Source organism: Gymnodraco acuticeps, unplaced genomic scaffold, assembly GCF_902827175.1.
Source record: "Gymnodraco acuticeps unplaced genomic scaffold, fGymAcu1.1, whole genome shotgun sequence".
NCBI lineage: Eukaryota > Metazoa > Chordata > Actinopteri > Perciformes > Bathydraconidae > Gymnodraco > Gymnodraco acuticeps.
This window is the reverse complement of record NW_022990271.1, coordinates 6,657,286-6,729,374: the sequence shown is the minus strand read 5'-3', so window position 1 is coordinate 6,729,374 and position 72,089 is coordinate 6,657,286. Positions and strand designations below refer to the sequence as shown.

Sequence of the window (72,089 nt, the reverse complement as noted above, 5' to 3'; positions counted from 1 at the left end):
CGGACGGACTCCATCTTCACAGAGTCGGACGAATCAGCAGCCTCTCTGATAGATCAGTGCTACTGAATGGGAGCTACAGATGGACAGACCGCAGCAGATGTTTGTTAAACTCCGCTCCATGTCACATGATGACGGAAAGTAATAGTTTATCCTGGAGAGGAATAGAGACCACTGAAAATGTATTGATATCAATGACACCAGTTTGTGTCATCTGTTTGGGAATGCTGATCACTTTTTTTTACTTAGTTTAATATTTCATAGTGTGTGTGTGTTGTGATGCATTTTCTGTTAATTACACCATGCAATCTACCCCTTGTCGTGGAACCATGTTGCATGCTAACTGAATTAATTGAGACTAGTAGTTTTTACATATGTAATTAATTTAAATCATATCAATTATGCTTCACTCAGTTCCTGTTAAAGTGAAGAGGAAAATAGTCAAAACCTGTTTTCTGTTTGGGAAAATGAAGAAATCTCTATGGGCTATCCTGTCACTGATCAATGCACATTTAGAAGTTAAACATCTGGCAATCCGCTGGAAATTGGCTTCTATGGTAACATTGTGTTGCCATCATCCTCCCATCATTAGCTTTCACCATTGCCCCGGGGTCCATAATGTCGTTATCTTACATGGAGTTGCAGTAAAGTGATGTTACATGACGTTTCTCAACTCTTTTTATTGAAGTAGCCTGCCATGCAGCCTGCTTGTCCTATTCCATGGGCACCACAGGGAAATAAGCACGATCAGAGCAAAGGCTTGATGACATGAGGTTTCAAATTTCTTGCGTCAAACATCATTTCATTTTGGGATTAGTCAAATAAAATGCATCACACACTCGCAGAAAAAGCTCTCTAGCAGTGGTGTAATCGTATGGAAATGGGCTATTTGGTAGCGAGCCAGTTGCTTTTATACATTTCCAGTCTCATTTTTGTTGCCAGACGTCAATCTGCTTCAATTTCTGCTCACATCTGTATGAAGCACAAAAGGTTTAACGTGGATATTCAAAGTTGCATCATTGCTGCACTAGTTTTAATCGAATGTGCAGTCAAAATGATTAGCCACAATGACTGAAATTATGTAGTTGTAATTACAAACAGATGGGAGGCTTTATTTGCACTTTAGGCGGTTGTGTGCATGGGAAATGCAGTGTGAACAAGAATAATTAAGAAGTTAAAGTCCTGTTTTTTTCCAAGTTGTGTTTAAACTATCAACACTATGATGTAAATTTGTTTCAAATGAGCTATATAGTTATATGAAGCTCTGCCTGCAGCCACCATCACCTTCAAGACTCAAAGTTGTAAAGATACATAGACTTTTTATGTATTTATTGAGACCTCAGTGTAATGGAGGGAAGCAGCGTGTAAAGGCTGAAGTGCCTCATGCTGAGGAGTTTCATGATACCCGAGGGCTCATTGGGACCGTAACCAATCGAGTGACGAAGACTGTCCTTTCTGTTTTAGGGTAACATTTCATTTGTACTTTACCTTTAACTTCCAGAGGAATAACTAATTGCCAAAGTTCAGGTTTTCCCTTGGGATCAGGGCTCCCCAGGGGTCTAAAAATATGAGGGTTTACACAATAATGAAAGGAAAAAATACAAGAATTACTGTTACTAGTTCTGACATTTCTCAACTCATAGAATATAATTGGGAGGGATGAAACCCTCTTTAATGGTCACACATGCAGAGCACACAGCACACACAGTGACATTTGGCTTCTGCATTTAACCCATCCTAATACCAGGAGTCTAGTACTAGGAGCAGTGGGAGTCATGTCCACATTAGTGCCATATTGGGAAAAGGGTTTTTCATGAATAATGTATGTTATTTCATTGTGCATACTGATACCATTAATGGGAATCAACATTAAATAATGATTCATATTCAGACTCACTTGCATGACAATAAGAACACAACATCCACTTGTACACAGGCAGTATCATAATCTAAATTGCAGACCATAATTACATTGAATCTGCCTCCACAGAGGATGAACCTTTTTCATTTTAGAAACTCATGAACTTCATCCTGGCAACTCCATTATAGTGGTATTGCAAATATGAACACAAGATGTTTAATGGCTGCAGTTATTCAACTTTGACTTGTTTCTTTATTTCAGCAATGCGTGGCTAAAACAGACGTTCATACTGCGCGGTACAACGGCAGTCCTCTGTTGCACTCCAAACGTCACTGGGGCAGCTCTGTGTTACAGTATCTTGTTTTCCACTCTGATTTATTCTACTAGTGCAAGGATAAAACCTTTATTGCCAAGCTATGTCTTCCAAATGTATTCCAACATCATCTGTGCAAATTTCCTTCAAATGACCGGAAACATTTAGGCTGATTTAGCTTAGTCAGTAAATGACCTTAACCTCCTTTCTTCCACTCCATCTTTGTGCTCTCCAAGAAATCTAACAAGTTATCAGTAAATTGTGTATTCTGTATTCTCTATTACAGTGTAATTAATATTTCATCCTCTAGGGGCCGCTAATGGGCTTTAGTGTTCAACTTATTAATGAGAACAATTATCAAATTACTCTCATTACCTACAACTAGCTGCCAGGGTTTTTCTACATTTGTACTTTAATTTGGATGGTTCGTCTGTAGTTAAGTAGTGATCAGAATACCTTTTTTGTCTTTTAAATTTCCAGTTTCTCCCCCCCTCTCCTTTGAACCTGGTTCACTGCACACACAGCCCACAACAGGGTGAGTTGTTAGCAGTTTACTCCATGCACAACAGAGGTCAGTAGAAGCTGCTCTTGCATGACGTTAGTCCATCCTCTCCATCAGTGCTAGTGTCACGCTGAGTGCTGTGGACTAAAGTTTCCAAAAGATGCTGTTGGTGTGGAAGTCTTTCTTTAAGCTACCATTAACAAACAGCTTGTATCTTATTTCCACCCTACCTGATTCAGCAAACCTGCAAGCACAGGCGTGCTTTATTTATGCTGGCGGATTTTATGCATGACAGTTTTGCTGAGAGGAAAAAAAGTTCCCCCTTCCCGTCTTCCCATGTTTCCCCCATTGATTTTGGCGCTGCTATGATGTGAATCTGAGCCAGAAGTGTCACTTAGATGAATCACTGTTAGTCCAAGCTGGCATAGCTCGGCACTGACAGAAGGGAGGATTCCACTCGGATCAAATAAATACAGATGTGAAGTAATTAGTTGTATTCCCAAGGAGCCTATTGTGTGCATGTTAAAGATGCCAGGGATCAGCTGGCTTTACCATTAGCAGCTTTTATCAATTTAAAAAGGAACGGAAACTAGGTGGGTCAGAACCCATGTGCTCCGCACGAGACAAGTCACAACCTGGAAATTAGACAAGGTGAAATGTCGACGATGCTTGAACATTTAGAAAGGAGCTGACTTTTGTGATTCATCAAATATAATCTGGCCTATTCTTTAACAATACTACATTTTCTAAATCAAGCAAACATTTTAAATTCCGAGGTAAATATATCGGTACAATTCATGCACCACATATTGCTAAAACTGAGTGTGGTTCCTAAAGTCATAACCAGGGACAGTTAAACAACAGCTTATTGCATTACTTATTTTGTTGCATTTACTAATTTCCTTTTGATTTAACCTCGATAAACCTACCTACCATTCTTATTAATATAATAAACACCTCAATAACATTTTATATTTATTGACAATCCCCAATATGGTGATGGACCTGTTTAAATGTATTTTACAACAAATGCTGTTGCTTTGGTGCTTTGCAACATTTTGAAAGGGCACATCAGGTTAGAGACCTCCAACAATTAGAGTAAAACACGCTTTGATCTCCACTCAGACCAAAAGCTCATTTGAAAAAAAGCTCTGCTTTAAGTGCACCATCTGATAACAAAAGCAGTGTACATTAGACTGCCATTACGATTAATGCCACTTCCTTGTGAAATTGAAACCCACTTTTTGTTGCTCTCGCAATTATAGGCCCCTTCAGGAGGGGACGTATTTATGCCTAGCAGTTAGCAATGCATTGATTTAATACGTTTCTAATCAGGACATACAGCTTCAGGGCCTAAAATGTTAATTTTTCCTGCTGCTTACAAAGTAGCCTTTGATTTTCTGTCACGGCAGTAATTACAGTGTTTTGCCACTAGATAGGGAGAGAGCTTTGTCTCCTCTAATTATTAGGCAATCATTGTAGTGCCAGCATGTTGTTCTCACCTTTTTGTTAATACTATTTTAATTTTATTTGTACATCTTTCGGCTGTTACCTTCCCTTCCATGTCATACTGTGACACCGGTAACAATGTGTGTGTTTGTGTTTTTGAGTGTATATTTGGAGTGTAGTAGCCTAGTGACTGTAATTGTTGTGGTATGGGTGCTGTTAATTACTGGAGTAAACGGTTGAATCACGGCCAGGGCCCTTTGTGGTTGCAGAGTGGCGGGCAGCAGAGGAGAGAGACAGAGGGCTGGGAAATTGTTTTTACCATCTGGGGACCGAGGGAGAGAAGGGGAAGCAGAAAGGAGAAAAGGGGGAACAGCGGCAGACAGAGAGGCCCGATTGGTGGCCAGAGCCTAAGGGTCCGGGGGTCCATATGGAAGGAAACACTTTGCCTTGCGCTTTATTGCACACCTTGCTGTTTTAATCAATGGCAAGCCTGTTCACAGAGCCTAGAGCAGCAGTGGTTGTTTCTCATTGTCTGACTGCTACTTCCACTTTTCCTGCTCCACTACACCCCAACACTTCTTACCAAATCTCTGAAGAGCTGTGCAGCACTTTCAGGGCCTCTCTGGAAGCTGGAGAAGTGGATGTACTGCGGTGAAAACATTTACACTATGCGCGAGGTGAAAAGACCCCTTTTTTGTAATGATGATTTGATACGCTCTTGCTCCTGCCTGGCTGCACTGCTCTAATTTCCCAGCAAAGCAGGGATAAGAATGCAGACGCCTGCTGTGAGTGGAGTCGTTTCTTAAAATGGAGGACACCATTCCATCTGAATTCCATTTGAGTGTTAAAAGTAATGGGATTAGGCTACAAAAGGCGTGTTAACACCGAGACGCTGGGACGTGTGCTAATAGCACCATAAAAGTGCCAGCCAGGAGTCGTCTGACTCCCTCGTAACCTCATCCTGGTTGCAGGCAGTTTTGGTAATCACCCCCCTCAGACCTAGCACCACGATCAGGAGTGAGGAGAGGAGCCTGTGACTGTGTGGGAGGTTGAGTGTTTGGTATCTTCACAGAACTCGTTGGATCAATAAGTCATTAAATTAGACTCATCTTGGAAAAAACATGTAGAGTTACCTGTTTGAAAGTGAAGTCCTGCTGTTGTTATTTCATGGGCAACATCTTAGATAAGTACCAACAGAGCAGCAATCACACAGTGGAGTGCTACACAGTATGTCATGCATCTGATGGTACTCGATGATTATAAGGACAAATCCATTTAAATGGAGTTTCACATTGTTTGCTGTGAATTATGGCAACACCAAACGCGAGCATGAATCAGGGGTACGAAACACTCAAATCTAAAATAAATCACTAAAAACAAATGTCATCATATTGTACTATGGACTTGAGATGTAATCAACACTTAATCTTTCACATGCAAGTAAATGGTTATACATTTCAACTGTGTTTAACTTCTGTAGTAACCCAGAAGGTTGTTTTGGATATCAAATATATGGCCTAAAGAAACCTCATCATCCCTAAGAAAAAGTGTGCATTGCACTGTGATTGGCTGGTACAGCTGCATGATGTCAGTCAGATCTCACATGGCAATAAACAGGCTGCCCAACATAAACAGCATTCAGCATGATGTCTGCTTTCCAGAAGTCACAACAGTCTACACTGTCTCTCCTCAGCGTAAACTGACAGTCGCTGGTGTTTGGCCCGTTGTATTACAGCCTCTGCCATTACTTGGATTTGTGATTAAATTTAGCAAAGTGCTGCCGATAGCCGAATTGTCCAGCCACTCTCAATTACCGTCTAGGGAGGGTACCTGAGAAAGCTTAACGCAGCAATTAACAACTTAATTAAGTGCCACAGCCATTGTGGCACTTCTGGAGCCGTGCAACAAGGGCCGTATTGATTGCAGGGGATTGCCAGTTGGTCCCCGATTGATCGCCCAATTGATTGGCTTGAATAGGCATTCCTCAATGAGTCAGGGAAGAGGTGCGTGTGTGTGTGTGTGTGTGTGTGTGTGTGTGTGTGTGTGTGTGTGTGTGTGTGTGTGTGTGTGTGTGTGTGTGTCTTTAGTCTCAGAGGAAGTAGCCGTCACAACGCCATGTGACACATTGATAATGACCTGCCAGACTGGATGCACGGCCTCTCCCTTTCCCCCTGGGATAGGAACGCATGTCTGATGTCAATCACTCACTCACACACACTGTCTCTTGCTTTCACACAAACACAAACACACACGCACACGCAGAGGCACACACACAGAGGCCCCAGGACTGTGCATGAATCCAAATAACATCTGCAGTCTGCTATTTTAAATACACCTGACAGCAACGCAGTAATAAATACACAGTACAGGAACAATTGTGAGTAAACTGACACTTTGTTTGACTTCATTGTTACATATTATATAACATATTTTATTAGCATATGATTCAAATTAAGTTACAAATTATGTTATGTCAGAGATACACAGATGAACACACGAGGAAAGACGAAATGACAATGCTCACACACACACACACACACGCACACACACACACACACACGCACACGCACACACACACACACACACACACACACACACACACACACACACACACACACACACACACACACACACACACACACACACACACACACACTCAGGTCCAGTGGTCCCTTGGGAGCAGTTACGATGCAGGGCAGGGCTGGATGTAGGAGGGAGTAAAGTGGTGGTAAGACGTCAAATAAACTGTCATCTCTTATTGTGTCAATGAAGTAATTCCCTTTAAATGCTTGACCCTTCACCCCGGAGGAGCTCGGCCAATTGCACCGTGCTCTGGAAGAGCCATGAGGTGATAACAAATTACTAAATTGAGGGGGAGGGTGTAACCGGTGGACCCAGCCTCTACAGTTACACCACTTCACCAGGTAAAGGCTGTGTCCAAATCAATTATCTTGGTGCCCTTTTCATAATGAAAATGATTTTACAGGTTCAAAAATGTATCTCAATATTTCAATTTTAAAATGAGTTGGTCAGGAAGGGATTTCTAAAAACAGCTCCTTTTTAAATTTCACTCATGGGGGTTCCTTATTTAGCCACTAGGGGGCAGTATTATATGGACAGACCTGAAGATACTGTAGCTCAATGAGATACTTTGACTTCCTGGGACAGAAGTTTTCAGTTATGATCATATATGTTTTTGGTGAATACAACCTTTAAGTTGTGTAATGGCACTTGATTCTTGGGGGAAATGATGGCTGTCTGTACTTATGTTTGCGTGTGTGTGTTTGCGTGTTTGCGTGTGTGTGTGTGTGTGTGTGTGTGTGTGTGTGTGTGTGTGTGTGTGTGTGTGTGTGTGTGTGTGTGTGTGTGTGTGTGTGTGTGTGTGTGTGTGTGTGTGTGTGTGTGTGTGTGTCACAGTGCTTGACAGGCTGAGCCCTCCCTGTGCCTGCCGAGGTTCTGAGGTGGTAAACTTATGACCTGTAATTACATTGCTACGTTCCTCACACATCTCAACGGAGCAGGTTGGTCTCGGACACTTCAATTACCTCACTTCAATACCTCTGTTGCTCTCACATGCCCAGCAAAATCATAATGATGGTCTAGGGAATGGACTAAATCAAATTTGACTACATGTGCCACAAGAAATGTCGCCAATAGAAAGCCAATACAGAAAACAACAAAACAGATTAAACCTAATGTTATCTGGGAAGTGGTATTATTTAACACAATTTGCATATTTCAAAACTTTTTGCAATTATTTATTAGAGGAAGAAAAACATGAACCCTTGTGCATCCCTTTAGAGAGGCTGTAAACTCCTCAATATGCAGACGTTTCAATGCTTAAACAAGGTAATCTGGAGAAATCTGTCAAGCAAGGCCAACAATACCCAGCACACATTTTTTGAAAATGGCCTGCATCAATTTGCATTCAAACTTGATGTAAAATAGAGAAGAGCAAAAGATCTATCTATTGGGGCAGATTTGAAGGTTGGGTCCAGGTCGCATATGTTTGCCCTTGTAAAGCGCTGTCACATTGTGGTGTAACGGAGCCTCAGCTGCAGGATTGCAGATTTTAATGAAAAAGTGGGGGCCGCCACAACCAGGTAAGACCCCAGGAGGTTGTATTTCCAGGGCTTTGTTATATCCCACAATGAAGCTGTGCGGACACACACTCAGACACACAAAAACACACAGGCACAGATCCAACCAGACGATGATAGCTGCAGTGGCTGATAACGAAAACATGTAGTAAAGCAAATGTTGGATGTTTCTCATCTCTTCCACCAAGCATATGACGGAACATCAGGTTATTAAATGCCCAGCAAATGTATATTTTAAGAATGGAGGAGAATCTGAGTATTTTTGATAACAATATTAAACAGGCAGCCAGAGGTCTTTGTTCTTGACTTATTGCTGGGTTCAAGGCTTGACTCAGATAAACACTTAATAATTTTCTAGCACAAATAATGTTTTTTTGTCTTTTTTCTCCCATTTGTAACCAGGTTTGAATCAGTCAGTTTTCAATATAGCACAATGGCCTTTGTATTTGTTTTGTTAAAAATAATAATAAATGGTACAAAATGATTATAGACCTGTTAAAAACACCTCCCAAAAGGACACCAGATTCATCAAATGTAAGTGAGACATTTCTAAGTTACTTTGTATTAAATGTAACACAATTAACACACACCTACATTTGGCAACAGTACGTCTCTTTCTTCACGGACACTATGGCTTATTGTTTGTCATCAACATGTATTCCAATCATTTTCAATCTCATAGAAAGCTGATCATCCCAGGGTCAATTTACTTACTATTATTTCATCACATTATTTGGCAGTCATAGTTACTAATTACCTTTTAGATTAAGATTTAAAATAAAAAAGATTTATAATAAGGATTAAACCAGTTTAGATAAATTAGCAGTTTTAGACCCAAATAGGTAAAGTTATAAGATGTAAAGTCCTTTGAATAAATTGCAAACATGACGTAACAATCTGTGCATTGCTTCATGCTGACAGTATTGCTTAAATACAGTCTGTCCTGCAGATGCTACGCAGGGAATTGCAACCATAAAAATGCTGGGCAGCCAGTATTGGTTATTGTGAGCAGAAGGTCAGACAATAGGCAGAAGGATAAAGATTTGAGTGTGTTGGCAGTCAGGAAGAATCTCATCTGACAGGAGGGACACACCAACCACACTACAACTTTCCGCTGACTCACTGACTCAGTTACAACGGTATCAGGTGTGTTGTCTGCAATACATTAGACAAAGGTAGGTGCTAATGGCCTAAGTGATTAACCACAACCCGTAAATAACTTGCCATCCACAACACATGCTGATCACAAATAAATACTATTGTGAAATGTTATTGATTCTAAAAAGGAAACAAAAGACAGAGGTCAGCTAAGTGACAGCTTCCTTGCGGCTTTTTAAACGTGTCTATTTCAAAGACCCTGAATGATGGGTTTCTTTTTGGTAACTGGGAGTTAAGCAAATGTATCTGAATATTGAGGGTAAGGTATCACATTAATTAAGATAGATCCTTTGAATACACTTCAAGAAATATTGCCAGGTTTAAAGTAGTGTGCTGATATAAACATTGTATATGATTCATTGGCTGAAAATATATTCAATATATTATTATTTTAATAAATCATCTTTTAATATATTTCTTAACTTGTTTGATTGTTTGGCATTTTATCCTACTAATATTCACTATGCTTATGTGGGTGTATTCTGTAACAACAATATCCAACATTTAGTAAATCCAAATTCATCTTGAACACGTTTTGCAGTTATAGTGATATCTTAATGTCTCTTTTTAATTTACAACTGCAGCCTAAAAATGCAACATTTAAAACACTGATTAATGTAATAAGAAGGCAACATTTAAATAAAGAAACTAGGAACATGTTCAGTTATTCCTTTCTTTGTATTATTGGTTTTCTTCCTTACTTTCACTGTTCAGTTGATTGTGTTGCGCTTTATATGACATGTGAGCACTGACCATGATGAGTTCTTTCACACACCAAAGGTCAGAGGCATCACTTACAGAAAGAGAAGGACCCCCCCAAACACTCACTAAGTCATTTACCTCATTCCCTATCAATTATTGACAGGCAGTTGTCAGATGAAAAGGCAGCCAGACTTTCCGTTGATCTGTTTGATGAATATTTCAGCTGACAAACAGGCTACCTGACACTCTGCACAAAATCAATGTGTGGTTAGAGAGAGGGGGCCCCTCCTGGCCACAGTCATGCACATATGCATGCACATGTACTGTATATACAATTACAGTGTTGTTGCTGTTCGGTTCTTAATGTTTTACTTACTGTTTATTTGCGTTGATGTCCCCCTAGAGCAGGGGTGTCCAAACTTTTTTCACTGAGGGCCACATACACATCACTTGCCTTATAAGTTAAGTTATAAGTCAGCGTACTCAATCAAATGTAGGTAAATTAAGCTTGATACCTGAATATGCTTTAATTAAAAAAAACACAGCTTTCCATAGGGTTTCATTTATTTTGTTAGCAGCTCATTCCTTAAAACAGAAGCCTTAGATTTCTTATTATAAGGGGAAATAGGAAGGGTATATATACTGTAAAGCTCATTATGTAAAAGAGTAATGACTAAGATTTGTTAGAAAATGTTTTCAACTTTAATTGAATTAATGTATTTGAACATTGGGTTTACTAACACATGTATACTGTAACATTTATTTTTTACAAGTACAATATAAGACAAGCACACGTTTCATGTGGCATGAGGAAACCAAACTATGCCAGCTAAGAAAATACATAATAATACATTGTTTTTAAGTTATCATCATAGTCATCATGGGAATCATCAGTACAGTGGGAGCTTAACATCATGAAAAGAAAGTGAAATCTTTTATTGCTGTAACCATTTCTCTTTATGTGAAAAAAGAGCACCGTTTAGTCACATCTAGCATTCAATAAAGTCACTTGACCACAGCAGGAACGAGGAGTCAATGGAGCTCTGGTGAACTGGTGATGTGTTATTTATGTCACGCTCAGTTCAGAAGCATCCTCTATGGAGGAGACATACCCCATAAATTCTTCTATGGCCCCTTTGAGCAGGTCAGGAAGGCACCAATATTTCCTCTTTATTAGAAACAACAGAAACAACATGCAGCCATAAAAAGGACCTCAGAGGTGAATCTGAAACACGAGGATCAGCAGGGAAAGCATGCAGCTCCTAAAGCTGAAAAGTAGTCACACAATCCCTTTCTTCCAACCTGCTTTGTCCGTATATTGGTGCATTTCCTCATAACTCTTACACCAGTGACTCACAGACGCCCCATGCTTCATCACAGGTCAACTTGGAGATGAACTTTAAAGGAAGGTGGAACAATTCAATTCATATCTGCTGAAGTGCCATAACCCTCTACATATCCTGACCTCAATTTGGAGTCTGCCTGTTGAAGGCCCATCTGTGGGAGAGGGTATCGATCTGAGCAGGGACTCTGGCAGCGTCAATAAACAACAGGCTTCAGGCTTCAAGGCTGAGGAGACACATCTCTATTTCAGCCGCAGGGTTCGCATCTGGATACCTGAGTTGGGACGTGGCCATGGACAGATGGTGGGACATGTTTTTTTCTTGTTAAACTCACAGCAGCTCCTTTGTAAGACAGGAGCCAGTGAAATATTCCCTAATGTTGGTTAAATCAAGGTAAATAAGGCCTTAAACCACCACAAGCTTGACCATTTTTACATTGAATAATTACCATTAATGGTAAGGGACATGGTAAATAGAAAGCTACCAAGTAACAATCAATATCTCCGAGAATGATCGATGCTTAACCAGCAGACAAATAGTATTTCAAGACCTTCTATATCAGCATTACAGTGAAGGAGGACAGTGCTGACTTTGGCTCATTAATCAATAAACACAACAAGCCAACCAATACATTTGACATAGACTAATGGAATAATAATCATCATTAGATGAGGAGGAAAAAGAAGAAACAGAGGCTGAATTTGTATATTTAATTAGACAACAAAAAACAGCTATAAACGAAAATTAAAACTACAGTAAATTAGTAATGTAATTGTGTTGCTGTCTTATTTTACTGGCTTTTCCCTCTGCTGAGAAAGTTAAATAAGTGCCTCATATATTCAGAGTCAAACTGAGCTCACTTTGTGCTAAGCAGCTTGTCAATAGAAAGAAAAGAGGAACGGGGCAAAGGAGGAGGTCTGATAAAATGGCTTTTAATTACCAGACAGCGGATGCTGGCCTTCCTTTTCCACTCTCTCCTCCCAGCTAAGTCAGGAGTTTGATTTCTGATAATGTGGATTGCTGACTGGGCTTCATCCTAGTTGCCCCTAAAGCAGAAGGACCTAGTGTCAAGTCCTGGGAGAGTATGTTTGACAAAGTGCCATATAGATCCTCTGCTTTTCATCAGAGAGCAGTGCTGCTGGAGGCATTAATCACAACGCTTGATGGCGTGGCTTTGTTTTCCCTTTTACTCTCCTGTAACAATTAGGCGCAGTAATAATTTCAGGCATTACATGGAAATCAATGGGTCTTTAACCTAGCTGTTTGTACAGGTGTACGAGATTAGATAAGTGCAGGTCGATGCAATTAACTTGTAACCTTTGTGTTTATGTGTTTGTGGGTGTGGTTTGTGTGTATGCTTGACAGTTGACGGGTGAACAAGTAGTATTCTTACTCAATTACTGTACTTGTACCAAACAGAAGTAATTAAAATGGAGTTACTTTAGTCACTAATTGGTAATCTGCACACTTAAAAAGATATGTACATGCTATGCTCTATCAAAAATAACACAATTTTTTAATATATTATAAATATAAATATAATATATATTTAAAGGGGACCTATCATGCAAAATGCACTTTTTGATGTCTTTTATACATACATATGTGTCCCCGGTGTGTCAGGGAACCCTCTCTCTTTTCCTCCGTACCCAAATCTCTAAAAACGGGGGTACAACGGAGCTGATCCAGATTTGATTTGAGATATTAAAAAAAAATGTAAAGCTTTATACATAAAATCAGCACTTTTGAAACAGGAAGTGAAATAGAGGGATATGAGGCATGGCTAGAACGGGTGATCTGTTTAGTATTTTGAGCAAAACACTTCATAGACATCCATCCATCCATCCATCTTCTCCCGCTTATCCGTGGTCGGGTCGCGGGGGTAGCAGTTCCAGCAGAGAGCCCCAAACTTTCTTTTCCCTGGCGACATCAACCAGCTCTGACTGGGGGATCCCAAGGCGCTCCCAGGCCAGCGAAGAGATATAATCCCTCCACCTGGTCCTAGGTCTACCCCTTGGTCTCTTCCCAGCTGGACGTGCCTGGAACACCTCCCTAGGGAGGCGCCCAGGTGGCATCCTAACTAGGTGCCCGAACCACCTCAACTGGCTCCTTTCGACGCGAAGGAGGAGCGGCTCAACTCCGAGTCCCTCCCTGATGACCGAACTTCTCACCTTATCCCTAAGGGAGACACCAGCCACCCTGCGGAGAAAACCCATCTCGGCCGCTTGTATCCGCGATCTCGTTCTTTCGGTCATGACCCATCCTTCATGACCATAGGTGAGGGTAGGAACGAAAATGGCCCGGTAGACAGAGAGCTTTGCCTTCTGGCTCAGCTCCCTTTTCGTCACAACGGTGCGGTAAAGCGACTGCAGTACCGCTCCCGCTGCTCCGATTCTCCGGCCCATCTCACGCTCCATTGTTCCCTCACTCGAGAACAAGACCCCGAGATACTTGAACTCCTTCACTTGGGGTAAGGACTCATTCCCTACTTGAAGTGGACAGTCCATCGGTTTCCTGCTGAGAACCATGGCCTCAGATTTGGAGATGCTGATCCTCATCCCAGCCGCTTCACACTCGGTTGCGAACCGATCCAGTGAGTGCTGAAGGTCGCAGACCGATGAAGCCATTAGAACCACATCATCTGCAAAAAGCAGTGGTGCAATCCTTAGTCCACCGAACTGCAGACCCCCTCCCCCACGACTACGCCTCGAAATCCGATCCATGTATATTACAAACAGGATTGGTGACAAAGCGCAGCCCTGGCGGAGGCCAACCCTCACCGGAAATGTGTCCGACTTACTGCCGAGGACCCGGACACAGCTCTCGCTTTGGGAGTACAGAGATTGGATGGCCCTGAGTAGAGACCCCCCTCACCCCATACTCCCGCAGCACCTCCCACAGTAACTCCCTGGGAACTCGGTCATACGCCTTCTCCAAGTCTACAAAACACATGTAGACCGGATAAGCGTACTCCCAGGCCCCCTCCAGGATCCTTGCGAGAGTAAAAAGCTGATCCGTCGTTCCACGACCAGGACGGAATCCGCATTGTTCCTCCTCAATCTGAGGTTCGACAATCGGCCTGACCCTCCTTTCGAGTACCTTAGAGTAAACTTTCCCGGGGAGGCTGAGTAGTGTGATGCCTCTGTAATTGGCACACACCCTCTGATCCCCCTTTTTAAAAAGGGGAACCACCACCCCGGTCTGCCACTCCTTCGGTACTGTTTCTGACTTCCACGCAACGTTGATGAGACGTGTCAACCATGACAGTCCCTCAACACCCAGAGCCTTCAGCATTTCCGGGCGGATCTCATCCACCCCCGGGGCTTTGCCACTGTGGAGTTGTTTGACGACCTCAGTGACCTCCCCCCGGGAGATTGGTGTTGATCCCCCGTCATACTCCAGCTCTGCCTCTAACATAGAGGGCGGAGTTGTCGGGTTCAGGAGTTCCTCAAAGTGTTCCTTCCAACGCCCTAACACTCCATCAGTTGAGGTCAACAATGTCCCATCCTTACTGTACACAGCTTGGATGGTTCCCTGCTTCCCCCTCCTGAGGTGTCGGACAGTTTTCCAGAACAACTTTGGTGCCGCCCGAAAGTCCTTCTCCATGTCTTCTCCGAGCTTCTCCCACACCCGCTGCTTTGCCTCGGCCACGGATGAGGCTGCTGCCCTTCGGGCCTGTCGGTACCTTGCAACTGCCTCGGGAGTCCCCCGGGATAACAAATCCCTGAAGGCCTCCTTCTTCAGTCGGACGGCTTCCCTGACCACCGGTGTCCACCAGGAGGTTCGAGGGTTACCGCCCCTTGAGGCACCTAGGACCTTGAGACCACAGCTCCCCGCCGCGGCTTCGGCAATAGAGGCTTTGAACACCGACCACTCTGGTTCAATGTCCCCAACCTCCACAGGAATGCCCGAAAAGCTCCGCCGGAGGTGTGAGTTGAAGGCCTCCTGAACTTGGGCCTCCTCCAGACGTTCCCAGTTCACCCGAACTACATGTTTGGGCTTACCAGGTCTATCCAGAGGCTTCCCCCGCCACTCGACCCAACTCACCACCAGATGGTGATCAGTTGACAACTCCGCCCCTCTCTTTACCCGAGTGTCCAAAACATACGGCCTCAGGTCCGATGATACGATAACGAAATCGATCATGGACCTTCTGCCTAGGGTGCTCTGGTACCACGTACACTTATGAGAATCCTTATGGTCGAACATGGTGTTTGTTATGGCCAATCTATGACTAGCACAGAAGTCCAGTAACAAAGCACCACTCCGGTTCAGATCAGGGGGGCCGTTCCTCCCAATCACGCCCCTCCAAGTGTCTCCATCATTGCCCACATGTGCGTTGAAGTCTCCCAGCAAGATTAAAGAGTCCCCTTCAGGAGCCCCATACAGGACCTTTTCCAGGGTCTCCAAGAAGGCCGTATACTCTGAACTGCTGTTGGGTGCATAAGCACACACAACAGTCAGAGTTTTCCCCCCCATAACCCGCAGGCGTAGGGAGGCGACCCTCTCGTCCACTGGGGTAAACTCCAACAACGAAGCACCTAACCGGGGACCATACCCGCCCGGCATGTTAAAAAAAAATTATATATCTGAGACCTATGCTATTGCCTAAAAATAGCATGATAGGGGGCCTTTAAACTCCAAAAAAGGGCTGATCCTTCATATACCTTTTTTAATGCTTGAACAATATTTTGCTGATATACAATTATTATTTATTTACCTTGAGGATGTCTTTTTTTCAATTAAGATGGTAATAACCGACAAAGAAGTTCAGCTTCAGGCCAACCAGAGGCAGAGACTTTTGTTCAGCAGCCAGTGAAACCTAATCTAGTGCAATGGCTGGCACAGGGTACGTCTCATTGATATTGTTTTCAAGTGCAACATTTCCAACCAAACCTGAGCCACAGGGACAGAGAACAAGATTTAACACGTTCTTATCATTACACAGAACACCGGTAAACAGACTTGAGTATCAGCTCTGTGGGCAGAGAGCTGTAAATTAACAGAAAAAGAGACTTCATGTTGCGCAGGGATCAATGTCTTGTTCTTGAAACTGCAATCAGAGTTCTTCGATGAACGAGCAGGGAGGCTGATGCGGCTCCTCAATCATAAGGCCCTAATCAACAACGGTTTTAAGTGCCCCTTTGTTTTACATTCAATTATACACTAATGACTCATGCCTAGTGGAAACATTTAAATACTAATGCTCTGTTAATTTAAACTGAAAAAGGTAAAAACCTTTTCGGAATACTTAAAAAGCCATGGTCGTTGTGCTGCTCTGTACTCCTTTTACTTTTTAAAATGAGTTTAGCTCAGGTGTGTTGTCGATACGGTTGAGGGGCCTGGGCCTCATCAATTGTTCATCTTTACAGCTTTGAGTTTCTGTGAAAGTGAAGACTATTCATTCATTATTCAACAACTTTACAAGAGGGATCTAAGGTAACTTGTGAAAAGAATATACACATCAGATACCAACCCATAAAGTTATTGTATGCTTAAAATTGCACTCTGTTAATAAACTTGATCTCACATTAAATCCGTCCAAGGTGACAATCATTTATTTTATTGGAGCATTCAATATTTTCAGTTTAGTTGTACATGGTGTGTGTCCCAGTGATGCCTTCAATCACTTTTCTTTGCAAATCTTTCCAGTCTAACTCCAATTCACATGTAGAGTATAAATAGGATCTTGGTTTTGTCAGTAGTAAATAATGACTACAATAAAATATATCAAAAAAGAAATATCCACTGTACAAAGATCAATTAAACATTAGACTGTTGTTAGTCAAGTTGGTTAATCTTTTTACCATATTGGTTGTTGGATAAACAAAGTCATGCATAAAACAGTTGTCCTGAAAAGTATTATTACAACTGTTCTACAATTGGAAAGCGTTTAAATGTTTTCTTTTGTAGGAATGGCAGGAGCACGGACTGTCAATTAGTTCATAATTTTACGAACTTAAAGGTCGGTTTCATAATGTGTAAATATTTGACATTTCGATTTTTTAAAAGCAAATTTGAAAGAACACTATCTCTGTTGGTCAAGTTGGCGCAACAACCTTCCTTATCTGGGCTTGTGAATTGTACAAACAAGCACATGTAAGAGCTTTTTTGTGGTTGCAGTTCTTCAACATAGAGCCAATTGTAAGTAGCCTACTATGTATTGTAAGTATAGCAGTGCTTGAATTGGAATGAAAAAGGTGCCAGTACTCTAAAATCAGCAACTTTTTCAAGTCAATTTTATATATACAGCCCACAAACAAGAATTTGGCTACTATAATGCTGGTGGGTTTGTCTCTTTACTACTGTATATTTTAGAAAGGTTCACTGTACTTAACATTTGTTATGATAGGCAGCGGATATGGCTAAAGCTCAGTAAGGTCAATATTAACTGAAAATATAGCAATCAAAGTCTAGATCTTCTGCTGAAGACACATGAAGCAGAGACCTTTCAGGTGAGAGCCCCTCTGGTGGTGTTCAACATTAATGACAAGGAAACAAAGCTCTGGTCAGAAGCATTTTTTATAAAAAGCTTTAACAAAATTAAGTATTTCTGTACATTTTGAATGCAATCTAACTTTCCAACTCAGAAAACGAAAAAGTGCCAAAAGTCTTCTCACATGGCTGAGCTGCTTTGCAATATACTTCACCACTGAAGAATACAAATATGTATAAAGTAAACTATGATGCAATCTAACTTTCCAACTCAGAAAAATGATAAAGAGCATGAACAAAGAACATGTAAAAACAAATGCAACATTTGCACAATCTAAAATGAGAAACTGTAACTGCAAGTAACAAGTCTGAGCCATGGTAAAGAGTTACATTGAACACCAAGCTGATCAGATAACTCCCTGGTTGGTCTGAAGTCCTTCTATCTCCAGGATCTGTACAAATCGGCACATTATGCCAAAAGTCTTCTCACTGGGTGAGCTGCTTTGCAATATACTTCACATTGTTAGAAAAGGCTCCAGAAGGCCTTGGGGACATCAGTATCAGGGGCTAGAGCTGGACAGGCTCTTTCATCAGCACTTCTCCTTCCCTTTGCCAGCCAGGACCTCACATACTGTTCCGGATTGAACTGTCCTAGTGATGGTCCATTACATTTAATGAAAACCAGGCTGGACAGTCGGCTGACAGAGAGAGCATTCCTTTTTGCAGTAAGGATATCGTTCATGCAGCTGAATGCCCGCTCACACTCACTAGTGGAGACAGCGATGGTTCGGACTGCTTTCAGTAGAGGCTCCATGGCAGCAGGTGTACGGGATGCCCTGGTTTCCTTGTATTCGCGAAAGCCCTGAACAGTCTCTCTTCTGTCCACTTTCAGCACTTCGCACAAACGTAGCACCTCTACGTCCCCATACTGTACGTCTAACTCCTCTTCAGGCCAACTTCCAGGATGGATAACTTTCATGTCCTGGATTAGCTGATTGTCCCGGGCCTCCCGGCCATGTAATGGGATTTCTCTTGTGCTGACATGAGAGGAGGTTGTGGAAGTCATTCTGTGTCTCAGATTATCTACCATACTGCGGAAAAACTGACCTGCATGAATCTGTACAAGCCTGCCATTCTCACGCAGGGCAACACCCTTGAAGGACTTCTCAGCTAGAGCTGTATGAACTGTAGTCATGTGTGGGCCAGGCATGGTGACCATGGATTCAAAAACTCGTATTTCTCGAGTTAAGAGCCTATCTGCTGTAGGCAGTGTCATCTCTCTTTTTTGGAGTTGCCGAGAGAGGTCGCTGAGCTCTGTGAGCGCATCGTACATCAGTCCCAGATTGCTGACAAACGTTGCAGATGTGAGCACATCATCCAGGCCCTTGTACTTTGCTCTGTCTCTGGAATCCCTGCTCGTGTCGTTTGCAGCATTTGTGAAGTGATCATGAAGCACTCGGTAGTTTTCCCAGACTGCTCTGACGCTCCTTTCACTTGAAGCCACCCAGCGGATGGACAAAACACGCCCTATCACCAGGAGACGCTGTCCGACTGCTTGCGCACACTGCGCTAACTGCCTCTGATTTTTGGGGGAGGCATGGAACAAGGAATAGAGTTTGTCAAAAAAGATCTGGAAATGATTGAGCCCTGAGACCTCCTTGACCACATCCCCAACTGCCAGCTCTAGACGATGATTGGAGCAGTGCCACACAAACAGGCTTGGGAATTTACTACACAACTGGGTAGCAACGCCTGTTCTCTTCCCTAGCATGACTGAAGCCCCATCACATGCAAAAGAAACGAAACACTGACCTAAAAAGTCCTCGTTAAAATCTCTTCCAAGACACTCCATTAACGCCTTTGTGATGTCATCAGCCGTTGTTCCATCCAACTCGATCAGCTCCCAAAAAAACGTTTCGGGCTCAGCATCAGCTAATGCTGAGCGTAGACACACAACAAGCACCGTTTTACCACTAATAGTGGTAGATTCATCGACCAAAACACAGAGTTTTCTTTGGTTTTCTGTAATGTCTTTTGCCATTTTTTTCTTCAGCTCATGAGCTATGTGGTCGATGATTTCGCCACAGGTTTTATTGGAGTGCAAAACCCTGCCCACGTTCAGCCCATTCAGTTTCTGTACATTCAAATCAATTGGCATGTCTGTGAATGGCCGGCTATGTTTGCCAATTTTATATGCCGTTCGAAAAACTCTGATAGTGGTGTCTAATTCAGATTTATGCATAGACTGCACTTGATGTTGAATAGTTTCACGTGAAGCAGATGTAAGGATGTCAGCAGCTTTTACATGGGCTTGTGATTCTTTATGTTCTTTGATTTTTGTTCTCAGGCTAGCTTGTTGTTTGCCCTTGTCAACACCGAAATGAGACACTGCACACTCACCCCATTCAGTTGACAGTTTCAGTCCTTGTCCAGTGTGTATTCCCAAAGATTTGACATCTCTGCATATCCGACATCCTAGCTTCTTATCTTTAAGAACGAGCCATGCATTGGTCTTGCAAAAATATTGCACCTGGTCCGTTGTCCAGCAGTCAGGTGCATCGCTTTGCCCGGTGTTGGTGGTGGCAGTTGGGCCAGCTGCAGCTAACGTTAGAGGCTCTGGAGGAGGCGGCGGAGCTAGTGCTAATGCTAATGCACTAGAACTTGGAGCAGGAGGATCAACCAAAGAAAGCTCCCCATCAGACACAATTTCCAACACAGGCACAGCATTCTCTGTATTTGAAGTTTCTTCCGGCGACAACCGCTGTCTTTTTGCACTTTTATTAATCAACGCTAACATTTTAGAAATGCTAATTTGTGACGTGACTTGCTTTCCTTCTCTCGGGGGCGTGCCTGCTCTGTTCTATCACGCTACATAGCCACCCACTGGGTGGGAGTTGCACTGCATAAACACAACACACGTGCATCTAGGTATGTAAATTGTAAAGCATTAAAACATGGTTTTACTAACAGTTTTCAGTATGTTGTTACTTCGGCATTATTATTATTATTATTATTATTATTTTGAAACGTGTATTACTATTAAATCACGGTCAAATAGGTTAATTTTGACATAGTCGTTTCCACCACAGTATTTACATGGAGAAGATAAGCCCCGCCCCCTCTCCAGCACGTTCTGTTTGAATGACAGGAGTAAACAGCTGACAGCCGCTGTGAAACTCCAGCGGTTAGAGCGATGAGAATGTCCGTTCGGCACCTCATGACGCATCTACTGAGTACTGGGCGGCTGTATATATATATATGGATGTATAATAAGAACGGCGGGAGAGTGTTGAGTACTGGCACGGTGCATGAGTACCGGAGTACCGCCAGCATGCCGGTACTGAGCAAGAAGTGCCGGTACTCCATGGGTCAGAACCAGAAGTGCCGGTACTGCGTACCGGTGAGTACCGGCCCAATTCCAGCACTGAAGTATAGTATTATACAGTAGTACTGAATCAGTGCTGTTCACTGCATTTCGTTTAAGTTTTATTTAAATGTAGTGAAGTTAAAAGTACCATATCTACCTAGTAAATAAATAGAGTAGAAGTAGCATATCAAATCGGGTAAAGAACAAAAAACTTGCTTTCTAACTGAATTCAGTACATGAGTGGTCTTTTATTTTGAAACTCCCTGAGCGGATGTTGATTCGGAAACGCTGTTGGAGCAGTTATGTTTTCCTCAAAACTAGCTTCATGGCTAAATATCTAGTGTAACACTTCGTCTCAGAGAGCAGGCCAACACATATTCACATCAGAAGCTGAATATGTTACGCTGTTATGACCTGATCGTGAACTGTTAGCGTGTTTAAATCTTCGCATCACTTGAAAAAAGTGTCTGGACTGAGCAGGATGCTAGCATGTGTCGTTAGCAAACCAATGCAGGAAATTAGCTTGTTAGCTAGTCAAGTGTTATCATGAGGTTTAATGTTCCCTCTTTATGCTCGTCCTCGATTTAAATAACCTCTGCGCAATGGACACCGAGGGAATAGTGATCCGTATAAAAACGCCGGCAGGGGATATGGACTCGGCCGTTGACTGTCCATCTCTTCTGAACTTCAATGACTTACTTGTGAGTGTTCAACATGCTAACAGCTAGCTAACTGTCATTTAGTGTTAGCTGTTCACAGTCAGAAACAGCTGTACAGTTACATGGTCACTGTGTTGGAAGTGTTGGAAGATGTACTCAGATCCTTCACTTTAGTAAAAGTACAATTACTTTAGTCTTAAATACTCCCACTATGTGTAAAAGTCCTGCCTTTTGTAATTCAGTAAAAGTACAAAAGTATTGGCATTACAAATTCATTACAAGTAAAAGTAATCATTCTGCAAAGTGGATTTTTTTTCAGACTAATATCAAGTACATAAGTATTTTTAGCTACATGTACTTCAAGTATCAAAAGTAAAAAGCACTCGTGATTCAGAAAGACTCTTTTCACACTATTATAGTATTATGGTTATGATTTAATGCTGTTTTTATTGATGTAATAGTATTTCCGTGTTGTAGTTTGTCAATGTAGGCCAAATGTAAATACATATATATATATATATATATATATATCATGTGTTTTTATATGTTTTTAATGTCGGTGTTAAAATAAAAGTAGTGGAGTAAAAAGTACGCTATTTGCTCCTGTAATGTAGTGGATTAGAAGTATAAAGTGGCATTAAATGGAAATTAAAATACAAATATGTCCAAAAAAACGTAGGTACAATACTTGAGTAAATGTACTTTCTTTCACATCACTGGTCTCAGGGAAACTAAGACGCACTAAACATACTAAAAGTTACCTGTTGATCAGAGGTGAGAAGTAACTGAGTACATTTACTCAAGTACTGATTTGAATTTAAGTACGATGTTGAGATACTTGTACTTTACTTGAGCATTTCCATTTGATGCTACTTTGCACTTTTACTCCACAACATGTATTTTGTACCTTTAGTTACTTTACAGATTTGAGTTAATGATGTGAAATATAATCAACACTTAAATAATAATTTAGTTCCACCTGGAGTAAATTCACAAGCTACCCTGCAGTATACAAAGTCATTACAACTAGCTGCACCTTTACCAGCTTTGAGAACACTTTCATGTTCAATCCTTATTATCAAAACATATCATATATATTATTCTGAAATGGGCCAATCTGCATCTTTTAATTTGATAACATTTTGATTGCAGGACTTTTAAATGTAACAAAGTATTTGTACACTCTGGTTATTCTACTTTTACTGAAGTACACAATCTCAGTACTTCTTCCAGCTCTGCTGTTAATATAATTATTTCATGTGTTATATTTCTTCTGGTTTTAATTTGCTCTACCAAACATTTTCAGGTTGCAATCAGAGATGTCATGCCTGAAGCCACTGTCACAGCCTTTGAATGCAAGTATCTCTTTCTATCTATCTCGTTATATTTATTAAGTTATTTTTCTGTGCAGTTTTGACAGAGAAAAGTACTCCTTTTACAACGTTAATTATATCTGTATAGTCAGTTTTAGTGTTTGTTATGATCAAGTATGATGATCTAACAGGTGAGCATACTGTAGATGTTGCTTTGCTTTGGAGTTAACCTCATATTATGAGATGCCGACAAAAGTAAATAAATGTGTTTCTCATTTCTGTGAGGATTATAAAAAGTTACAAAATCTGCTAATCCTTTCTTTGTCTTTTATATGGCATACAGCGGCGACTGTTTTGCTCATAAAACTGTCAAATGCACATTGCATGTCATGAAGGTTTTTTGGTTATCACTTATGTCTTGTAAAAAATAAATAAAGTATCGTTTCCCTTTTTGTAAGTACTAAAATGTTGCTTCTTTTCTCTTTTTTAGTTCCTCAAACTGATGAGTTTCAATATGAGTGTGTAAAGACGGCTTTTATCATGCACACACGGTTAACTGTCTTAATAATATGGAATGCGTTGCCTCAAATATTTTGCATAAAAGCTAACCTGTTAAGTACTATTGATATAAAATTAGTTTAATTTTGTGTCAATAACAATATTTGCTATTGTACAGTTTATGTTTTTATTATTTATTTAAAGGTAGGGTAGGTAAGAATGGAGAAACCAGCTCGAGTGCGCTAGAATTTGAAAGTGCGCATCCCGGCTAAAATAATTGGTCATGCTTTTTACAGCGCCACGGCTTCCACAGATGTATGTAAGCATTTCATGTATTCATTGCTATCGGGATGTTAAGAGCATTCCATGGAATATAACAAGTGTTTCTGAAGTGAATTACCTACCCCACCTTTCACTAATATTTTGATGTTTAAAAATATGCTTATTTGTTTTCTAGATGAAGACGAGGTGGGGGACAGAATCACCGTAAGAAGTGATGAAGAACTCAAAGCCATGTTGTCGTATGTAAGTATATAATGAGTTCATTACTTATATTTGTTTCAACATGTGTTTTTGCCAATTGATATGGGCAGTAGAATATCATTTTGATCAAAACTGATGTTAAGGTCATACAGTATGTCACTGTTGCCATTTCTGTATTTAATGTACAACATCCAGTGCACGTCTGAACTCTTTTTTTCTGTGCAGCATTTCTAATATAATTAAAGTGTCTAAGAATATAATGTTTATGTTGTACAGATTGTAAGCATTTCTAAGTCACTAGGACATTGTTTTAAAAGTCCTGTCTGAGTGCTTTGTGGAAAACAATGAGAGCCACTTACTTTCTTTTCATTTGGAAACAAATCTTTGAGATGGACAACTCAAAACGTTGGCACAACTTGAGAGCTGTCTGGCAAGAAAGTGGTTTAAAGGGACAGTTCAGCCTAAAAACAAATATACATATACCTGTAGAGATTTTAATCAATCTTTTTGTTTTGTTTTGAGATGCAAGGTGTTTGAAAAAACTGACTGTAAAGAAAACTGCTTCCTCCTCACTATAGTAGAACTACAGTAGATGGCACTCGACTTGTAGTGCTCGAATGTCCATACAAATTCATAAAGAAAAACTCTTCAGCAATTTATTTTTCCAGAAAATAAACCACAGAACTTGTTTTGAGCAGTTTCATGTAGGAAATAGTAGACGCAGCGTAGATGCTAGAATGTGCCCATCAGGTCAAAAGCTTTGCAAAAACTCAGGCAAGTGGCTGCCCTATGACCTATCCTAACATTAACCATTCAAGGTCAAAGTCTGCAACTCAACAACCTGAAGACTCTGATGCCTCATCCATTTGTGTGTAAACTAAGTAAAAAAAGTGCTAATTTGTAGTCTTTAGCAACCAAAGCACACATACACACACTTTCACTACCAATTCCCCCACCGTGCGCTGTGCATTTTCATATTCCACAATACTTACTGTTCATGCCACGGACAGTAAGAGTAATGGCGTGTAATGGGTTTTTCTACGAGGTACACTGAAAGCTAAATGAACTGTCAATTTTTATTATTTATTATTCAGTACTTAAAGTTTTGCCTCATTAAAGAGCGAGGCCCCCTGGGCTGCAGAATTGTTCAAAATCTACTTTCATCTGTGGATGTCTTTTACCCCCCATCAGCTCACAATGATGCTGCGCGAGCCACAGGCACAATTTATACTCCTTGTTTTTTGTCCATTTTTCCATGCATTCACTTGTGGTTGCTTTTTAATCATTAAGTAGCATAGGGTAGCAGGGTTATTAGGCAAAAAGAGACAGCTGTGGTGCTAATGAGCGTTGAAAAAAACCGGTATGAAAAAATGTATTGACCTCAGACAGCTTATTTATTCACAAATCTGTGTCACAAGTTTTGAGGTTCTTTCGCCTTGCTGTGCTTTGTGTCTTGTTCAAGTACCTTTCTAGGAAATCGCAGTATTCATGTACCAATAATATTTCACTGGTTTCCTGTCCTGGATGTTTTGGTATTTTGCCGTTGTTTTTTCTTCCAAGAGATGTATGAATGCATTATTTACGACTGTGGTACTTTAATACTAATTTGATCCATGATGCGGTATATCCAATATCACCAATAGCCACTCAAAGGTGCATTTTTAAATGGCAGGAAAAGGAATTTGCAATACAACTATGAGCTATAATTTTAGTGTCTCTGTTGGGCACATTTTTGTGTGCGTTATCATTTATTTGGTTCAAATATTTTGTATTAAAATATTAATTTACGACCCTGACCCGCATTACAGCTATTGAGTATCCAAAACTCTGCACTGCTTTGTCCACAGATCTGAAAAAGCCACATGAATTTCTGGCAAACAAATCCAAGAGCCGTTTAATAGCTTTCTGCTCCTCATGGGACAGGCAAGTGCACAAAAAGCTGCTGATCACCTGGAAAATACTGGGCTCACTCAAATATAATTTACACTAGCCGAGTAGTTTAAATCTCTTATGCAAGGGCAGTCATTCAGCAGTCATTTGCATTTGTTTTCTGAGGATTTGTTCATGATGTGGTTGTTGCTGTGTTTGCCATTTGGCCTCCGTAGAGACCCAAGTGGATATTTTCCTCAGTGTTGTTAATTCCAGGTGAGCAGACAGCCATTATGTGACATTAAAAGGAATTAAAAGAAACCTGCTTGTAAGGTGAAAGGTGGGACATTTCATTAGTCTCTCATGGTTTCCTTGTGTGTGCATTATTTTCTGTGTGTATGTTTTTGTGATAATCCATTACAACATTTCTACCCAGATTTTTTAAATATACCAACACTGCACAGTGTCTTTTTTTATTTCATTCACGACCTCTGCTTAAACATAGCCTTGCGAAAAATTCATGCTCCTTGTTTCAGAGCAAAATTAATGCTCAAATTCAGAACTTAATTAACACCAGTCGGCAGAGGGCATTTATTGTGAAAAGTATCCCCCATCACTGAGAACATTGATTGCTACATGTTCCTGTGAGACTCTCAAGTCTTCCAGGCATCTCTAATCATTGTTCGACACCTTGAAAGACAGACGCCCCTGTTCAAAGTTAAAGACTGGCCTGTGTCAGGTGCTAAAGAAAACATGTAACCTCATCCCTTCCTCGCTCAGCTCCCCCTGGAGGTAGCGACTCTAATTCCTCCATTCTCACTCCCTTTTCCCCTTAGTCTGCTAATGATGATGAGACCCACTCTCTGCTCCCACTCTCTCTCTTGTCCCTTAAGGCTGAGCGATGGTATTTGGGATCGGACACTGTTTAGTTATTGGCCAACAATGGAGAATGTCTTTTAATAACACACCTACTACAGATTAGGTGGTAATTGCAGCCTTAATCAATAAGCTAGCTGAGCGGAAAATTAAAGGTACGTGAAGCCCAACCCCCCCCCCCCCCCCCCCCCCCCTCTCCTCTGCAACCTCAACACACAACATGTTTTTTGGTATTAGGCCCATTGTTCAGATGTGGCCTAGTGAAAACGCTGGAGGGCGAAAGCAGAGGGCTAGGAGCGAGGAGGGATCTGACAGTGATAAATAGGCCTTTTAATAACAGCTGTGCCACTTGGGTAGCCATTCTGATCCTTTCCCATCGTCCTCCCTCCCTCCCTTCCTCCCCCCACAATGAGGGAGCACATTTACATATCACAGTGGAGACTTAGTGGTTCATACTGGATTGTAAACAAAAACATGTACGTGTGGACTTCACAAATACATCTTCTATGTGTGTCTAAAATAAAGTCTTGTTGTTTTGTTTGGTTTCAAGCCTCAAAAAGATAAGGACAAAAACAACACACACACACACTCGGAAATACTCCCTCACTCCCAGTTTAACAGATGGTTTGGTTAACTGAAACATCAATTATTGCATTGCCTTGGCAAGCATCTGAGAGGCTCCAGAGTGTGCGTGTGCACATGTTAGTCCTGTAGGATACGAGTGTTTGGTGAGCTGTTGACCTGGAGGAGAAAAGGGTTAATGCTACACTCCTCCAGAACAAGCCCACAGGGCATTGGTCCTCATCGGCAACAGATTTCAGCACAGCATGCTCACATTTTTGGGAACACAGTGGAATAATCCTCTCGTCATTTAGATAAATGTTTCTATGTGTGGTATTCTAAAACGTGGCAATGCAGTGCATAGTCAAAATCACACATTTGTCAAGGTTTATCTTCATTTATTTCTTTTTAAGTGATCCTTTATTAATGAAACAAAATGTCTACAGTATGTGTGATAATGACTCAAAACCAGTAACACTCTCCACTGTTTGTTACTTTCTCTTTAGTACTACAACACAATGAATGAACAACGCATGAATGGACTGCTGCCGGACCCTCTACAGATTTTTCCACGAGGTACCTAGTGACATGTTACAGTTTGTCATGGATTGGTGATGCTCACAGTCTCTATACAACATTGCAATTCATGTGTTGACAAGCAATCACAAGCAATATTAAAATATAGAAAAATACTCACATTTACCTGGTCCGAAACTATTACACCAAAATGTAGGTAATTCACTTGTGATTATGTTGGATAATATAAGCAGTTAATGACTTTAGGTAAGTAATGCAGCCTCTGGAAAACATTTAAATGTCAGTGGTTCCTTCTGTTATTTTATTGACAGTCATTTGTAAATCTACATTTATTTTTGCTTCAAGGTCATTGAAACTGCAAGCTTGTGTTCAGGCTAACCCTTCCCCAAATGTCTGGCACTGTGTCGTTTGTTTTCTTAACAGTCCTTTTCTATATTTTCATATCGTTTTTAACACCACTTTAAGTCATACTGTATATGATATTTAACAGACCCCAAGGGCAACGTTTAGTGTCTCCCTTTCCTTTGCTCTCTCTCTCTTTACATCACTCTCTTCTCTCACTGTGTGATTCAGATTTTTCCATCCTACCCAACACCAGCTGTCTCAAGAGCCCAACTTCTCAATCACAACTAATTTCAGAATAACCCTCATTTCATTTCATCATTCCTTTTCTCTACAAAGAACTGATTCCCTTTCAGCACATTTGTAAATGGCCCAGTGATGTGTTCTACAATCTAGTCAATTACTGTTTCAGCCGGCAAGACTCCAGGGAACCGGAACATACATGGCCTGAAGGTACCTATCTCAATAATTGTTTCAGCTGCCTTACACCGAGAACTGAGGGAGGGGAGGGAGGGGAGTTGAGGCAAATGGATTGGTAACACCGTGTTCCACTTATTGAAATGTCAATTGAAGTCAAGGCTCTCCTTTTCTTTCACTCATTCTCTTGCTCCCCTTGTCTATGTTTATGTATGGGGTTCGTCTCCTTCTCACCTTGTATTCTTGCTTCTTCTGGCGGGATAGACATTTAAATGCGAGGTGGGATTTTTTTAATCCCCCTCCAGAGTATTATGTCTCTCATTCCCTATGATAGGAAGAACATCAGCCTTGGTTAGAGCAAAAACTAAGTCGATAAGAAGATGTTATTGTTCAACCATGAAATTGTCATTACAAACGCCCCCCCTTCTGCCATTCACAAATGGCCTTCCACAGAACTTCCCCTTTTATGTTGGGCATATGTTGCTATTGAACCTCATGCTAATTACCATGGGTTAAATGACTTGACACCGCCTCCATCTCTCCAGATGATCCATATTATATCCATCTTCATTTCAATAATATTATCACCCCCCCTTTCCAAATACTGAGAATGCTTTATTTAATGTATCCTCTGAGGAGCTTTGGAAACAACTACTGAACTGTGTCAGGTTTTGTTAAGGTCAAGGGTCTGTGTTGATAAGATGATGTTTTCCAAAAACCTTAAATGCTTTGGTAATCTTTCCCCTCTTTTCTCCCATTTTAATATAAAAGTAATTGGCTGAGGGGAGTCTTGTGAGCTGTTTGAATTAGGTCTTCCTGGGCACTAATTAAAGAGACAATCCCTGTGCTTTAGTGGACCCAACACAGCAGCCCTTTGACCTCAATTACATGAGTTATTTTTAGTACACCCTTTACAGGGTCTTTAGTGTATGATATCTGGGTTGAGTACAAAGGGTTTTTGGCGTGAACATAGATTAAGATAAATCAAAGTAAAGACCAATGTCCCCTGTTAAGCACAACCAAATGTGTTTGTCTTGACTTCATTTTTGGAACGTCTGAGTCTTCAAATGGTTACAGTGCACAACGCTGGTTCGATTCCACCTTGGGACCTTTGTTGTATATCATACTCCTCTTTCTTTCTCTCTCTCTTTTCCTCATTTCCAGTCTTCCTCTATGTTGTCATCTGTCCAATTAAGGAAATAATGCCCCAAACAAATACAAAAAAACACCTTAATTTTTCACAGATTTGTCCAAATAAATTCGGTTTTAATCTAAATGTTTGTACTTTTATACAAATATATTTTCACTTTCATCTCCTTTCCTCCCTTTTGCCTCTTGCTGTCTGTCCTCCTTTCCCCTCCTTTATGCGGACACCTCCTTCCTTCTTCCTTGCCTGCCTCCCTTCTCTCCTACGAAAGTCAATTAACCTCCAGGCTGAACAGAGAGCTTCGGTTTTGTTCTTGTTCATTAAGGGGTCTGGCCATATGTCTGTCTCTCTCTGCCTGTCTTCTGGCCTTGACCAGAGTGTGTGTCTCTGTGTGTGTTTGTGTTCTTTCATTTTTGTGTTTTTACACCTACAGGTTAATACAAGACCCAACCCAGCAAATGACTGCACTCAAGCTGTCTCGGAATCCATGGCCAACAACAGGTGAGCTTGCTGGGGCATAGGGAGCATGTTACACCGCCTGGAATACACAGTGGAAAGATGTTTGAGAACGTTTGTCAACTGTGCTGTGTTCCTTCCTGCAGCTTAAAAAAATCATCTGCAGAGCTGAAGAGGATCCTGACAAATGGGCAGGTGAGCCGGTGTTCTGGGTTTAGGTAGAATTTCACAGCTGTTGTCTCATTGCTTCTGCTCTCACACCTAGTTTCCACTGACTTCAAACACATTTCTCACTAGTGGTTTGGCTCCTCTCTTCATTTTGGTGAAGCTGACTGTGGGCACGTAATAAAGAGTGGGTATTGTCTCGTAACCATGTCATACATAATAGGAGCACAGGGTCTTTGAGTTTCCAGGATCTGCTCTGTAACAGTTATGTCTCTCTTTTAAAACAAAACACACACACACACACACACACACACACACACACACACACACACACACACACACACACACACACACACACACACACACACACACACACACACACACACACACACACACACTATCAGAGAGACAATTAGGCCAGCGACCTCTCAGGTTTCTGCTGTTACACAGGGAGCTAATAGAGCAGTTCTCTCCCCTCTCCTCCATCCCTTGCCATGGTATTAATTACATCTGGGGGACTGTGTGTTTGTTGTGTGCATGCATGCATTGCTCACATGTATGTAATTATGTTGTGATGCTTTCCTCTTTATGTCTATACAAAATGATGGTAACACTTTATATTAAGGTACACAAATGAACCATCAACTAGTTGTTAATTAACATGCATATTAGCAGTATATTGGCTCTTTATTAGTCATTATAAAACACTTATTAATGTATTTTTCTACATAATAATAATAATAATAATAATAATAAATAATATTTGTATAGCGCCTTTCAGGAAACCCAAGGTCGCTTTACAAGTCGGGTAGGGGGGGGGGGGGGGAGTAGGGGAAAAAAGGCAGACAGGTTAAGGGGGGGGGGGGGAAGTAGCGGAAAAATAAACCTATTAAACTAACTATACAGTGGCGAAAGCCTTGGTAAAAAGGTGCGTTTTGAGGGCTTTTTTGAAAATGTCCAGGGTTGGGGCGCTGCGGATTTCGGGGGGGGAGAGAGTTCCAGAGGGTGGGGGATGCCACACTGAAGGCTCTGTCGCCAAAAGTCCGCAACCATGACCATATTCTACAAGTAATAAGCCATTAGTTAAGAGTTTTTCCTCAATAACCTTCTAATTAGTGCTTATTTATTGCAAGTAAGGAAGTTGTTGTACATGAGGTTTGGTCTTAATATGCTCTGCTCAATATGGGCCCATTACATTACATTACATGTCACTTGTTAGACGCTTTTACCCAAAGCCACTTACATACTCAATACTGTGGGTAATCCCCACAGGAGCAATTTGGGGTGAAGTGTCTCAGGGACACAACGACATGCTGACTGCAGTGGGGTTTGACTCTAATTGACCTGAACAGGTTCCTTATTCTAAAGTTGCTTCCTCTTCACACTTTGCAAATACATTATAGCACACAACTACTAAATTAACCTCAACAGTTCATGAACAAAGTAGGCACACGTTGAAATATCTGTTGAATTAATGAACCACTAAAGAGAGGTTCAGACACACATACCAAAACATGTCAAGTTTCTCCAAGGCTGAGAACACATAATGCAGCCTGTTCAAAATCAGTTTTTATTAAAAAGTACAGATTGTATGTATTTGTTATCATACTGTGTGACCTGCTTGTATGTACTTACACAATAGGTGTACTGTTCTCTATGTGTTGTACTGTCTCAGTGTGAACATAGATTAAACAGGCAGCCAAACTCTTTTGAGAGCCAGGGAATGAGCAGCCACGCTCCTTTACAGACTTATTTGCACGCGTGGAATATAGGGGTTACAGTCATTGCTTTCTGACGGACTTGACCCTTTTACTCTTCAGGTTGCATAGGGGAAATTAGTAGTAGTCTACTGCTATGCTATTCAGTTCACTTTCTCCTACTTCCTGTCTAACCTTCAGAACAAATCTTACAAAAATATAAATGTGCAAATATGAAACATACAGGTCAATATCACCTTGCTATTGGTAGCTGAACTGTCAATACCCCAACACATATTCTTAGATATAAATACCACATTTTGAGTTATTTAGACACAATGAACACTTATAGTTTCATGTCTTGTTACATAAGAATAGATCATATTTGTTAAGTGTTATTATGGGAGAATTACTATTCTTGTGGTACTACTGCCTTATTGGCCCATATTGAGCAGAGCATATTAAGACCAAAACTCACGTACAACCACTTCCTTACTTGCAATAGATAAGCACTAATTAGAGCGTTATTGAGGAAAAACTCAACTAATGGCTTATTACTTGTAGAATATGGTCATGTAGAATAAGGCATTCATAAGTGTGTTATAATGACTAATAAAGAGCCAATATACTGCTAATATGCATGCTAATTAACAACTAGTTGATGGTTCATTTGTGTACCTTAATATAGAGTGTTACCAAAATTACTTTTGGTAGCCCCACATTGAATTAACAACACACTCGGTTCATACACATGTCAAATGAATTGTTTCAATTCAGCATGGTCTGGGGAAATAATCAATTGCAAACTTATTTACCAGACATTATGAATTCTGGCCATTTTGGATGCAAATATTACATTTTAAATAACTTATTTTGTCAATTTGTAGATTGTCAGCAAACACAAACATTTTTTCAATTAGGAATTTCCTGTTTTATTCACAAGACATAAAATATCTTAAATGATAAGGAATGTCAGTTTTATATCATAGTCATATTTTTATAAGATCTGACACTTCAAATCAAAGTAGAGTGGAAGGACGACTGCAAACAAATCATCATCAAACTCTACATCAGTTACTCCCCCACTCACCAAAGCACAACGTCTTTTTATAAATTGGGCAGTAAATGTTGTATTGATCTGCTCTTCTCCTCCTTCTGTCCCTCTTTTCTCTCCTTCTGTCGCTGAACTTGTAGTGACCTGAATGATTGTCTTGTTTATAGACTCATGTGACAATGTAATCCTCCCTCTCTCTCTCTCCTTCTCTCCCTCACCTGTGTAGTTACCTACTATCCATTGGTTGCATGTCTTCTCATGTTCTAACATGTAGGAACCATTATTGTTTACCTGTGCCTGCAGATAAGTGCCCAAGACATCAACTACCAAGAGCAGCTGGGCCATGGAAACGGAGGCACAGTTTACAAGTAAGTTGTTACTGACTCTCACATTCAGGCCCAACATTACAAGGCCACAGCACACTAACAGATAGTGACCCTGAAGAGATACCTGCTGAAGTAGGGGGGGGTTCTGAATGATTTACACAGGGACGTCAAAGTCTCTATGTAGTGCAACATTTAAGGAAGAATGTCTCAATTAGTGGCCAGTTCTAGAGCTTTCTGCTTAGTTTTTATGACAAACGAATCACTCTGCAATAAGGGATCTGTGAAGGGTCTCTTTTGTTCCCCACCCTTCCTTCGTTCCTTCATTTGTCCATGTATCTTTCAGTGTTTTTGTGTGACATCGATCAGGCTGCTTTGTGTCTTTACCTTCATTTATTTATTCTGGTTTGAAGGTTGCAAACATATATGATATTGATTCGGGTTTGTAAGCTATGACAGCAATTGACTTAATCTGTCTATAGCTCTGCACATTACCTGCCACAGTAGGAGAGCTCCATCCTCTCTGGCCAGACAAATGTATTACTGCCCCGCTAACGTTATGACAAGGTTGGCATTTGTGGCGCTCCCTCTATCCTTCTTTTCCCCATCTTGTGTTTTCTACTTCCCATCAATCCTCAGCTATTGAGCTGTTTTATTGAGATTGAAGTATTGATCACTGCTCAGACTAACCTTGACTTGACAGAGCGGTCGGTTTCACACAGTCCCCAGCAAACCCAGTAAATGTCTCATCTAGTAAATCCACAAAACTGTCGCTTTTTTATTTTCACCCCCTTTCTTTCCAACGCCCTTTCACGGTTTTATGACTGCAGCAGCTCCATTAAGAGCCAATCTCTCATAGATGTTGGAGAATAGGATTGTTGATCAGTTTGGCAACAAAAATGGTTACACTGCAGTGGGAAAGGCCAATATTGCAAGCCCAACAACTTCTCAGTCAATTTAGTCCAGCAAAAAAAATCCATACGCTTTGGCGCTAACATTTTATGGTTGGAAGACGATACAAAATAAAAAAACACAGATAAAAAAAACCTGGACTGTTTGTCCGTGATATTTTTATGTTGGAATTGTTTTTATTCATGCTAATTTTAACCAATATATATTTCACTTATTTACAAGATGAAGCCCTTTGAGCATGTCCCAGAACACATTGCCCAAAATACATATTGCACACTAATTCTCAGCAGGTTTCAAGTATGTGGTGTGTTCATACTGTTAAAGTGATGAATATACTCAAAACGGTTAATATCTAAACTAAAAACATAAATTATTTAGTGTGCAAGTAGTTTTTTTATTGACATTTTGATTTGTCAGCTGGAAAATCACAGGTAAAGCAAAGCTTAATGGATGGCTGGTTCTACTCTGATCTTGGTATAACACATGTATAAATCTAAACAAATCATCAATTATATAAATAAAGCTGCTATGTATCTCTCATAAAGTTATACATTTACATTTTGAAGATTATAAATTGCATACAATCTGAGATCAATCAAAGTTCATAAGGTTCAGCACCATTTTTGGATCTTCAAAACGTTATTTGTTGTGTGTCTGATAAATAATAATGCTCTGCTACCAAGAGTGTCTACCTACAGACGTTTGGCCAGTTTAGAAGCGTCTTCATTTTCTCCACACAACTGAGTACAGCTAGGTCCACACTTAAACTGGGCTATGTCAAACTGATCCAGCTGCATCCTTCCTGGCCTGCCTGTCCTCTCTGCTGAGTCAGCAGTAGCTTAATAAGCAGCAACCGTGTTCTGGGAAGCCTCTTTTTCTGCAAATGTTTCGAAGTCGGTACATTCTGTCTCCATGTAAAATCATTCTTAAAAGAGTCCTCGCTCAGGCCTTGTCAGCAAACCTGTATTACCAAGCTCCATCCAGCAGCATCACCTGCCATTAGATCCTCTTTAAGAGCAGGGCACAGCTGACAGCTCGGCTGCTCCATCAACCCAAGTGTCTCATGCATTTAATTGCAACTACAGCAACATAGGTTCGGTAATTGTAGACCACAGTTCAGATCTGGCTAACCTGAGCGGTGCCTGTCCAATTTAAAGACACACCAGCACTTAATGCATGTAACCCTACACTTTGCAGGCCTGACTAATGTTGATAAGGTACTTAAAGAACAACTTAAATACTGATATTTTGCTATAAAACAAGTAAATTAATATAGTCAGTTTATATATCAAACAGAAAGGTATGAGACATGAGACAGTATGAGCCTATGTTTGTGGTCTTTATGCGTGTATAAAAGAAGACTGGTCATTAGAACCCGAGGATATAAGTGTTAATTGAATTGGTGGGCTTGAGATTGTCTTCTATAAATATTTGTTAACTGTTAATTGCTTCCCTGTCTTTATTTTTTATTATTTAGTGTGTCCAATTGGTTTCACCTTTGATGTGTAATAGACAGGTTGTCAGTCACCTGATTAAATAATGGTGATTTGCTGACCTCTGTGTAGCTTCATATTTAGTTTGGCTGGATTTTTCACTTCAACATTTCAATTAAATGATAGCAAGGCATATCAAACCCTCTTCTCTTCTCTGTAAATAACAATTTACAAATATTTGCTGCCAAAAGTAAATTGGATTATTTTGAGATAAAAAGTGTTCAGGAAATGGACCAATCTTTTTCAGGCTGTCCTCCTAAAAATCTATCATGTGGGGATATTCCTAAAGTTCTGAATAGGAAGCTCTGATTATTCAATCAGGTGCGTAAGCTGAATGAAATGTGTTAAGGATGACCCCAACCATTGTTTTATGTAGTTTTATTTTTGTTTAGTAATTGTTCATTATTTTTGTTTTGTTTGGTTGGATGTAACTACAGAAAGAAATCCAATTTTCAAACATCAGCTGAAGGTCATCTCAACTTTTTACTAGGGTTGTATGTTTTGCAACTCTACCTGTTTAACATTGTACCCATCAAAGTAATTGCGGAGGTATTTGGCCAAGTCAGAATCAATCAAATAGTCATGAAGCTGCCACTAAATAGCTACATTTGCATTGTGTCATGTCAGGGGATGCCTGTAGCAAATCAAGTACCATACAGAAAAGTAAAATACATTCAACATCATGGGTAAATTGGGCATATCAATTACATTAGGGAGGCGTGTGGCGCAGAGGACTAGTGCGTTGGTGTTCGGATCAGGGGGGGCACAGGTTCAAACCCCACGGCAGTTGTGTCGCTGGGCAAGACACTTCACCCCAAATTGCTCCTGTGGGGATTGCCCACAGTATTGAGTATGTAAGTCGCTTTGGATAAAAGCGCCTAACAAGTCATTTAATGTAAATTACTTTGCCTTTATTTAGCTGCCACTTAACCAGTACATCAACTTCATCAAATATTGTGTTCTGCTTAAAGTACTCAATTTACATGCAATAAGACAAAGGTTTTTATGTATTTATTGTATGGCTCAAGGTGAAGTTTGAACTTCAAGTTAGAAGATGTGTAGGGTCATGACTTTGGTGAGCGGTTGCTAGTCTCCCTCCATAGTGACGAAGTAGCAAGACGGGCTGATGTTAATGGTTTGCGGCCTAAACTAATCATAGCATGATGTGTTAATATTCACTCTGGTTTTAGAATGGCTGTTTGCTTAAATTATTGTTTTTCTGATTTAAAAAAACTATTTTTGTTAAACAAAACACTGTATGCATACTCACCAACCGCTGAACCCTTTGGTCCAGCTTATATTAAGCTTATCACGTGTGAAAACACCATCAATGGCTCCCTTGCCTTTTAACCTCTTAGCTTAGCCCATTTATGACCCAGAGCCATTTAGACTCAATTGGATGTTACCAGCACTTCAGCTCTCCATAGCCACACACTGACCTAGCCATCCATCAATGTCGGCCTTTGTTTTTTATTACACACTCTCAGAGGTCCATCGTGTCCAGCAATCTAACTGACTCCATGGCTTATAAATACAATAACAAGGACACACAGGCCATTTTCATGACTCATGGATCCAGTGGTGCAATTAAAACAAGCACATTTGCCTGACAGTGAATGTGGTGACATCTACCTAGACACCCATGGCTGTTCCTTCACTCTCTCAGCCCATTCTCTCCATTGATTTCGTTTTCCACCTCATTGAGTAGACTGTATATTGAACGGCCAAACCTCTTTGGTTAATTGGTGGTCACCTTGTATCTTGTATCCAAATATGTTCAGATTGTGTCTAGAGGCAGTTGGGTGGGATATAGTTTTCACTAAGCATCGCAGCCTAGATTTCACCTATTAAAATATTAAGACTAGAAATTGAAAAATATATTTGTATTTACTTGCACTATATATATTTTTCTGTGTTGCAATGTTGGAGTGAGCCTGTGACCTAAGATTTTCATCGTCATAACTACACTGTAGCTATGTTCATATGACAAATAAAAAAAAACTTGGAACCGTGATGGGAAGACTGTTCGGCTCTTTGAGTGCTCTACATACAATAAGGCTAAATTATAAAAAAATGTAAGCGGAGAAAATTGTGTAAATTATAAAACCTACAATGCACCGCACATTTCTGTTGTACGCTTAAGCAAGTTGTAACTTTTAGCAGCTTCTACTGTCCTTGCCAACACTGGCATTGTCCAGGAAGGTGACGTAGCTCAGGATGTAGTGAAGTCATCTCGTAATCATAAGGTTTCCGGTTTCCAGAGTGTCATAAAGTTTCCTTTAGCAAGGCAAGGCAAGGCAAGTTTATTTATATAGCACTTTTCAACACAAGGCAATTCAAAGTGCTTTACAAAAAATGAAAGAGAGTGCTCGACACTGCACGACACTGAACCCATTACCACTCCCTATTGACACCCTGAGTGGCAGCCCCTGCCATCAGTCTATGGATGTGTTTGATTGTTGGCGGTTTCCAATCTTAAATGTTCTAATGTTCCCTTCATAGAATTAAAGAATATCATATTTCACTTTTTTAGTGTGGTAAGATATAAAGACAACAGACCTTTCACTGTTGTCAGTCTAACATCTGAGATGCTGTATATCTAGTAAGCACTTTGTGTAAAGTTGTGTGTACATACATGTCTGTCTGTGAATGTGTGTGAGGTTTTTGCCTCACCTGTGTCACTTAGGACACCTATTATAGCGGTATCAGGTGAGAGCGTCTGGGAGAGAGAAAGGTGTCCCGTCAGCCATGTGGCAGTGTAAACCATCACGTTAGCCCTGATCCAGAAGGCCAGTCTCTCCAACTTCAGAGACATGGAGAGGGGCCTTATGAATACTGCATGATGGAGCTTTTATTACAGAGCGAGCTGGAGTGTAAATAAGATCCAGGCAATGGGGCACGTTTACTGAGGTCGGATCAGGGGAAGTGGTGGGGGGTGGCTATGTAACCTTGTCCCCATGTCTCCCGCTGTCATAAGCCTGTCACTGTAACTCATAAAGGGCTGCTCGGCCCTGAGGGGGCCAAGGACAGTCTGAGAATAAAGCTTTAACCAAGCAGTAGTCACACCTTATCTCCAGGCCCTAAAACATGCCCATCACACGTATTTGTTAAAACTTTGGAAACTCTTCTATTCTATTTTACACATACATTTAATTCATATAGAAAGAAAACCTGCTTATTGTGCTTGAATTTATATTATGGGAATATTTATTTATATTCCTATGTTAAGCATATTTAAGACGCATTCAATGAATGGCTTTAATGTCTGTTTGCCTAGATCTTACTATGGCCAAAGTCAATTGCAGACAGAAGGGATATTTTACATGAAGGTACATACACAAAAAATGTACGCATACAAACTTGTACACAAGGTGTCCGACGTACTCTTCTCATGTGTCAAAGCAGTAGTTGGATGCATTCTGCCACGAGCTGGGTTTGTCTTTCAGCGCGTCTAGACTTCTCATTGAGAAATACATGTCGTTCAGCACGGAGATGACTTGCTTTAATCTCTTTTCAGGCTGCTTCACACACACAACCTGCCCAGCCAGTACTTAACATGTCTACCCCTGCAATCCTGCCTCAATTAACATTTTCATCTTAATTAAGAGGCAGCACTCATGCTTAACTGATATTGATTGTAGCTTAAAGGAAGATCGAGACATTAAAATGGAAACAAGGCCGTCAGCGATGTGCAAAGAGCTTTTTAACAGAGAAGATGACACCTAAGATCAAAAACACTCATGGGCAAAATAAACTGAAAAATAACTGTGTCTTTTATATTACATTTCCCACTTTCAGCCTTTTGTGTAGACTTTTGGTAATAGCTATTTTCACCATCTCTGCAGTTTATGTTGTTTTCGCCTTAGCAACAATGAGACTGTTATCAAAGATGTGTAAACCACAGCTCACATTCAGCACTGCACAGATACTTCCAAAGCCCAGTGTTTGTTCTAACTCTAAATACTTGACATGGCATGGCTTTAATTAAAGGCCCTGTCCTGTTTTAAGGTGTCTGGCCGAAGAGCAATGTGATACTCTAATCTAAGCCGCATTAATCACACCTTGCACCGTACGCGTTCTCTGTGCTAGACCCACGGACAGCTGAGTAGCCAGGTATCACATTCACTAACCCCTCTCGAAAGCTAACCGGGCCGTGTGACGTACGCGGCCCCCTCCTCATCCCCATCACCTGACAGCTGTTGGACAGTATTCGTCCTTGAGGATTGTGTGTTGAGAGGTCCTGAGATATTGTCACTGTAAACTAACCTTCAAGGGCTGTAACTAAAGCCGCTGTTTGGCATAAGGAGTTTGATAATGAAGTCATTATGAGGCCAGTCTGGGGCCGCTGCTTCTCTTGCAACTCAAAACTCTGTCTGGAACAGCGAGTGATAGGGCTGACTGGATCTGGTTCTGGGTGGTGACCTCTGACCTTTGAGAGAAATTAGAGTGCTATTTAGTCATGTTAATTTGAACTCTAATAAGACTTATCAACTAGCAGATCTATGGAGTTTTTATTGCATCGTCATTTTAGTCTTTTATTACCTATGATGTAAACGTTATCCACAGGTGTACTACATTATTATTACAATACTTAACCATTTGTAAATGATTGAGCACAGCGGGGCAGGGTGAAAGGGATTTTCGTGTATGGGAAGTATAAATGGACCCTACATTAATAAATAAATTATATGATCAGTTATTTACTTGGAATATACAACAATTAACTAAAGACCCTATTTAAATGAACAATGAAAAACAGCCTTCTACAATTTTGTTTTACATCTTCATTTTCGTATCTCTAGAGCGTACCATGTTCTGGGCAAGCGGGTTTTAGCTGTCAAGGTAAGAACTCCTTCAATGTTGATGATCGTAAATGCTCTTTAAAGTGACCTAAGCATAAACACAACTTACATTTGTTGCCACCATGTTTTATAACAGGTCATTCCTCTGGACATCACGGTGGAATTACAGAAGCAGATCATGTCAGAATTAGAAATTCTCTACAAGGTAAGTTTTGACTTGTTATTTTTTTATTTTTTTTATACCCTAAACCGGATCTACATTGTAAATAAACCACGAGTCTTGAAGCAACCTATATCGTCTCTGGTCTTACAATATAAGCCAGGGATTAGGGAACACGGAAACACACGCAAGACACACGTGGACTAGGCATGTGACTTTAATGATCACCTCCTTTGAAACTCTTAGTATGCATATAAGGAGTTCTTTGTGTCTCCCCTAAAATGCAGAGGCCAAATCATTGTGAGGACAATTTTCTCTTATAATGAGCATGAATGCATTGTGTGTTGTGGTGAGCCTGTAATAGCGAACATCCACTGGCCTGTACTCAGTATATTGATGTGTTTGGTCAGCTAGCCCTCTTTTCATGCAATATGTATGCAAATAAATTATATATATTTCCAAGCGTAAACATCTGATGGACTTCAAATGGATGCTGTTGATGATTTTACGCACTGACTAGAATCAGATTTTTTATCTTCAAGATCAAATTGTATATTTTCTACTTTTTAATGTTGTATTATTTCTATTTTGAGATTTTACATTTTAAAATAGTTTATTTCTACTCTTTAAATTGTTTACTTATGTGCAATGCCTTGTTTTTTATGCTGCTGCAACACAAACATTTCCCAATTTGCGATCGATAAAGTTCATCTTATCTTAAAGCGTTAGACGAACATGAGAAACTTTGCACGATTTAGCTCCACTGTAGCCATTTTGCATTCAAACCTGTAATCAAATTATCACTTTTCGCTCATTTACTATCAAAGAAACTCTTTTTTTGCATGCTCTTTAATGACCTTGATGTCTCTTCTCTTGATTGCAGTGTGATTCGCCGTATATCATCACTTTCTTCAGTGCCTTTTTTGTAGAGAACAGGATATCCATATGCACAGAATTTATGGACGGTGAGTTTCTCGGTGGCTCGAGTCAGTAGATCATGTGTTTTATGGTTTTAGCCACAGCTGTGTAGAAGAGACTTTGGGGAGCTGTTCTGTCTCTCGGCTGTGTATCCATTTACACTTCTGCAGATCAACAGAACGTCTTACGCTGTGAGCTGCTTAGCATGCCTGTGTGCTAAAAGCTACGAGGGCGCGATAGATCTCGACTTGAGTGCATTTGTAGGTGCGTTTGTACACGTGTGTATAGACTGGTGTGAGATGAGGGACTGTCTATGTTTTTAGTTGCGTGTGTTTGTCAGTGTGTGTTAATGCAGTGATTCCCCTGTTTCACACATCAACTAGGACATCAGCAAAGTCTGTCTAACCTCTCAGCACTCTTTGCTTCATGACACATCTGATCAGTCACTTCCAGTTAGTCTAGAAATGAAGGTGAAAAGTTGACGGCTTAAAGAAACATCAATAACTTTGTCCTTTTGTTTCTTGTTTTATTCATATGGAAAATAATAATATGTGTAGACTCACTATAGTTTTAGGTACATTTTGAAATATAACAAGTATGTGTCCTCTACATTTAAACAGTCTTACATATTATGCAGCAGACAGCTTTGCAAAGAAGGTCCAATCACTTGGAAACATTGGAAAAGTTATTATTATTTAGTTTTCTTTGTATATTTTATGTGTTTATGTTTTGAACAATACAAGTTGTCATTGAAACATTGTGGGATTGGCAGTTCTGCATTCAGAAGTGCTCATCGTTCTTCCTAATTATGAATATGTTTAAAAAATATTTTGTGTGAATGTTCAGTGTAAGAGAACCATCATGTCTTTGTTTGGGACATACTGCTTCTGAATCAGCACGCCTGTTTTTATGTGCGAAAAAAGGCAATGAGGGTATTTGTTCAACAAATACCCTCATTGCCTTTTTTTGTAACATTTCTCAACAGTTGAGAAATGTTACAAAATGTGTAATGCTGTATCACTGCTTGATTAAATAATTTGTCTTTGGCAGGTGGTTCTCTAGACGTGTACAAAAGAATTCCAGAGCATGTGCTGGGGAGGATCGCAGTAGCAGTAAGTTTGAATGAAATACTTTATCTCCCTTTCAGTAGTTTGAATACTAAGTAAACAGCATTAGACTTAACAGGTATCCCTTAGTCTTTCAAAAACAATTTTTTTTATGTGAGATTGTCCCATGTGTTCCTAGAATCAACATTTTTAAATGCAACCTGTTATTTGTTTATGGGATGCAGAAAGCCTTAGGAAAAAACTCCTTTTATTAAGGAAATAAAACAAAAGAGAACCACAGGTGTGAATTGTTTAATTGGTTTCTATTTGGTGAAGTAATGGACAAAGTCAGTGTTGTATCTCCCTCTCTTTCTGCTCTCATTTAAACTAGCATTTTGACAGAAATGGCCTTTTCCAAACTCATTACCCTTCTCCTGTCGTTTCTGTCTCCCGCCCTTTAACTTTGTCCGTAATCAAACAATGACAGCTATTTAGTCAGTGTTAATTCTAATTCACAGCTTTCCCTCCTTCCCACTGTCACAGTTGTTAATTATCACAAAAGGGAAAGCACCAGAGAGGGTGTGAGTGAAGCTGCACGCTGCAGTATTTGCACTCACACCACCGCCTTTTGAGGCAGCGGGACTTCAGACAGCTTTTTGCTTTCTTAATTTAAGTTGCCATGCTTCAGAGATAGATGTCAGCAGTCGAGAGGCAAGAATCAGCTCCAGCATCACTTGAAGGAAAGCAGGATTACTCTATCAAATACGAAACTATCAAATATAATCATTTAATGGCTGCACAAATGAAAAAGTCTCCTATCTTACCCACTTTACTCTCAGCAGTGTGCGTTTTCCCTTCCATATCTACCCCGAGTCATTTGTACAAGTTCAAACCCTAACTAGGTTCCCTAACAAACTGAATTGTTCTCAATGTGAAGGAGCATTTACCGAAGTCCTTCCTAATTGCTCAGCTCCTAGGAGACAAATCTCCCTTTGAAGAAACACTTTCTTGTTTGCTTGTATCTGCAGTCTTATTATTTCAGTGACTACCCAATTCTTTGAGCAGAATGGAGGACCGTAACAAAGATTGAGCTGTAAATTGCGAGTTCGGACTTTTCTTTTTACCCCACAGTCCAATACACAGTCTAAACAAGTTCAGCCCAGACACCTACCTAACTGTAGTGCATTTTAGGATCCTTTACCCTGGTATTAACACTTAAGGATAGTCAAATTCTTCTACATCAGCCAGATCCCCCACTCATCTAGGCTAAGTGAGTAGGAGTAGTAAGTAGGGAGATCTCGGCAGGGAGAATTATGCGATTACCGATATCAACTACAATAAATAGATATAAAAGCCTACTAAGCTCTGCCTTACCGTGATGTAAACAGGATCATTGCCATTTTGATGCCAAAGTTCATCTGTTTTTCCTCTCATCTGTGCCTTCAGGTAGTCAAAGGGCTGACGTATCTGTGGAGCCTGAAGATACTTCACAGAGGTGAGTAAGGTAGTGTGCGGGAGCTGTGTTATTAACAAAAGAGTTGATAGCGACTGGCTGTACAGTGCTGATGCTGCAGTTCTATCAAGCAGTTTGTCTCCGCAGATGTCAAGCCTTCCAATATGCTGGTGAACACCCGAGGACAAGTCAAGCTCTGTGACTTTGGTGTCAGCACACAGGTACACTGGTTTGTTTATGTGAGCATGAAAGAGAGCAAGAGCGAGAGAATGGAAGAAGAAACACGTGTGTGTGGTTAACATTTCAATCACTGGCTTCATTTTCAACTCAAAACATCGAGGCGATCCCAAGGGTCTTCCTCTCACATTAACATCCCCCCCACCACCATTGTTCTGCAGCCTCCAAAAAAATCACTTGTTATAATTATGACCCGCACACACACACACACACAACGGCAAAGCCCCATTGATATGTATTCAGGAGATGTGGGGAAAGCGTGGGTAGCAGACAATAGCCTTGTCATTGTGTGTGGGCGTGTGTGTGTTTGAAATGAAATCATAAGGGACAGACCTTCAACGTTCCCCAAAACAACCCTGAGGACTGTGTCCCTCTTTTAAACAAACACACACACACAATCATTTCCTTTCATCAATTTTTAACCTCCACTTCCTTTAAAGATACAAGGTGAATTGTACACCCTGCACGGATAGCTGGACTCTGTAACATTGACTTGCCCTCAATCTTTTTTAACTCTGTTTCTGTTTACGTTTCCTTCACACATACACACTCTCCCTCCCCCTATACAGTCTATGCTCCCCCCTCTCACATCGTAGGCCATGAGGGAACAGACACTCATTATCACAGTACTGTCATTGATGGCATGGGGCATTGTACACGCACACACACTCACCAATGTCTCCTTGTCGTACTCCTGTTCCCCTTTGCAAGGGTTGAGAGCATCCCAAAATATCAACCTGACATATCGATACATTTAGATGCAATTTAGGTCCAACTCCTATCTCTATTTTTCTATATATACTGTAGGACACCAGAGAATGACTCTATAACAATGCTTAATAAAGTCAATGGAATAGTCATATTTTATTTTGGACTGCAGCATTATTATCTGCTTATCCACTGTTTCATCTTTTGTTTTGCAGTTGGTGAATTCTATTGCCAAAACGTATGTTGGAACAAATGCATACATGGCAGTAAGTGATCCTCTCAGTTCCTTCTCTGTCTCAAGTTATTTAAAAGTTGTATAAGTAGATGAGGTAATTGTCATTCACAAAGTTTGTCCTCATGGTTTTTGTTGTTTGTTCTGTGCTCCACAGCCAGAGAGGATATCAGGAGAGCAGTATGGTATCCACGCAGATGTCTGGAGTGTGGGAATCTCTTTCATGGAGGTGGGACAAAGTATATATTAATTCACACTATAGCAGCTGGAATTTGTACATTAAAAAAGGTGTAGGATATTGATGGAGGTGACACTAAATTATAGCAAAAGTGGTCTGTTTTTTTCTAATAACAGTCCAAATTGAGTTTGAAGATACATGTACAGTATGTGTAGCTTGACGACACCCTGTGCTTTAAAATTACATTTTAGTTTTAGTGGGACATTCCCTGGTTTCTTTTCCCCCGGCTGACATTATTGATTCACCCTCCGTCCCTGTCCAATAATCACTAATATATTTACATTTATAACAATAATAGATGTGTTCAGAGGAAAGCAGCCATGTCACAAGTATTGACACGATCTCTCTGTGATAAAGATGTATAGCAGAGGACCCCCACCCCCCCTTGCCCGGTTCTCTTTATTTCTCGCTGTGGGTGTGTGCATTAAGCCAAATGAAATGGCTCTAAGTCCCATTACATTTGGATTGATCTTCAGCCTGCTAGTTGGTCTATTTATGTTCAAGGAAAAACTGTGAGCGTTTTGACTTTTTAATAACATAATGTTGCCAATAAGCTGCCCTTGACCAAGATGAAAAATGCTCACCCCGTGTGATTTGCCAAATGTCAGAGAGAGCTGTCACCCCACCCCCAGCCAGAATAACACACACACACACACACACACACACACACACACACACACACACACACACACACACACACACACACACACACGCACACGCACACGCACACACATATTCCATACAACCGTCCCACAATCCTGTCCTGCCTCTCTTCATCCTACCATTTTATTCCCCGCAGGTGGTAATCGTGGGGGGTTATTAACTAATAGCTGGTGTTGTTTGATGAGGAAGTGTAATCAGCAGGTGGGCACTAAGCTTACCCCAAAGACAGAAAGTCCCACATTCGGTAGGCTTCAGCGGCTTTAGCAGCATTTTCCTTCTGTATCTTCAATGTAATGTCATTAAGACACTGACAATGGAAAGGCCTGAATACATTTAATGCAATTTTCTCTTACTAAAAACATGGATATGTTCATCAATCATAAATGCCTTTCTAGTTCATTGGGGTTCCAATCCAGCAGCCATACAAGACATTCTACCTTTTTGAAGCATCATTTGTGAGATAACATTTGACGCAGGGTCCCTGTGCTAGTGGTGTACACACTTACACTCTGCATGCATCACGTTCTATCCTTCACACGGACCAAAGTTCCCTTATATTATTATTTACATTATCCCTATTAGCATTGGATTTAAATCTGAAATATTGCCAAAAAGGCGCTTTTTCTTTTTGCTCCTTGGCCATTGTCTTATTGGTCATGTCTCAGTGAAAAGCAAAAACCTGTTTTACATGTATTTACAGATATTGCCACAGTACTGACGAAACCTTTTCCTAAAGAAAATTATTTTTTCTTTCTTCTTTACACAGTTGGCGCTAGGCATGTTCCCCTATCCACAGGTGAGTTCATTTCAGTCTCTAATTATTGAATTATCTTTAGGCTAATTGTTTTTATGGCATGTCCATGTATTTGGCTGTGATGAAAGATGACACTATCAGAAATCCTGATGTTTGCTATAAATAATTATCACTACTGTAAATAATTACCACTACTGTTTCTTAATCCTTTTTTTGTTGCTGTTTTGTTCATCGTCTTTTCATTTATATGAAACCTTTTATGCTGCCCTCTTTGCCAAGACTGTCTTGTAAAGCAGAAGTTGAATCAAATTGAGAGTCATCCTGGAAAAATATAGCTGAAACAAATTAAATAGTGAGGTACTCATCATGCAGTTTTTGACCTAAAAAATATTTTGACATCTATATTACTTTATAAATGAGTTGCTCAGTAATGATATACAACTTTAAATGTTAACATCTACTGATTTGTTGGGTTTCTTTCCTCATTTTATCTTAAAATCCAGCTCAAATGTAATTGCCGCCCTCTGAAGTAACTTCCCAATCCCATCAAGTCTTAATTAGCCCTTTTTAAGATGGGTTTATCTCACTAATCCCTATCGCAGCAATCTAAATCTGGTTACCTCAGGTTACCTCCTGGCAGCCTGCCTTTCACGAGACGGGGAGAGATATATAATGAACACTTTGTTCTTAAAGCATGATGACATAGACATATTTTTCAACACTACAACTTTACACTTTTTGTTTGACTAACATGGAAAGTAAGTCCTGACCATGTTCTGCATATTAGCATTGGTCATCATTTGTGTGTCATTTCCCTGCAGGCTTAAAGTAAGCACCACTCGGACTGCTCCGTCAGTCAAATGAAACTTTGTTGCGGTTAATTAAAGCAACCGAGTGTGATGCTCTATCAGCCCGGGGATTGCCTAATTGACGACTTCCTTTCACTTTGCCAACTATCCTTTCTGGGTGAGAGGAGACCACTTTACTTAACGTTGGAGCTGAATGATACGAGATTTCAATGATCAGCCTTCATGTGAACTCAAATGTCAAAGTCTTTTGGATTTCAATGTTAGTAACCCCAGCTTAAAGATGTTATCCTATTAATGTTCTCTCTTATGTGCTGAGAGAAACCCAAGTATGTTTTCATTGAATTACTTCAGTACCTAGTTGCGTACTTCCACAGTGAACAGCAAGTCGTGATGTAGCTATTCGCTTGTTTCCTGTGTTGATCATTAGTTCTTGAGCCATTATGAAAACATATGCACTCCTTTCTGTAAGGGAGCATAGGTGTGTTTTTAGAACACTTGAATTGTATAGTGATGTAAATGTCACACAATGATCAATCTGTGTGTGACAGCCTAGGGCATGTCGGGTTTTAGAGGGCTGTTGCTTTCATTATCATGTTAATTGATGGTGTATTTTTTTAAATAAAGGGTAGTTTATTCTACCCTCATTGATAGAAATAAGACAAAATATTAGAAAACACCTCTCAGTTTGTAGTTGAAGCTCTCCACTGTCATGCAGCTTTCCTCATCGTAGTGTTAATTTCCCCCTAACTCCATATGGTACTGCAGACCGTTCACCTGCAGGCTGTGGCAGAGCGGTGTGGCGAGAGCGCTCGGATCCAGCTCGTCAGGCGCAGCCAGCCAAAGTCCTCGGGCCTAAACTGTCATTTTTGCAGACGCTGGCACAGCTGTAGCCCCTGCTACACTTCACGGAGAACATTTTAGTACATACTGAGGGAGGAGTTGGAGAAGATGAGAGAGAATCTGTGGCATCTTGGTGGAAGATACCGGATGAGTTATTAAAGTTGGGTTTTGGTTGTCCATGATTTACCTTTTTGAAAAGCAAATGTTAGCATTGTTTGGGGTCTTAGCTTTAGCCTTTACATTCTGAGTATGAGTTTGTGATGCTTTCATTTGATGCATTATCCCTCATCTCTTTGTGCAGCACGCACAGTGGAATCATCACCTCATGTTTGTCATGATTAGAGATGGTCTCTTTAATTCCACTTCACCACATGTCGGGATTCATTTGCGTCCTTTGTCAGGAGTTAATGGAGTTTTTGCGCGGCTCGCTCTGAAAGTCTTTGAAGACACCAGATCCTATGTGATGTGTATACAGCCGCCAGCGCTATTGCTTCTGATTGATTTGTTTGCTTTATGGTTGTTTTTGTTTCTCTCCATTTTGTCATATTTTTCTCAAATTTGAATTAATTTTTGGATGAACTACCGTGTCAGTTATTTTTGTGTATGTTTCAGAAGCTTCCATTACACATCACTGCATCCATCAAACGGCAGAGACGCTTTCCCTTTGCTACTCTATTTTTCCCTCTCAAATGAAATGGAAAGAATAGTTTTGTAGTTCTGTATGCGTGTGGTTAACAATGTTTGCTGTAATTTTTCAGCATCCTATACCCGCTCCACAGCTCCAAACTTGTTTGTTTTTGCTTGGTCACATGTCCTCCTTTAAGTGATCAGTTGAAAAAAAAATCGGGGTATTAGACCCCTTTTTAGGCTTTAAATGATGTGTACAGCTACATTCTGACTATTTCTTATCATGCTATTTGTTGTCACCCAAACATTTTTGAGCTATGCAAAATGTCTGTATAACTGGCACTAATCAAACAGGTTACGCCATCTAAGTTTACCTCAACAAATCAAAGTTGAGCAGTTTTGGAGCGTAGACTTTAGAATAAAGGGGTTGCCCATGCCCAAAACATGCATGTCAACCTTTGTAGAAATTGCTTTCTGCTTTTTTTTATCACAAAGTGAGACTTTTTCTTCTGGAGTTTTCTGATTCCTTACCTTTGAAGAAATATCTCTGAACACCCTTGAGGGGGGAAATGGCCATCTGATCTTTTAGAACTATTTATTGTGTTGCTGTTAAAAGTAACAGAAATGATTTGACATCCAAAAATGGTGACTTCCTATTTTCACACTGAGCCCACTGTGATATTTTCAAACAACCCAAAAAGTGTGATGTGGCTCACAAATTGTCACAAAGCCAAACAAGGAGCTGTTGTTCTTCACAACTACAGTCGTCATTTAGCATTACACACGCGGACACACTCTCACACACACTCGGTTGCTCTCGTACACAATCCTATTGGATGTGGGTCCATTCCCAACTTCTTCAGCAAACACAAATTCGTTTCTTGTCAAACATCATTTGTGTCCTTCTTATAGGAAGAAAATGTTATGATATGCATAATTATAGTCTTTTTAAGTTTAACTATGAAACACTATTACCCTCAGGATGAACATGCAGATAATGATATGTCTACCAGATAGTCAGCCATTAGTGATGAGAGACTGTTAAAAGGATACAAAAGGAAATCATTTTGAAATATCTCTTTTTGATGCTCGGTCAATCTACCTAGTACAAGAAGAATAAGTGCTCAATTATGCTTGAATAAGTTAGTCTCCCACTATCCAATTTCAACCCATGGAGCAGCACGCTATTTTGTCCTAGTAATTATTTCTGAACAAATTAGTTTTCCATAGTTGCTTTTAATGTGTCTGAATCAGGCAAAACTGGATATAGAGGCAGTTTAGGAGCCTCTTGGTATTTGCAGAGTGTGAAAACCTGTATTTAATAGAGTGAATCAATAAGTGCTCTAATGCACTGTCAAAAAACCTAGAGAAAATAGCAATTTATTTACCAAACATTCTTAGACATTTAGCTGAGACTATAGGTTTCAGGTCCTATAGCACTCAGTCTATATGAGTACGTTGTACATTTGGGCTTTTGGAAATCCTGGTGAATTCAGCCCTGGAGGTTTAAAGAAGGAAAACGAAATGCTTTATGCACTCCCACTGTAGTATCACTTACATTTACATTAGATTACACAAAACACTCATTGCTAGATCTTTCATATTAAGACTTCCTTCTCTAGCTCTTATTTTCAAGGACTATATGTTTTGAACGGGAACATAAGAAGCGCATTTAGTAATTCGTTTTTTTGATTTGTCGACTCAACACTAGATATTTGGTGTTATTTTGTTTGCAAAGATCTGCAAACAAATCACATTTTTGCGTATTGCATAGTCTAAAAAAACAATAGCTTCAACCCCACTGTCATCATGTAACATCAAGTGTTGTACCTGTGAAACTGACACAATGAGCATGCTCCTTACAAAGCCTGCTCATACTGTTTGTAACAGTTATCCCGGCACATCTTGATAACCTGGAGGGTATGAACAAAGTACTTCTCTAAAAATGAGCATTAGTGGATCTTTTACCCCCATTCTCCACAAATGAGAACAAGGCCATTAACATTTGTGTGTTTTCATTATGTAAATGGTTGTAACGCATACTCACAAATTGCCAACAGGAAAGAAATAATTTTCTCCTAGTGATCATAATGTGTCCAAGTGTATCGTCTTGATTATGACACGCTAATTACATATTGCCTCGTCCCCTCTTTTCTGTCTTGCCCTACAGATTCAGAAAAACCAAGGATCTCTAATGGTAAGTTTTATTGCATTAGAGTAGGAAGGAAGAAAATAGGTCTCCCACACTATAGTCTGTTACTCTTGGTTGGCTCTCTCATTTGAATAAACACTCAAATTGCATTTTTACAATGAAATATTAGATCATGCTTAAACTGCTGGTAATACATTAGGTGCCATTATGGAATAATAATAAAAAACATGCCGGAGCTGAAGGATTGCTTTGGCTAAGCTCGCTGCATTTGATTAATCTAAGTAGATAGTTTTTTTTATCACACTATTGATTTTCCCTATTGCTGTGAAATTCCATGTTTTCATCTCCCTGTGTCTCTCCTCTTGCAGCCTCTCCAGTTACTGCAATGCATCGTTGATGAGGTGAGTCGTCGTCTTATGTGCTTTTGCATCTAAAGTCAGTCCTAATGGCCCGGAAAGCTTATATTTTGTTTCCTAATGAAGCAAACCACTCAGGCGGCTTTGCTCCCCATTCACTCAACCCTTCACCCTATGCAACTGCCTCAGGCAGTACACATATGCACACGCACTTTACTGTTGAGGCTGGACCTGTCACGACTGACACACTCAGCGGCACAGCTCTCCATTCTATGTACTATAGAAACAACAACAAAGCAATTGTTTAACCAGGAATATTCTTTTGACGGCCCTGTGTGTTTGTTTCTATAATAAAAGGCATAACAAAACTCTTAAATAAAGGCAATTATAATGACATAAACAGACATATGTATGAAAGATACAATAAAAAGGGAAAAAAATGTTGATGACATTTTGGCTTTAGAGGAAGTCTGCCATATTTATGCCCATTTCTATATAATATGTTTACCTGCTGTAGGTAATGTCTGATACTGAAATGCTCAAATGTTTCCCCTCTTTTCCTAATACACACATTTTTATATTTCCTTATTAATTGACATGCTATTTCCATGAGTCTGTGTGTATGGATATGTAGGCTCACACCACTAATGTGTTTTTAAAGCAGCAATCACAAGCTTTCCACACTCTTTTCTTGAGTTATTTGCTGTCGTCCAGTAATAGCAAAAATGCCACAACACCTCTCTTGCCTAAACTAGCCCCCCAAAACCCCTTCTCCAGCCGTATTACACATTAAACATACAATGTCACTTGCCCTTAACTGCCTATAGATTTGGCCGTAATTAATAATTAAATGCTTTTGGTTGTAATGGATTGACCTAGGCTGAACTGTTCATTAGTCTGCGAGACAGAGGCATCACTCAAAACAATTTTTCCTGTGCCTTACCCTGTTTCTCCCCTTGAGGCCAGAGAACGTTTTGTGTTGTCCCCTAGTGAGCTAGCACTGCCTTACTGTCCTAACTAATGCAGTGCTTTGGACGAAGAGACAAGAGGATAAGCACTATTTTGACCCAGTTGCTCAGAGAATGTATAGGACTCTAATATCTCATCTCGGCCTTTGACACAGTTGATTGTTTTTTTCTATTAGATTGATAATTTAAATCCTCACTAAAGACACGCTTCTTCTCCCTGGCCTTCTAGTCAGAGCGGAGCACGACTCCTGACTATTCCCTGTGTTTTTATATATCTGTTGTAATTTATTGTGATTGTAGTAATGTTTTTTTATTACATGTACAGCACTTTGGCTTGACCAAAAATCACTTTTAAATGTGCTTTATAAAGTAGAACTGCCAGATTTTTCAAATCTTATGAATCCAATAACGTATTCGTGAAGATTTAGGAGTTTCTCCTTTATGTGGCCCATTTGACCTGTGGCGTTCCCCTAGGCTCAACCCTCGGGCCTTCATGTTTCTGTGTATACATGATGTGGCTGGAACATATCATAGATAAACACAACATGCAGTTTTTAAGCGTCATTGTTTAGAACCCAGTTATATTGCTGGACTGCTTCCTGTTTGATTGAATGTGCCTTGTTGCCGACCTGAAATGTCCTCGTTCAACCATATAGAGCACTTTGCAACTTTGTTTTGAAATATGCAGGATAAATAAAGGTCATTATTTGTATAGCATAACTTTTAGAGGCATTTTGGACTAACACTGATCCAATGGAGTAGTTAATGTAATGATTAGGTATTTTAATTGAGCTAGACACACCTGGCTTCAACATTATGGCAGGTGTGATTAATTGTACCGGAGTCCTTGACATTTAGTAACTATTGTCCATTATACTGTAGATCCATATACTTTTTTCTTTGGTTGTGATGCTTTGATATTGTGTGACTTATCCACTGGGGCTTTGAAAGTTGCTTTAATGGCTGAATGAGTAATAGGCTGGATAGAGTGGATCATTAATATTATTCTGGCTGGAGGTATGTGTGTGGTGGGGGTTGCAGTATAACAGTCTGCCACTCTTTTTTCTTTCTTCTACTCCTATCACACACAACCACACAGTGTGTCAGGGCTGAGAAAGCCTTTCATGAGCTCAAGATAAACAAACAATCCAAATATATGTGGAGATGCAAATTAAGTTAGTTTACAGTTAGAATGTAAACAGATAGACAAAATACAAATTCTGAAATGAATTTGTATATGGCAAATAGAGACCATTTTAAAAACCCATCAACAAAGATAGAAATATAACTGATAAAATGTCACAGCTTACAAGATGAATGGAAGCAAGACTAAGTTCATCCTACCTACAAAAATAAATATGTTCTCACTAACCTAATGGTATCTAGCCATGCACGTGTCCCCATATATCCCAACATAAAGGGATTTGATGTAACTTTGTTAAGAAAATATATTTTTAATGTCATAGACGATTCAAAGAAAAGGCTCTCCATAGTTTTCCTTACAGCCCCTTTTTTCTATGTAGAAATGTGTTAATTGAAAGCAATTCGTACTGTGTTACGGAAAAAAAGTACGATTGTGGGAAAACCTAAAGCAATATTCAGCGGATGCCTGTGTAAAAATTGCTTTTCTATTAGGCCATCTTTTTATTTTTGGATGTTAATAGTGTATGGCAGAGAAACATGCTCACCTTATTCAGCTTAGGTCTTGAACGAGAAGTTCTATGGAGTTGTTCCCACCATCTGTCCGCTGTCGACCCTCATTAATGTGCCTGTCTGCTCCGTTTGTTGAATAGCAAGTGGCTCCACTAATAAAGAACTCCCACTTTATTTTCAAGCCTGTAATTACTGATCTAATTTTGCCTAATAATTGCTTCATGGCAATGACATGTATATTTACTTGTACCCTTGTACCCTCGTAGTGTGTGTTCTGTCTCAGAGTGGAGCGCATTGACAACCAGAGGAATAATTCACGCAGACTAGCCACTTTCATCAGCCTGCTTGTCTTTTGTGCCGTCGCCTGCTGCCACATCAAAGCTGCAGCGGTGTTCCTCTCAGCTGGAGACATGAATACATGCATAAATGTGTGTGTTTGTGTTTGTGCCTGCAAAAAGCTGCATGTGCATGCAAATATGCGGGGAAAGTGCAGAGAGAGGTTTTAGATTTAGCTTACACGACACATGCATGAGTTGTGTAGTCAAGATCGTGTGTGAGTATGTGCACACCGCAATACAGTGGTTGCAAATGATTTGGTTCTCTCTCTCTAAACAGAGTGAACACTCAGACTTGTGGTTTGCATTGCTCAAGGGCATTTGTTTGTGGATGCCTGTGTGTTTATGTGCATGTGCTATGATATATTGCTCATCCAAGCGGCGGCAGCACTGTGAAGTGCAGTGAGATTAGAAGGGAACCCATTCCTTTGTTAATTTAAATGGGTTCATGCATCATGCTTTGCGAGAGCCTGCCGATCAGAGCATTAAGGAAAAGCGAACACTGCCCAGAGGTGTTTTTAATGGCACAGCAGGGCTTCAGATGCGAAGAGGTTTAATTCCCTGCATTTGAATAAACGCTTGGTTGTAGACCCAGGCTTTATGATTGTAGTGGATATTTGAGTCGTTTTTTGTTGTTGTTTTTCACATCTGAGCTCATATCATTGGTTATAACTGTTGTGCATATCGTGAAGGACTAACACCTACCAATAACCTACTGGTCAACTTAGTTTAACATATTATATTTTAATAGTACCTATTTGATCTGGGGTAAACATCTGTCATGTGCTCATGCTGGTGTGTCAGGATGCGGTATGTTACATTTCAGCAACCAGTGTCAAAGGAAGATTTTAGTGATCAAAGTTATTCTTGCAATTGTGTTGAAATGATTGCCAGTTTAAACATTCATTTGATCAGCAAAAACATATTAATATAGATTACCATACTCTACATATACATATCGTCATTAAAACTGAGAATACGTGCGTGAATTTGATATACTGCTTTTGCAATGCAGTGGTCCACATTGGCAAGAATAAGCGTACATAATATGATCCGCCAAAGGTAGAGAAAGGAGCAGAGTGATGAGGTGAGGGCAGTAATACAGGGTCAGTCTGGCCCAGCTGTTCTACATGACACGGTTCATAGACCCTCCATTGACAACATGTCACAAGCCTGATGCACACTAACACACACACACACACACCTTACTCATGTTCATTTTAGCAGCATATTTAGTCACCGTCCCAAAATTAAATGTCTTTGTGAGTTTTAGTCATAGTCTCAGTCTTTTACTCAATAATTGACCAAAAAGAAAACAATCTAAATATGAAATGTCCCTTTGTGGATGTGTGTGTACCAGCTGTTCTGATAGTATGAACATGCACTATTCAAATCAACTAAAGAAATGAATTTGTATTTTATTTATTTTAAGAGCATTATTATAATTTTCCCTATTGTTGCATTGGCTTTAAATGTTGAACAGAAGGTTTTATTTTTGTCTAGTCTTTCTTTATCATGCTTTCCCAATTGTAGTGTTTTCTGAATAATAAATCAATTGTATTAACAACTTCCTTTCACTTTTTAAGCGTTTCTTTCTTGGCTAGATGACCTTGATTTGGTTATTTTCAATGAGAAGAGCCACGTTGCTCATTTAAAAACCTCAGCCATGTTCTTTCAACATAATCTCCATTACGGTAATGCTGGGAATCTAAACTATGAAGGCTTATGAATTAACATATTCGTTGATTAATTAATCCAACCAGACAAAAGTTATGTCCTCCAGCAAGTGTTGTACAACGACCACTCAACGTAGCCTGTAGCCTTGAGGTCAGACTCGAAGTGTCAATCCAGGCTCTTCAGCGTTATGTAGTCTTTGAAAGTGGTCTTTTTTACTTGTCTGTTTTCTATAAAGCATTAAACCTTGTCGAAACATCTTGTTATAGTATTTGGCAAACCCAGCATTTTTTTTCACAGAGAAACTATAATATAACAATAATATTCCTCAGTCGGTGGTAAGGTGTGACAATGTATTTTCTGTCTCAAGTGTACCAAAACCCATTTTGATTTATAATGTTTTATATCTAAAAAGGTTTGATTTAGATCCTTTCTGACATACTGCTACAACCCCCTTAAAGCTAAGATCATCATTTGATTTTTCAAACTTACCCCAACTACCAATTCAACATTTTAAGGAGGTTTGCACTGGTCTAAACTCTGGTTTTACGAGTGATTAAATGACATAACACAAGTAGGATCACGTTTAAATCATGCAGTTACGTATGTCTGTATCTTTCAGTCTTTACAGCAGGTCATTCTCATCCTTGAATGAGATATGTCTTGTTTTCTCAGTGGTTTTATTTCCTCTTCACAGGATCCTCCAGTGTTTCCTGTGGGCCAGTTCAGTGAGAAGTTTGTTCACTTCATCACTCAGTGGTGAGTCAGTTACTCTTCAATACGCTTTTGTTTCTCGAAGGACAGACACAGAAATTGTTTCAATGAAACCATTCAGATTTCAAAAGGAATGTTGTCAGTTTTCAATGGCTGTTGATTGCACAGTATTTGTGATTCTAGTTAATAATGGCTTAATATGCGTGGCACAGTCAGCCATCTGAGCCCCACAGAGCCACGCTGAACAATTACAAGACCAGAAGCTGCATTTGACATAGATGAGCCAAATGATGGTAGATGAATCAAAGGTATAATGGCAATACAAAGGGATTAAAGTGTATTTGCCTGTGTGTTAATGCATTGTGGTTGTAATGGTTTTAGCTATGATATTCAATGCTGCTGAATAAAAAGGGATGATTGAATCCTCTAATGCAACAGGACAAAGACAATGTTTACCCTGAGTTTGCCTCTGATTCATTAGCCTCCTGTAACCTTTACAGTTGCACAAACATGTACATACACACCCAAACCACATGTAAGCAGAGAGTGTGTGTGTGTGTGTACCGCACTCAGGGCCTGGTTGTGCCATCTGTTGTTTATCCCCCCTGCCTGCTTTGTTTACTTAAACGGGGCACGACTCTCTCAGGACAGACTGAGGTACCTGCCTCGGTGCAGTATCTCCTCCCAGGCTATTCTTAGAGGATCATGGCCCATTCATTGTGATACATAAACTGCTGACATGACAAACTGCAGAGAGGCCCCTGCACTAATTCCTCAAAGTCCCCAATATACAGCACATACTATAAAGGACACTCACAAAACCCACATGAATCTAATAAATCTACTAATATGTGGTTATTGTGAAGGTAAACTTCTGTTGTTGCAATGTTGAGGTAGAATGAAGGAGTCTGGAACGTCGATTAGCCAAAGCACTAAGAGTTTATTGATCACAGTACATTAATTACATACGGCCGGGAGATCATCTTAGTTTCACACTGTCCTTGTGCTCCACCAAGATTATCTCTGCCCCCCAAAGCCACAAACATCGCTACTACACGAGGAGAGGCCGGCCCACAGAAAGCCCGCGTATACCTAATCAATAGCCGATGGGAGACGATGAACTACTTGTCTCAAAGAGATCCAGCCAGGTCTCAAACCTCCCCCACGGATAAAGGAGAAGCGTTTGACCTGTGACCTCAACTTACAGAGGAGTCTTTGAATGACTACAAGCAGATGTTTGCAGTATCACAGATTCTAAAAAACTATAAGAAGCTCTATAAACAGATCAGATTAAAATATTCTCTTACAGTTATTGCTTACATTTTAGTGTTCTGACAAATAAAACAAATCTATTTTATTTTTGAAATATTGAATAAATAAATGTATTGAAAGAAATGTTGTATCTATTCCGAACTCTTATTGAATATAGCTTCATAACTGAAAAGGATGCCACCGAGATGAAAGTCAAAACACCTCTTGTACATTTTCAAAGACAGTTTGAGTAGTGGCTGGATACAGACTGTTTGTATCACTCTTACATTTTATTTTCAGCATGCGACGGCAACCCAAAGAGAGGCCTGCCCCCAATAACCTCATGGTAAGTTCAACCAAGACTTCCATTAAACACTTCCAAAGTCAACATATACGTTTTGAAAAGCTTTATACATACGGTGAATATTCATGCATACAGATACAAATTCAATTAAACACTATTTTATTAAATGTAACTATTTGAAAATACTATTGTATATTTTACAAAGACTGGGGTGTTCTGGATCAAGGATCATCAAAGTTGTGGTTTCTGTGTGGAAAAAAAAGTTATGAACTTTTTGCTGCCAATGAAAGATGTTGGAGAGGTCAGAGAGAAACCTTGAGGTAGTATTGAGACCTACTTCAATATTCATTTCATTCCCCCTCATTGGAGTCAACATCAAATGAATCAGGCCTAGCTGTTGTAAAGGAGTAAAATAATTGTAGTTTACAAAACTAGTTTTCTTTTAACATTTAACGATGGGCCAAAAGGACATTATTTTTTGTATCTGTCTGTGCCTGTTAAGGTAAAACAAAAAGTGCCAATAAGATAATTCTTTCAACCACAACGTGTGTTCTGAGGATCGGTTTCACCAGTCTGATTGGGAATGGTAAAACAGTAAATGGACTTCTTTTATACACCACCTTTCTGTCATACTGGATACATGTGCCTCTCATTACACAGCGGCTGAGATGCCCTGCAGATGGTGGGAAGATGCATCCCAAATAAAAGCAAAAGCCATTTCTCATTTAGCCCAAAATAACATCCCTCTGTTTCCTATAGTAAAGTTGCAATACAATGATTTTCAACCCTATAAGATCACGTAAAAAATCATGCCGCATAAAAATCGAGTTACATTTAAGGGATCCTTTACACAGTATGTAGATTCATCAGCTTTATTTTGAAAGTTGAAATAGATCAGCAAATCAAATAGCCACGAATTGTAATGCTCTTTAATATTTTAAAAAGGCTCTTCTAAGACTTCCTATGAACTCCGTAATAACTTTTCATTAATCCAGCATTGGATATTGGGATGTTTTGGTCTTTTTGTATGTTCCAGTGAAAAGGGCATATCCTCTTTAACATGAGTACAGTGTGAAAGATGCCATAGATAGGAGTGCCACTAAAAATATACATCGGTATGAACAGGAGCAAACGTTGTACCATCTCTAACTGGCTCAATTAGTGTCATTTTAGGTTGCTGTGGAAACAGATTGTTAATGGTAATTATTACTCAAAGCCATAGATTATTTGCACTGTGACTCTGGTGCAGTAGAGTTTTATAGGTAAGGAAGAAGACTTTACTAAGTTCCAACTCTTCCTGTCAGTGTGCCAGTATACACGCCAAACTGCACGCCTCGCTCTAAAGTGGTCTTGATTTTTGTTCTGTCCTGGCGTTAGCACACAAGGCTGCAGCAGTTTGCACAAACTGCCTTTTAAGAGTTGCAACATGCTCTGGTTTCTGTGTTAGGACCAAGGACAGCGACAGTTAGGTCCGCAGAGAGAGGAGGGGTGAGGGTTTATGTTGTGGGGATGGAGTGCTGGAGGGTGTAAATGCAGAGCTGCTAACAGATTGTATGTTCTCAGTCTCACACCAGAAAGGGGGAGTAAAGGGAAATGTTGTCTAGACACACTTTGGGAATTCTTGCCTCCAGACAGAAGTGTTTCTCTGAAGGGAGACCATGCACTACTTAGAGAAGTTCAGCTTGTTGTGTTGTGGTGGGTTCCTTTTCTTTTAGTGACCTTTCAACAGCTTCCATTGTGTGTGTTGAGCGACACCTTGACACCATAATGTTCTTATTGTCTGTCTTTATGATTGTTGTAGTGCAGAGGCTTTTGTCTTTCTTCTCACTAATTGTGGCTGAAAGCCCGCTTCACACGTCTTCTCGGCCGTACCTTGAGCAATAATATGAATGCTTGAGACTGAATACTGGGCTTTTTTTCAGCTTTTCCATGACTTGGGTTACTTATAAACTGCAGTCAAATAAGATGTATTTCTCAAAGCAAAAAGACTGTTGCACTTATTTTAAGTCATTTGATTGTGTGTGTGATTCCAGACCAACCTCTCTGCATGGTTTGATCTGTCACACCACAAACCTGCAAATGTGCTTTGTTCAAATGTCTTCTTCTTTCAATTTGAAGCTGACCAGACTTTTTTGTAATGCAATCATGGATATGCCAAACATTTTGTAGATGTCTCCTTTTTCTAGCCCTCCTCTCACTCTGCCCTACTTCTTTGAGGTGTATTGTGGTCCCTGTGCTCTCTTTCAGATGTACCTTCTCTCCATTCGTCTTTCCTTTACCTATATGTCTGTCCTCCTGTAGGCCTTTCATCTCTTCCTCTGCCCCTTGTGAACTGAGATATAAGGTCATGGATGCCTGCCTTGTGGCACCCGGCTGCTGATTGTCTTTCTCATTCCCTCTTTTCTTCCCCACCTCTCACTTTACCTCCCCATCCTCCCAGCCTCCTGAGTACATTAAAACTCTTTACCTATTCTATCTGTATGTTAATGCACCTAGCCACACACAGCTCCTCTCCCTCTGCTTTACAGACGGTTTGTTATCCCTGCATCTCATTTCTCCTGGAAGGTAATGCAGGAAACTCACACAATAGTGCACGCATTAAGCAAATAATGTTGTTTTATGGCCATACAAACTCACCTAGTGGCTCTAGTTTGCTCATCAGGTTTCACCGTGTGGTTTCTCTAATCACTGGTATAGCTTTTATTGACGTCATTATTTTCACTGGGATTTTTATCCTATTAGAGCTTCTTTAAAGGGCTGCTGTTTGATTGCATGCCTGCTCTTGATGGGTTTTGTCCCTGAAGCTTGACACAGTGTGCTACAGCTCCTTATACTGAATGCTTTGCTCATACTAATATTATTATATCTTATTAAAGATAACGCTTTTTATCACTAAGGCGTTCAGTGATAGGAAACCTTTTTCTTAGATTAATGCTACTAATATGTTTGCAACAGGAGTAAGGGCAGAACAGGAACAATACAAAAGGTGTTAGTTCCTAACGCCACAAAAAACACAATGAACTAATGAAATATTTAAAAAATGGCTTTGTTTACAGCTATGTTTCCTAGCTTGTTGGCTTGTTCCTTTGTTGGCTTTAGTGTCATTGCGTTACTAACAGCAGAATAACATCTGCTCCAGGAATCTCTACACACGTATGTTTATGCTTTTTCTTTTGTAAACATTGCTTCATAGCCCCACTCATGATCCAAAACTCCACTGAGTAAGGGGACACTGAATCGAAAGGATATTCAACAAATAAAATCCCATACTTTTCCCATGGAATTTTCCTCATACCGAGGCAATATTCTCCAAATAACATCCCATACTTGATTTATTTGGATTGATTTCAACATATTTAGTCTCAGTTAAGCTTCTATTGATACATTATAGGCATTTAGAAAATACTTTCATTTGTCAGTTTATTTTCGTTTTTTTATCTTAAAGGGGACCTATCATGCAAAATGCACTTTGTGATGTCTTTTAGACATGAATATGTGTCCCCGGTGCGTCGGGGAACTCACGCAGCGTCAGAAAATAAAACCCTCTCTTTTCCTCCGTACCCAAATCTTTTAAAAACGGGTGTACAACGAGCGGATACAGATTTGCTGCCGATCTGACGTCAAATCGCCAGCGGACCCACAGAAAGTTGCTATCAGAAACAATGCCTGACGTGTTTTGGACGTAATCTCGTCTTTGTTTACATTAGCAAGCCTCGCTAACACTCAGAGCTAACCTGTACTGGAGAGCACATGTGTTTTTTTTTAAAAAGGAACTCACCTTGTGATAAACCCGCACGAGAAAAAGCATTTGAGCTCCATACTGTTTCAGAAATAATCTTTGATGTGGTTTAGAACAGGATGGCGTTTTATCACAGCAGAATTTAACTTTATCTCCGGTAGAATTCTGATCAGGCATTAGCTCTGCCTCCTCTTTTTTTTTTCTCAAGCTAAGGACCCAAAATCCGCGTTTCTCTAACAGGGCTTCAAAAGAGGGGTATGAGCAGTATGAGGCATGGCTTCAATGGGTGAACTGTTTGGTATTTTAAGCAAAAAACTTCACAGACATGTTTTGTATAGGTATGGCCCTACAATATATTTTTCCAATATAGCATGATAGTTCCACTTTAAGTACATTATTTTATTACCCTGCTCTCTCTGAGTTTATAGCAATATTAGTCCATTTCAATGTGTTACCCTAACCCCAATGGAAACGTTGAGTTGTTCTGAACCCAGATGGTTTACACCATGACTCATAATCTGTTTGTCATTATGTGGACGCTAAATCATTGAGAAGGAATATCTAACTGAGCACTGTTAGGCTGCATTAAGCTCAGTATTTCACTTCAGTCAGTAAAGTGTGTTTTCCTCATTTCTTAAAAGTCATTTGAAGAGAATCCCATGTTGAGTTATCAGAGAGGAAAGGAAGTGTGTTTTCTCCCCTTTATACTAATGCATTTTTCATTGTGGACACTCTATCCTGTCATCATAAGCTAATGACGTTGGTCAGTAAAGGAGGATACTTTCCATTGGCCGGCTCCCAGGACGTGAGCAGCAGGTATTTGGTGATAACCTATCCTGTCTGAGGTCTTTCTCCTCCCCCTCCTCCCTCAAAACAAGGCCATAGTCTGACTGCAAGATATTTATTAAGCGTTAGGGCACGAAAGGCAGAAAAAACAACATGTTGTGTATCTTTGAGCTTGATTGTGTGTGTAGTGTATGTATGGCAGACATAGAAAACAAAGTGTGGATCCCATGCCTTTTGTATTCTTCGATTGTGGTTTGATTGACGTTTCATTTCTCCCTCCCCCCTCTTCCTCATCATCGCTCATTCCCCAGCTAGAAGCCTTCACACAGCCTTTTAGCACCTTGTCAATGCAACCCTCCTATTCTGCTTCTCTATTCATAGACACACACACACACACACACACACACTCATTTTGTAGCCCCCATTCAACCCCTGAGACACCAGATGAGCCCCACGGTTCACAAAGGAAACCCCTCCTGTGTCTAACTGTCCCTAAATCTAGTTTAGACTCGCACACATTAACACGCACATAGATAGAAGCTATAGCCTCAAATTGTGTCCAAATACTGCATCAGTTTTAAAATCTTTGGACGGTTGTTATTAACACGGACAACCTCACTAGTTACTCATAGTATATCGGTCACAACACACGTGAACAGCTCCTCCATTTAACATTTGTACTTATCCAGCATGTCAGAGAACATGAATGTTTCAACTCCCCACGAGGATGTACATGGACTCATAAACCGTAGCTCTAGATTGACTGTTTTGCACAGATACAGACTTTGTTACACATTTTATCATTTATATGTGTATTTTTTTTAGAAAGGCTTTATTAATGCCGATGTCTTGCATGTGTCTCAAACTGTTGATGCGGTTGCTCATTGTCTGAGTAAAGGCAGAATGTGCAAAAAGGTTTTCGCATGCTTGTGTATCGTTTTGCCTCTTTTCAGTGTTGTACCAAATCACTGGTGCCTCCTCCTCCCTAAACTTTTCTGTCAGCACCTTTGCTGCCAAATGTTTTCACATTTCACCCATGGGTCTTCTTTGACCTAAACCCATTCACACAGACTGGGACTGCTGCGCTGCACATATTTCTAAACACATCACTTAAAATGAGAGTCCAAAGTACACAAGTATATTGATGTTAAGCTGTACTTTTTAGTACAGTATGAGCCCTGTGCTCTGCTGCGTTGGACACTTGTTTTGCACAGGTGGTTGGGGACCTAAAAGGCCATGATAATGATGGTGCTCTCCCTCCTCTCCCTGCATTCATCTTTTACTCTCTCTTTCCCTTTTTCTTTCCATTTCGCTGGATAACATTTAGTGTTGTGGCTCATTGATTGGCGGCTATCTGGAGAAAGTGCCGCCTCACTATGCAAACAGTTTTGAAAGCAGCAGATTTGAAAGTAGCATTAGATTCCCGGATCATTAAGTTTAGAGCATTGTAACTCTCCTCAGAGAAGTATCCCTACATTTCTTGTGCACTATGATTGACCAAAGTACACACACACACTGTTCTGTCGTGGACACACACACACACACACACACACCAACACTAACACCAACCGATGCCAACCAGTTTCCAGAGGGAGCGAGTGATTAGCATGCAAATCTGTAAAGGCCTAGTTATTCCATCTACCTCTTCAGATTCTCTCTGTCCCTCACACAGATACTCACACACACACACACACACACACTCACACACACACCTACACACTGACAAACACACACCTACACACTGACAAACACGGCAACGCTGTTCTAATGAGGTGATGACCAGTCCTATGTTATAATTGCCTCAAACTCCTTTTAATTTCGTTTGAGCGTATTAATCATACATAGAGTTATTTAAAAGTGAATAAATTAATCTTAGATTAAACAGACCCTTGAAAGGCTTCAAACAATTAAAGAGTTCGGTAGAATTTCCCCTGGGTTTAGGCCATTTCTATTTGAGCAGAGCCGTTGCAGGTGATTATCCCATTTTGATGGCCAGACGGTGATTAATGTAACTTCTAAATGAGTCCTTCCCCCATCTCACCTCTGTCCATGCAGCGCTAAGGGGGGAGGTGCAATCACCTTCATTGACCTAACTAAAGATTAGTTGTTGGATTTGTAACTCTTTAACAGGTTTCATACTTAATTGATGTTGCAGGGAATGTATTAATTATTAGGTATGTATGCCTGTGTGACAGACAACACATGTATCCCCTATTTAATCAATATATCTGGGTGTCTGTTCACCTGCATGTGTCAGCATCAAAGCAAGACTTGAGGCAGTTTTCATTCAATACAATTGTCTGCAGATAAAAGACTAGAAGCATCTTTTCAAACCGGGGTGTTGTATGTTGGGTGGAGGGGCCGCAAGATAAACCTGCAGGGTTGATATTTGCCGTTGTGGACAATTAAAGCAGTGTATGGTACATCAAATCTGAGCGTTGCTATTTTTATTTAGTTTGTAACTACAATTACATAAGAGGAAAGGACAATTAAGTTGAACTCTGACTCGATGAGGTCCATTTGAAAGCTGTTCTGGAGGTTTACATGGTATCTCTTCATTTAAAGCAGATTGAATTGTAGAACACTTTGAGGATGTGGGTTAAAAGTTTAGATTGATACTTGAATTTTGAAACATAGTTTTAAAGAAACAGTTTCAACTCAAGGATCATTTATTGGCTTTCCATCTAATCACACCATCTAATATGTTTACTTTGACTTCCTTTCTTGCCTGCCATCTTTTTTGTATGCTTTCCCTAGTGGTCACCTTTTCTCACTCTCTCTATTTATCTGTGGCAGGTAACTTATCTGTGTGTTGTCCAGGGGAAACATTAAGTGAGAGAAAAAAGCAGTCACGAACAACAGCTTCAGACCAGTTAGTTCTATAGTGTTTTGAGTGAGTGATGCGTGTCTCATCATGTCTACGTGTACTCTGTATGTGAGTGTGTATGACAGGCCTTACACCTTCATCCAGGTCAGATTCCAGCAGATGTCTGTGGCCTGTCGGAGTTAATTTCTGGAGCAGAGGTGGAGAGCAGGATTTTAAAAAGCATCACTCTTGAGTTCCCTCTTTATTTCTGTATCACTCCCTCTCTACTGAGGCAAGAAAGAATGATTGATGAGATGGGTATTCAGCATAGGGGCACCCAGGAGCGTCCACTACACCCGTCTCATAGTGACACACACACACACACACACACACACACACACACACACACACACACACACACACACACACACACACACACACACACACACACTGATATGAGAGTAATTAACCTCAGACTGTGTTAACCCCAGCTGCCCATTAGAAGGACAACAGGATTGATGGTGCTCCCCCAGTCCTTTACAATCTCTTTACATTCTCTCTCTTTAGTGGATCTTATAAAGGAATCTTGACCCTACAGTAACTTACAGATGTATTCACTGTATTCAACCTTCATGTGACTTTATTTTTGATATAATGTACAAAACAAATGTAACAAATGTTCCACTGTGACTGCAAATAGACTAAATGAATCCCAGGAGAACCGTCACTATCCGCCTGTCCTACTTCTAATCTCGTCCGCACCAGTTTGAATGTAGCTGGGGGGGGTGTTTAATGTTGAAGAAACAGCTGACATCAACACTTCTCACTTTGAAATCTGAGTTAAACTAGTGATATCACTGTTGCAGTGGGATGATGTTTTTGGAAGAGCTATGTGTTAAGAAACATGACAGAATATCATTTGCATTTGTTAAAATATTACTTTATATCGAACTTGGACTTTTGTTTGTAGTAAGCAAAACTAAGGAATTATTTATAGTTTTTTGTTCTTTGTAATTAACTTGAGATCCGTTATAACTAACGTTAAAGCCTAACTTCATTAGTCACAAAAGAAACAGACTAATGTTTATAAAGCAACATCATATTTGACCTGATTTAAAATATGTGTTTTGTAGTGTTACTTTCACGTTAAAAGTTCATATTTGAAACCTATCTAGATTTTGGAACAGACGATATAACAATGTTATAAAGACACTATTTTTTACCAAGGATTCACAGCCTTGCAAAGCACACAATAATTGTGGTGAATGTTTAGGCTGACAAAGAAATACGGTTTCCGTGTCTTTTTTGGTGTTAATCAAAGGAGCTTATGGCTGCATTAGATATTTAGTTATTTAATCTTCCATTCGCTACTTTGTTCCATTTTCGAACATTTTGGGACTATAGCACAGCCGATACAGATTGTTAAAGTTTGACGGTAACATATTAGCAGCACAGCCAATGAATCCGTACAGTTGAACACAAGAGCTGCAGGTTGTGGCTATGCAGAGAGGCAGATTAATATCAGTAGTGTGAGTTACCATAACGTACAACATTAATAAATACAATACACGGTGTCTGGCCAGTTTAAGTTGGAGCTGAACTCTTATTAACGGTGACAGTCTCTTGTTGTTTGAGGACACATATCGCTGAAATCAGTGTTGACATGTTCATTTGAACTGGCCGGCCACAGCGTTGTTTATTTAATTGGACATCTAGACAGTACAAATCAAATTCATGGTCAGCCTCAGTTGAAGTGTTCCATTTAAAACCTCCTCACCTCTGACCCCTGTGTGACCTCTGCCCCCCCCAGATGAGGCTGGGATTGGGACTGTTGTCATTGAGATATCACGAGTGACACCTCAGTGCAGCAGTAACAAGTAACTCTGCCAGCCTTTAACAAACTTGATGAGCTACCGATCCACAGAGAACGTGTTCTGTCGAGAGCTCGTTTATTGGCACTGGTGGTGGAAATCAGTCCAAATGAAGACTGTAGGAGGAAGAATTAAGATCATGTTCAAAGGCATTTTTAAATAGTCAACATCGAGGTTTTTTGTCACAGCCTGTTTTATTACAAAGCTTAATTTTACAACCTGTTATGACTCATGTCGATCATTAAACTGCACAGATATGTCTTTAAAATGCCCTGACAAGCCATTACTTAAACGTTCAGCATTTAAAAGCAAATCTGTTGCACATGAATATTTAAGAGGGTTAAATGGTGTTCCTGTTTAGTTTATTTGTATTTTATTAGAATCATGATTTAGAATAATTATACTAAGTAGAACTTAACCAAACCCTTCACATAAAGGTGTGATAATGTTTGTGGCTCCAATCTGTTTGATAATATAAAATTATATTGCAGAATAAACTTTTGATAGCTGTTTTTATGGAAAGCTCATTACTTGTGTTGTTATGGCCGCTTCAGTCCGTTTTTTGGCAATTATTCTAAAGGTCATACGTAAGGTCTGAGATTAGTGGCAGAAGATGTTAATTCATATATTCATTATTTCATTGCATTAAAAGATTAACATTTGTTACAATAGATAAGTTCAAGGATGAGCACATTTTGTGAATCCAAAGAGTAAGGGTGAAAATGGCTAGTATTGTTTTTTAGTTATAATTTCTAAAACTAATTGCAGTGAAGGCTAAATAATATAAAAAGGAATTGTCTTGATTCGTTCAGGAATTTCAGTGTGAAAAAACCCATAACTTAATAATAAAACTTAATAGCAGATGTCATTACATGCCATTTCATTTAATATCAAAATGGTCATAAACTCTGCCTTTTGAATTCCTTCTGACAGTTATTGTTCTCTGTTCCCAAATAAAACCTTTAAATGCACTAATTAATTCCGGAAATGTGTTTTTCTTAATTATAAAATAAAAACTAACCCAAACTTTCAGTGTCTGTTGTTTTCTTAAAAAAAGTGATTTTACCACTTTTGTCCCTCTCTTTACTTTTCAGGAGCATTCCTTCATCACACAGTTTAACGACGGTAATGCGGAGGGTGGTGTCGATGTGGGTGTGTCGCTGTCTGGAGGAGAGGCGAGCTCAGCAGGGTCTCTGACGTCCTCCTGCTGTCCCCCCACAATGCACCAGGGCGTCTGAATCCCAAACCTTCAACACTCACAGAAGGCTTCAAATGGACTGTACTCATGGACTAAAAAATGACTAGATGTTACAAACTTTCTGTGAGTAATTCTCTATTTAACAGCAACTCATGCGGCTGGGACAACGAGGAGCTTCTTTGACCTTTTATCTCTGCATTTTAAAATGTGCAGCATCTGCAGCTTTGCCCCCACCTTTTTTTGCGGGTAAGACAGTCTGATGGATGGAGAAAAACGGTTAGATTTAAAGGATCAGCGACAACCTTCAAATGCATGAGACTGCAATAGGCCGGCAGAGTAATGCCCTGATTCTGGGGTGGTATCTCAAATGACCCTCTCGTGCTTTACTGTTGAGCCCCTCTTGTGAATGTTAAGGTTTCTGCCTGTGAGTAACGGCCCGTGTGTGTGCCTGGCTTCCCACTGGTGTCATTTATTACCTCAGAAAACGTAGGTTGTCACTAAAATAGCAAAACGTAACCTGTTTTAATGCTTCCACTAGAACGTTGGTATCCAGTATATTCCCTAATCTTGTAAGGTCGGAGCATTACGTGGACACAAAGCTCTGTCTCTGTCCTAAAAGGGGGGTTAAGTGCACAACAAACCGGCACAATCAATGAGATTTTAGCAGCTCTGAGGTGTTGGAATGCAATGAAATGTTAACATCCATCTTTAATTGGTTTTCAGGCTTACTAACCAAACAACTAATTGTTCTCATTTATTAACAGGATCCAGACTCTCTCTGATTAGACCATTTTTGATGTTTTTTATCTCCGTTTGCACAAACGAGCCTGACATTGAATGACCACTGAACAAACCAGAAAAAAAAACTACTTGAGAGTGAATTGTGCTGAAGCAGTTCTCCACGTTCATTCATTAGCTTTTATATTATTAGAATCCATTAAGAATAAAATAAACTATACACAAAAGCAGAAAATGTAACGGACACCATATCTCTTCGTCTCCTTGCTGTACAACACCTTTGGTTCATTAAATGATTGTTTCATCCCGCTTTCTAACCAGTAAATCCCTTTCTTTAGCAACATATGTCACGTGCTGAACAGAAAGTATGCTATTTTACTGAATTGCCAAATGAGATTAGTTGATATACTATCGAGGGAAATGTTAATGGATGCACTTAACACCAAAGACCACGGAGGACCCAAAAGGTGAAATATACCTTGTGTTTCTTTAGTGACTTAAAGGTGGGGTAGGCAATTTGGCGAAACCAGCTCGAGTGCGCTTGAATTTGAAAATATCAAACCGGAGAAAATCTTCTGCCACTTCTTACAGAGCCCCTTCTCCACACACCACGAACGCGCACATGACCAATGAGGGCACGAGAATAAGTTTGTGCACAGACTGGAAGGCTGACAGGCAGGTAGGCCATCCAGTTACTTTAGCCGGGCCTGCTACAATGATTGGTCGTGCTTTTACAGTATTACGGCTTCCACAGAATGACGTTTTTTTATGGATTTTTGTCAAAGCAACTTATGATATTCATTACTATCGGATGTTAGCATTCCATGGAATATAACAAAAACGGTATCTCGAGCCGGTTTCTCAAACTACCTACCCCACCTTTAAGCATAATGGGTTAATGACTCAAAAAATGGTTTTAATGATTAAACTGTTGAAATGTTATAGGTTCAAGTGCAATTAAATGTGATTTCTTCCATAAAGGAACTGTAAAACATATCCCACAGTGACAGGATATAATGACATTATGTTTATCAGACAAGGCTTAAGGCACCAGTTATTATGTGCTTCTGTTGATGGTTTTAGTAAGTAGAAGTATTTCTTGTTGGACTACTATTTTTAATATCAAGACTGAACATTGACTCTTTGAAGAAACATTGTAAAGGTTCAACATTTCACGTTAGCAGGAGTGTTGAAATTGCAGTGTAATCGACGTCCATCTTTGCACATTAAGTATCATTTGAAAAAGACCCAGTACAGAAATGTCGTGAATGACTAACCACTAAACTATGTAGCATGACAGTAATAATGCTACGGGGTGGTCAGTACAGTCTGAAAGATTTAATTTTGGACAGATCACACATCTGGTGGTCAACTCCTTATTGCAGATTGAAAGGCCAAAGTAGCTTACGATGTTGGAGGAAAACCTCTCATAGCGTCCTCTTCTAGCTGTGGTAGAAAAAAAAGAAAAATGTTATTGAATCCAATATTAAACTATATTTGTAATATGGTATCCGTTTCCTTATGCGTTACCACAGCTAAGATAAACAGTTTGTGATCAATTATTCAATGATTATGTCAATATTCCTGCTTGACACCTGAAATAGAGGCACTGCCTTTTACGTAAGTATAGATTAATGAAGTCTTCTGTCTGTGCAAGATGCCATTCATATTGCATAATTAAAATACAAATATCACTCACATTTGGAATGTCCTCCAGTAGCTAAAATACATCATGCATTTCCAAAAGTTGCACATTAACTAGAATATGTACTTTACATTATACCATATATATTGTTATATTATATTATCTAATTGTCCAAATCTCTTCTATAAGAGATAGCCCTTTCATTAAGTTGGCCCTAAATGTAGATCAAGCTATAATAACTTGGGCAGTTAGTGTGTGAAATAAGAAGTGTGTGTTTAGTGGCCCCTGGCTGCTCTTTAACACGCTGCAAATCTAAATGTATTCTTGCAATTAAAAATAAAACCAAAAAGAAAAACTTGTATTTGTATTTCACCAGATGTCCT

General features: G+C 40.0%; 1 protein-coding gene across 1 annotated transcript; it reads left to right on the top strand.

Moving 5' to 3' along the window:
- The first annotated feature begins 21,513 nt into the window (after nt 1-21,513).
- On the top strand, nt 21,514-70,171 carry map2k5 (mitogen-activated protein kinase kinase 5). The gene is given in 23 exon segments (XM_034221186.1): nt 21,514-21,928; nt 23,193-23,241; nt 24,155-24,222; nt 27,993-28,062; nt 28,778-28,818; nt 30,363-30,430; nt 30,532-30,580; nt 33,605-33,669; nt 40,832-40,871; nt 40,968-41,036; nt 41,875-41,956; nt 42,960-43,021; nt 44,402-44,450; nt 44,556-44,629; nt 45,569-45,619; nt 45,743-45,814; nt 47,253-47,282; nt 51,687-51,713; nt 52,037-52,069; nt 57,352-57,413; nt 58,920-58,965; nt 69,220-69,258; nt 69,260-70,171. Coding segments are annotated over 23 exon segments (1,341 nt in total). The 5' UTR covers nt 21,514-21,796; the 3' UTR covers nt 69,323-70,171.
- Nucleotides 70,172-72,089: the final 1,918 nt, after the last annotated feature.